Source organism: Lactuca sativa, chromosome 9, assembly GCF_002870075.4.
Source record: "Lactuca sativa cultivar Salinas chromosome 9, Lsat_Salinas_v11, whole genome shotgun sequence".
Lineage (NCBI taxonomy): Eukaryota > Viridiplantae > Streptophyta > Magnoliopsida > Asterales > Asteraceae > Lactuca > Lactuca sativa.
Window position 1 is genome coordinate 12990764 of NC_056631.2, and position 72089 is coordinate 13062852.

At 34.1% G+C, this 72089-nt stretch overlaps 4 protein-coding genes and 1 long non-coding RNA gene across 9 annotated transcripts; 3 read left to right on the plus strand and 2 right to left on the minus strand.

Annotated features, from left to right (window-relative positions):
- The first annotated feature begins 15505 nt into the window (after positions 1-15505).
- Positions 15506-18522, plus strand: LOC111881202 (nuclear transport factor 2). The gene is made up of 9 exons (XM_023877606.3): positions 15506-15830; positions 15950-16084; positions 16518-16824; positions 16908-17251; positions 17338-17503; positions 17588-17709; positions 17792-17857; positions 17965-18046; positions 18247-18522. The coding sequence occupies exons 1-9, from the start codon at positions 15792-15794 to the stop codon at positions 18372-18374; spliced, it is 1389 nt and encodes a 462-aa protein (XP_023733374.1). The 5' UTR covers positions 15506-15791; the 3' UTR covers positions 18375-18522.
- A 7284-nt stretch (positions 18523-25806) lies between these two features.
- Positions 25807-27369, plus strand: LOC111881258 (uncharacterized). Its single transcript, XM_023877673.2, has 4 exons — positions 25807-26032; positions 26139-26288; positions 26550-26737; positions 26858-27369. The coding sequence occupies exons 1-4, from the start codon at positions 25980-25982 to the stop codon at positions 27079-27081; spliced, it is 615 nt and encodes a 204-aa protein (XP_023733441.1). The 5' UTR covers positions 25807-25979; the 3' UTR covers positions 27082-27369.
- Positions 27370-29210: 1841 nt separating this feature from the next.
- Positions 29211-29954, minus strand: LOC111881227 (uncharacterized). Its single transcript, XR_002846740.3, has 2 exons — positions 29692-29954; positions 29211-29586 (listed from the first exon to the last, which is right to left on the minus strand). It is a non-coding gene; the product is annotated as an uncharacterized LOC111881227 (long non-coding RNA).
- A 19688-nt stretch (positions 29955-49642) lies between these two features.
- Positions 49643-51679, plus strand: LOC111881242 (auxin-responsive protein IAA12). 2 transcript variants are annotated; one of them, XM_023877660.3, is made up of 4 exons: positions 49681-50475; positions 50666-50955; positions 51040-51139; positions 51301-51679. In XM_023877660.3, the coding sequence occupies exons 1-4, from the start codon at positions 50045-50047 to the stop codon at positions 51389-51391; spliced, it is 912 nt and encodes a 303-aa protein (XP_023733428.1). In that variant the 5' UTR covers positions 49681-50044; the 3' UTR covers positions 51392-51679. The 2 variants fall into 2 exon arrangements, with proteins under 2 accessions (XP_023733427.1, XP_023733428.1); XM_023877659.3 differs by having other exon boundaries at positions 49643-50475; positions 50666-51139.
- An 8747-nt stretch (positions 51680-60426) lies between these two features.
- On the minus strand, positions 60427-63235 carry LOC111881191 (bifunctional TH2 protein, mitochondrial). 4 transcript variants are annotated; one of them, XM_023877588.3, is made up of 5 exons: positions 63084-63235; positions 62506-62695; positions 62303-62411; positions 61914-62204; positions 60427-61825 (listed from the first exon to the last, which is right to left on the minus strand). In XM_023877588.3, the coding sequence occupies exons 2-5, from the start codon at positions 62691-62693 to the stop codon at positions 60740-60742; spliced, it is 1674 nt and encodes a 557-aa protein (XP_023733356.1). In that variant the 5' UTR covers positions 62694-62695; positions 63084-63235; the 3' UTR covers positions 60427-60739. The 4 variants fall into 4 exon arrangements, with proteins under 4 accessions (XP_023733356.1, XP_042753918.1, XP_042753917.1 ...); XM_042897984.2 differs by having other exon boundaries at positions 62801-63224; XM_042897983.2 differs by having other exon boundaries at positions 62788-63224.
- Between the last annotated feature and the right edge of the window lie 8854 nt (positions 63236-72089).

Here is a 72089-nt window from a genome sequence, read left to right on the forward strand (position 1 = left end):
GTGTTATTGGAGTTTTTTTGAAGGAAAAGAAGAGGGAATCAAGAAGAGAAGAAGGAGGCCAAGCATCTCTGTGTCATTTCAACGTTTCCCCTAAGGTATAGCTCGTTTCCCCTCTGTTTTTAAGCTTATAGCCCCATAAAAGTCCTTTTGAGCCATTTCCAAGATTGTGTGTTCTTGAGGGTTTGTAATAAGTCGATTGGCCTCTAGATCTAGGCAAGATTGAGCTCCAGGAGCTCAGATCTGTTAGCTTTGTGGCCCCATGTTGCTTGTTCACCGTAGATCTACCCTTTTGAGGCATTTTGAGCCCTAAAATCCATATTGGTGAATATCCACACGTAAAGTTGGAAACTTTACGTGTGATTCGTGTCCTAGAAGTCCAGATCTGTGAATGGCATGGACTGGAATCAAGCAAATCTGTGTATTTAGTGGGTGCATGGCAACGACTCGGCGAGTCGTTCATGTGACTCGGCGAGTCTGTTCGCGAGTCTCCGAGTTTGTCCCCTTTTCGTAGTGTCGAGTGCGCAGTGAGTCACGGGGTGTGACTCAGTGAATCGGAAGCTGAACTCATCTTTAGAGGAACTCGGCGAGTCAATGCCCTGACTCGACGGGTTCAAGGCAATCTCCTTAGATCAAGAACAGACTCGGCGAGTTGTTCATACAACTCGGCGAGTCTCAGCATAAGCGTTCTTCGGATGAAGATGGACTCGACGAGTTGTTCATACAACTCGGCGAGTCTTAGCATAAGTGTTCATCGGATGAAGATGAACTCGACGAGTTGTTCATACAACTCGGCGAGTAGGATGAAGGACTTGAATATCAGTTTAGAAGGAGGACTCGTCGAGTCGTCGCCTAACTCGACGAGTAGAAACGGGATACAGGACAATCGTTTGGACGGTGACTCAGCGAGTTGGAAAGCCAAATCGGCGAGTCGGGTCAACTGAAAGTTGACTCTGACTTTGACTTAGGGCATGGTTAGGGGTAAAATGGTCATCTTACCCAAAGGTCAGTGAGCAGTGTTTGTCGAGGCAGTCCTTGAAGAAGGTACGGATAGATGTGGAAGGTAGTATGGGCCCGTACTACTGAAAGCAGAGGATCCGTACCCGAACCAAGGAAGGCCAAGACAAGACTAGGGAACTTGTAAGTAGTTGTGATCCCTCAGGAAGTATCAGTATCTCTAATTATTGTGATGTATTGCAGAATGGTGGTACTTCGATCGAGGCCGGTAGATGGCGGTTCAGGAGAGGGGTCAGGTTCGGGATCAGGTTCCGAGCCGGTTGATGAGGGACTACGCGAGTTCATCGCGTCAAAGATCACCAGAGGCTTCCTTGAGTCGACCCCCATTCTCTTTGGGTCGATCAAGAAAGGGATCATTGAGTTGATGGAGGATCGCCTTTGGGCATCCAGGAGCGATATGGCATCTAGCCAGTCAGGATCTCGCACACTGTCCTTCAAGGACTTCAGGGGCAGTGGTGCGCCAAATTTCCATGGGGTGAAAGACCCCATTGCTTCCAGGCGATGGATTGCAGACATCGAGTCTGCCCAGTTGACTAGCTTCTGCCCCGAGGGGTCGAAGGTGAGGTATGCAGCAGGGTGTTTACGGGACCGATCCCGGGATTGGTGGGAGTCAGGGGGTGACTCGTTGGGAGCCTCAACTATCGAGGCTATGACCTGGTCGGACTTTGTGACCAGGTTCAGGGCAGAGTTTGCACCGGTTGTCGAGCTTCAGCAGCTGGCCAGGGAATTTCTAGACATGAAGCAGACGACGGAGACTGTGGCGGAGATCACCGCCAAGTTCCGGGAGAGGGCTTTGTTGGTGCCCCAGTATGCTGGTGACGAGGACATGAGGAGGACTCGTTATCATGATATGCTACGAGCTGACATCCGGGAGCATATTAGCTTTTCGGCTTGCCCTACCTTGGACTCTATGATTGCCAGGGCAAGGGAGAGGGAGATAGATTTGGAGCACATCCGGAAACAGAAGGCAGAAGAGGGTCAGTCAGGAGGGGCTACGGGGACGAAGCCCAAGGGATTTGATGCGGGGCCGAATGGCCAACAGGGACGGGGACGCTGCAGGAAATGCGGCAAGACGCATGAGGGAGCGTGCCGGTTGGGATCATCAAGTTGCTACAAGTGCGGAAAGTCTGGGCACTTTAGCAGGGATTGCACTGCTCCGGCAGCAGTTATTCAGACATCGGAGTTGCTGTGTTTCCACTGCAACCAGAGGGGCCACAAGAAGGCCAATTGCCCCCAGTTGACAGTTTCAGCGCGGGTAAAGGCGCCAGCTCCAGCGACCCTGCGGATCACGGATGGCCGGCAGGGCAAGTCAGAGGCTCCAGTGGTGAGGAGCCGAGCATTTCAGCTGACTACCGAGGAGGCACGCGCCGCACCCGATGTGGTGACGGGTATGATTCTTTCCCTCTATTTTTTTATGATGTATTGATATTGATGTGTGCTCCGTATGTATATGTATGCATTAGGATCGTTCCATGTGAACGGCATCCCAGTTCAGGTGTTATTCGATTCGGGTGCATCCCGATCATTTGTTTCCCTTGCGCTTAGCAAGAAGTTTCATGAGATTTCGGGTGAGTTAGATTGCCCTTTAGAGGTAGAGATTGTTGATGATCGATCGGTGCGAGCATCGATGGTGTTTCGAGATTGCGTGTTGCATTTGTTTGAGGAGCGCTACTTGGTAGACTTGGTTCCCATTCTGTTGCGTGGGAACAAGGTGATTATATGCATGGATTGGTTGAGCCCCAATGGGGCGGTGATAGATTGCGCGCAACAGCTAGTGCGGGTCAGGACCCCAAGCGGGGGAGAGTTAGTGATTCATGGTGAGAGGCATCAGTATGGACCCACTGTATGTTCAGCAGCGAGGGCTAGGCGCTACCTTCAGCAAGGATGCGCAGGATATGGCCATTATGAGTTCGTGGTGATGCCGTTTGGGCTAACCAATGCTCATGCCGCGTTCATGGACCTCATGAACCGCGTATGCAGACCGATGCTGGATCGGTCTGTGATAGTCTTTATCGATGACATCTTGGTTTATTCCAAGACTCGGGAGGAACATGAGGAGCATCTGAGAGAGGTGTTGGAGACCCTGAGGAGGGAGAGCTTGTATGCCAAGTTCTCCAAGTGTGAGTTTTGGTTGCGCGAGGTGCAATTTCTTGGACACCTCGTCAACCAGAACGGGATTCTGGTCGATCCGGCCAAGGTTGAGGCCGTGATGAGATGGGAGGTTCCGAAGTCTCCATCTGAGATTCGGAGTTTCCTGGGATTGGCAGGCTACTATCGGAGATTTATCCAGGATTTCTCCAAGATAGTCGTGCCCCTGACACGGCTGACGAAGAAAGCCGTGGTCTTTTGGTGGGGACCCGAGCAGCCGACTGCATTTGAGACGCTGAGACAGAGGCTGTGCGAGCCGCCGATCTTAGCCCTGCCAGAGGGCATAGAGGATTTTGTAGTTTACTGCGACGCGTCCATTTCTGGGTTGGGCGCGGTACTGATGCAGAGGGGGCATGTCATTGCCTACGCTTCGAGGCAGCTCAAGCCTCACGAGGCGAACTACCTGACGCACGATTTGGAGTTGGGGGCGGTGGTTTTTGCCCTCAAGATTTGGCGGAATTACCTCTACGGGGTTCGATGTACCATCTACACGGACCACAAGAGTTTGAGGTACCTCATGGATCAGCCGAATCTGAACATGAGGCAGCGTCGATGGTTGGACGTGGAAGGATTATGATTGTGAGATCCTTTACCACACGGGGAAGGCCAATGTGGTGGCCGATGCGCTTAGTCGCAAGGCGGCGCCGATCAGGGACGTTTGCATGAGGATGACCGTGGTGACTCCCCTGTTGGAGCAGATTCGGGAGGCCCAACAGGAGGCTATCAAGGAGGAGCATCGGAAGAGCGAGCGTGTGGTGGGTTAGGTTTCCTCCTTTGATTATGATAGCCGGGGACTATTGACACTACACCGTAGGGTATGGGTGTCGTATCACGGAGGCGTGCGCCAGATTTTGATGGAGGAGGCGCACAAGTCCCGATTCTCTATTCATCCCGGGGCGACGAAGATGTATAGGGATCTTCGTCTAGACTATTGGTGGCCCTACATGAAGCGGGATGTGGCATGGTACGTCGAGCGATGTTTGACCTGCAGGAAGGTCAAGGCCGAACATCAGAGACCGCATGGCAAGATGCAGCTGTTGGATATTCCACTGTGGAAATGGGAAGATATCAAGATGGATTTTATCACGAAACTTCCCACGACCGCGCGTGGAGTGGATTCGATTTGGGTCATTGTGGATCGGTTGACCAAGAGTGCTCACTTTATCCTGATTCAGGAGAGCATATCGGCCGAGAAATTGGCCGACATCTATATCAGGGAGATTGTGGCACGGCATGGGATGCCAATATCGGTGATCTCGGACAAGGATGTGCGTTTTAATTCCAGATTTTGGAAATATTCCATGACGAGTTGGGCACTCGTCTGCATTTTAGCACTGCCTTTCACCCGCAGACGGATGGTCAGAGCGAGCGGACCATCCAGACTCTGGAGGATATGCTGCGGGCGTGCGTGCTAGACTTCGGTGGTAGCTGGGATACCTATCTTCCCCTGGCCGAGTTCTCCTACAACAACAGCTATCACACGAGTATCGACCGCCCCCCTTCGAGATGTTGTACGGACGGAGGTGCAGGACCCCGATATGCTGGGGTGAAGTTGGCCAGAGGGTCATGGGGAGCACCGAAGTGGTGCTCAAGACGACCGAGAGGATCCAGCAGGTCCAGAGCAGGCTTCAGACTGCTCAGAGTCGGCAGAAAAGTTATGCCGACAAGCGTCGATCCGACTTGGAGTTCCAAGTCGGGGATATGGTTCTCCTGAAGGTGTCGCCTTGGAAAGGCGTCATTCGATTCAGGAAGCGGGGCAAGTTGGGCCCGCGATTCATCGGACCGTTCAGGGTCGTAGCGCGGGTAGGCAAGGTGGCGTATAGGTTGGATCTGCCAGTCGAGCTCAACCAGATCCATAGCACTTTCCATGTTTCTCAGCTGCGAAAGTGCCTAGTGGACAATTCAGCAGTTGTGTCGTTAGAGGACATTCAGGTTGATGACAGCCTGAATTACATTGAGCGCCCAGTCGCAATCCTCGATAGGAAGTCGAAGGATTTGGGGAACAAGAGGGTGGAATTAGTGAAGGTGCAATGGCAGCACCGCAAGGGTTCGGAATGGACATGGGAGCCAGTGGACGAGATGTTGGAGCATTACCCCGAGCTGTTTCAGGATCGAGCAGCAGACTTCAAGGACGAAGTCTAAAATAGGTGGGGGAGATTTGTAGCACCTGGTTCCTGGTACGTAAATCTTATTTGAGTATTTCTCTTCTTTTAGCCTTGGACTCGGCGAGTCATAGGACCGACTCACCGAGTGGATGCGGGACCCGGGACAAGTTTAAGTTGGCGACTCGGCGAGTCCATATCCTGGACTCGGCGAGTCACAGCTGTTGGATGAAACCCTAAGTTTCGGGGGTTTGCACTCAGTGAATCGGAAGCTGAACTCATCTTTGGAGGAACTCGGCGAGTCAATGCCCTGACTCGACGGGTTCAAGGCAATCTCCTTAGATCAAGAACAGACTCGGTGAGTTGTTCATATAACTCGGCGAGTCTCAGCATAAGTGTTCTTCGGATGAAGATGGACTCGACGAGTTGTTCATACAACTTGGCGAGTCTTAGCATAAGTGTTCATCGGATGAAGATGAACTTGACGAGTTGTTCATACAACTCGACGAGTAGGATGAAGGACTTGACTATCAGTTTAGAAGGAGGACTCGACGAGTAGAAACGGGATCCAGGACAATCGTTTGGACAGTGACTCGGCGAGTTGGAAAGCCAACTCGGCGAGTCGGGTCAACTGAAAGTTGACTGACTTTGACTTAGGGCATGGTCAGGGGTAAAATGGTCATCTTACCCAAAGGTCAGTGAGCAGTGTTTGATTGAGTATGTTGTGGGAATTGCAGCCGGAGGATTTCCGGAGCAGCAGCAGCAGCAGTAGGCAGTCAGTTCCCGATCAGATCAGCAGCTACTTCGAGGTGAGTTACCTTCCAGTAGCGGTGGGTCTACGGCCACGATGTCGGCCCACCAGTAGGAGTTATATGTAGATGTTTGTCTCTGTGATATTCATATAGGGATTACTACTACATGTGTTATGTTATGTGCTAGTATGATATGATGCTATGTGCTAGTGACAGTAGGGGGAGATAGTCCCCGAGGTACCCGGTCGGTAGGGCTGAAGGGGTGGTTATACCCAGTCGTGGTAGATAGATTCTGATCTTATGATACTTGTTATGTGGTAGTAGTAGTAGAGGGAAGGAATAGTTTCCCAGTATCCGGTCGAGAGGACCGAAGGGGAAGCCAGCACCCAGATATGCTAGGTAGTATCTGGTCGAGAGGACCGAAGGGGAAGCCAGCACCCAGATATGCTAGGCAATATCCGGTCGAGAGGGCCGAAGGGGTAGGTCGGGCACCCAGATATGCCTGACAATATATGTATGTTATGAGATTATATGGTATGTGGTACGGTGGGGGAACTCACTAAGCTTCGTGCTTACGGTTTACAGTTTTGGTTTCAGGTACCTTCTCAGCTAGGGGAAAGGAGCCGGCGCGGTAGCAGCATGTCACACATACACACTCTCTGGTTTCCGCATTTACGAGCTTCACTGGGATTTGTACTATGATATTTTGATTGGTTGTATGATTTGGATTTTAGACATGGTTCACGTTGTGTTATGGTTGATCAAACAATGTTTCTAGTTATAAATATTTTCTAAAATAATGTTTTAAAACAAAATTTTTGGTCGTGAAAATTGGGTCTTTACATAAAGTCTGCCACACGAGTTTCCTGTAGACCCATAAAATCGAAACGTACTTAATTTTTTCTCATGATAAAAATATATTAATATTTTTTACTAGTAATAATATCATACTTACATTTTTGCTACAAGTATGGTCATTACATGTTATTTTTTACTTTTTTTTAACCAACAAATAAATATATTAATAATAGCGACCCAACAAGATGCTAGTCAGCGAAGGAGTACAAGTAGATAATTAGGAAACAATTACAAACTTATAAAGGGACTTATGCTCCAATCTATCCATTTTAAACCTGCATTATCATTCATATGTTTGAACCATAAGAACGTGGTTGCTTTTATGATATCCGCCACCTTCGTTTCCGGTACTTTGTTGTTTTTTGAATAATCGATCATTCCTTGCTTTCCATATGCCCTAAAAGACATCGTAACAAATTCCCACTAACCTTTTCCTATTTGTCTGACGATTGCCTCGGTTCAAAGCATACTCCAATACCTCCTACACTGTTTGAAAGCTTGCCATTTGAGTATTGCACCACCTAGATATCCATTGTGTAACTGTTTTTGAAAACTGACATTGTACAAGCACACGGTGTGACATCCCCAAAATCACGGCCAGAAAAAGACCGATTTAATTTATGCTTTTAAAATAATTTCAGAGTAATCATTTGATTAAAAGAGTTACAGAATTTGTTCCCAAAACAAAATATGATAAAATAAGATTACCAAAGCATTTCTTAAAGAAATGTATTTTTCATTATATTTAAATACTCGGGATGTCATGTTCCGATAAACAGACCAAAAGCATAAACATTTCAATACAGACCTTACAACAGTTATTTACAACAACAAGTCTATAATCCAAAAATAACTTGACAAGTCATCCAACTTATGCTCTGGCGCCACTACCTGTAATACAATGAAACTGAGTGGGTCGGGCTTGGGAGCCTGGTGAGCATATAGGGCTTTCAACCCACAATAAGTAATTAACTTTATTTTCATTCAACCCACAATAAGTAATTAACTTTACTTTCCTTGGCAACGGGTATTTATTCTTTATTGTTGCCTTATTCAGCTCTCTGTAATCAATGCACATTCTCATGCTCCCGTTTTTCTTCTTTACGAATAACACCGGAGCTCCCCATGGCGATGAACTAGGTCTAATGAAACCCTTGTCCAATAACTCCTGAAGTTGCATCATCAGCTCCTTCATCTCCGTCGGTGCTAATCGATAAGGTGCTTTTGCTATTGGCGTGGTTCCTGGTAACAGGTCTATTATGAACTCCACTTGTCTATCAAGTGGTATCCAGGAAGATCTTCGGGAAATACTTCCGAATAATCACATACCACTGGAATACTCTTCATCACCTTCTTTTCCTTCTTAGCATCAATCACGAATACTAAATATGGTGTACATCCCTTGGTCAAACACTTTCTAGCTTTCATTATGAAAATGATTCCAGAATTTACTCAACGTTTGTCCCCGTACACCATAAATGACTCTTTCCCTGGCAGGTTTACTTTTACTATCTTATTTCTGCATAATATTTCGGCATCATTGGCGCTAAGCCAATCCATTCCCAACATGATGTCGAAACCGTTAAGTTCGATAGACAATAATTCCTCGTGAAACTTATTCCTGTTCAAGTCAATTAATATGTTTTTGATACGATGGCTAACAGGTACAAACTTGCAACTAGCAACTTCGACTAATAAAGCATTATCTAGTCTATCAACAGGCAAAGCTAATTTTCTACCAAATTCATGCGAACTAAATGAGTACTTGGCTCCAGGATCAAACAAATTTTGAGAAGATAATTCATTTACGAGAATGGTACCTGAAGCGACATCAGCTTCATCTTTCGCAGCCTCAAGTGTCATCTGGAAAGCTCTTGCTTTCGACTTTGGTGGAATGTTGGGCTTAGCTACCTCCTTCTTCTTCGGACAATCTTTTAAAATGTGCCCCTCTTCATTACAACCAAAACACATCCTTTTGTTGGATGGACACTCATTGGCAAAATGCCCAAATTTTCCATACTTGTAGTAGGTTACTTCCTCACTACATTTCCCAAAGTGCTTTTTCCTGCACTTCTCACACCATTTCTCTCCGCCTCCTTTTCCTCCAAACTTTTTCGAATCAGACTTCGAAAATTTGCTTTTCTTATTGGAACCTGAAGTTCCTTCAAACTTTATCTTCTCGCCAACTTCAACCTTGATGGCGGTTCTTCCCTTGATCATTTCCTCAACAGACTTGGCAGGCCAAATAGCTGCTTCTAGAGTAGGTGCCTGACGCACTGGCACTGCGTACTCCCATGGGAGTCCTTTTATGTATCGGTCAACCTTTGTCAGCTCATCTGGCACGATGTGCAAAGCAAACTCCATCTTATCTGTGAAAGCATTTGTGTATTCATCAACTGACATGCTCCCCTTTGTCGATGTCAGAAATTTGTTCTCCAACTCCAACAGATTTTGAGCCGAGCAGAACTTACGCTTGAACTACACCATGAACTCTGCCCATGTCAATTGCAGTGGCTCATCAGGGCTTAGGGTCTTTCCCAGAGTGTTCCACCAATAAACAGCTCCACCCCTGAACTGACGTACAACGAACGTAGTTTACAACTTGCCTCTGCAACCACACGTCATGAAGGCTAGCTCCATTTCTGATATCCAATCCATGACTCCGATCGGATCCTCCTTTCCAGTGAAGGTCGATGGTTTGAAAGTTATAAAGTCCTTATAATTGCATCCCATTCCATCATTCTTTCCATTCTGGTTGTTTTGCCTAACTATCGGTGGGTTGGATTGACCAACAGATCTACTGAAGTTTCTACCTTCCGAGTGCCCTTCATTTAACTCGGGCTCTTCCACTTGAATTGACAGTTCTTCACGATTCTGTTGAAGCAACCGCCTAGTCTCTTCCATTTGACGTTCCAACATATTTGAATCATCATTTGTACACCAGCCATTGTTATTGGCTCAGGTGTTGCTGCTACGACAAGTATTTGTTTAATCACTGGTGGTTGATTCTTGTTTTCATCAGCATTTCCAACTCCACTTCTTGTTCTCACCATTTTTGATCTATACATCGAATAAGGTGAAATTAGATCCTCATTCACGATATATATACAAATCATCCTTATCACTCCGAAACGTTTACATGCTAGTTCTAAATTCATAGACGTACGCTTAGAATCCTACACACATAAGGTTTCCAGATCCGGTCGGCAACAGCCCATAGATCCGAACGAATAATATCATATATGGCAAACATATAACATTTAGCACATAAAATCATTTTAGGCAATTTTCCTAAAATAAACTAGTGTTCGTGTCTAAAATATAACAGACACACATCTCAAAATTTCACTTAGCATTCTAAGTTTAAGTCTAGAATCCTACAAATTCCTAGTTCGCTTAAACTAATGCTCTGATACCAACTGTGACATCCCCAAAATCACGGCCAGAAAAAGACCGGTTTAATTTATGCTTTTAAAATAATTTCGGAGTAATCCTTTGATTAAAAGAGTTGTGGAATTTGTTTCCAAAACAAAATATGATAAAATAAGATTTACCAAAGCATCTCTTAAAGAAATGTATTTTTCATTATATTACAATACTCGGGATGTCATGTTTCGATAAACAAACCAAAAGCATAAACATTTCAATACAGACCTTACAACCATTATTTACAACAACAGGTATATAATCCAAAAATAACTTGACAAGTCATCCAACTTATGCTCTGGCGCCATTACCTGTAATACAAAGAAACTGAGTGGGTCAGACTTGGGAGCCTGGTGAGCATATAGGGTTTTCAACCCACAATAAGTAATTAACTTTATTTTCATTAACCAACAATAACCCAATTACCCATTACTGTTATTCTCACTTTATGTCCCTAAAACAACTAACACAAGGGACCTATTCTAAGAATATTTCATCGGGGCGACAACACATGCGTTCGGGGGTTTCCCAACAATATATGTCAAATAAGGCAACCATGAGGGGGATGGAGTACAACGAATGAACACCCAAGTTCATTAACACCTACAGGTGGCGAGCCTGCTAGCGTTCCACAAGACTATCTAGAAAAGTCTGTGATTGTCATTTAAACTCTGCTAGATGACTGAATCAAAACATCGACGCCTCTCATCTTTTTATCACAAGACAACGATCTATCCATGTTCTACCCTTCATTTTAGTAGATAAAATATATATTTTTATACATAATTTAAAACTTGTATAGTATGTTCATTCAAATCACATGCTAGATAAAAGATGAGACACATAAACATAACACGTATTTCATAGAGAATAAATCATATCTATGAGATTAGAAGATAACATCGATACACTCACATAACATATATACTTAGTACGTTAAATCGATACTTGTATAAAATCGTGCATCTGAAAGAGATTATGTACCCCCTCCAAATCAACACCAATATATAAACACATAACACACATTTCATAGTAAATACTTCGTATTTATGTATTAAAAGAAATTAACTACACACTCACTTGATCAGAAGATGATCAGACAACACTACGGCTTGCAGAAGTAGTATTCTTCGACGTTCTTTATATCTCCGGAATCCTTGTTTCGACCACTACAACTTTATGTAAAGATATCGGACTTATCTCACACTTTAATTTTGACGCTTATTTTTGTAGTTTATTAATTATATATTTATAATTAAGTAATAAGCACACAAATACACATAATTCACATAATACTCAAATATTTCATCATTAATACTTTAAAAAGAGTTACAAAGGTTAACCTAGACTATTACATCAACAATAATGCCTAGCCTGGAAACGCGGTCGTTACACATGGTCACTTGTTTCTGCATATGATTCACATTGCTATTACTATTACAAACATGTAAGTGGTTAACGAATTGGAAATATGTTGCTAATAATTACTACATCAATTCCAAATTAATTGTCCACATTTGATTTTTGAAGTATTTAGTCTTGAACTTTGACATTAAATATTTTTGTTTTTGATAGATAACACTTGATGGAAAATATATCCATGGATTATATTTTAAATGTATTTTCAATGTTATAAGTTTCATCAAGTAATATATAACATTGATAAAAATATTTAAGGTCAAAGTCAAAGAAAAAATACTTTAAAAATAAAAAAATGGACAATTAACTTGGGACGAATGGAATTAAAAAATATAAGCATGTCGTTATTATTGATAAAAGGTAAAAATATTGTTCGACTGATGTATATTGTATATACTATTAATTGTTAAAAAGTTGGTGAACAAGAACCTTTTGGGATTTTGATTTGTGCCACAGATTTCTCTAGGTTTTAAACATTTGACACAAATTTTTTTAAATGTTACACTTACCTCTCTTATTATCTTCCACTGCCTTGCGTCGTCTTTATGTTTCCACCGCCTTGCCTTGCCAATCAGATGCAAGAAACCCTTCTCCAACCTTCTTCTACCTTCCTTGCGTCTCTTTAGAACCGATTGAGCACCACATCACCACCGTCCGCTTCCGTTTGTTACGTTTTCCTCTTCTATGTTTTCTCATCTGGTCACCATCGCCTCCCCATCCTATTTACCTTACACCGCTTAAAAAAAGGCTGCTTAGAACAACCCTAATGGAGCTGTCAGTCGACTGTTTTTTTGTGATGATTTCTGCAACGAAGCAACAACACTCTGCTTCATGTATGCATCGCTTACTTCCTCCTCCACTTTCTCTCTTCAATATCGGCGCCAACGGAAGAACTCACTTCAAAGCTTTGCCTTTTCGCTTCTCCGCTGCTCTGTGCTTTGCGTACAAATTACAGGCCATACATGTTTGGATGTGGCCTTGAACTTTTTGGCATTAAGTTCAATTGAGTTTCCTATGATTTATCTTCTTCTTCCCCAATTTTAACAGATTATAATATAAAATATTCACTGGCTACCAGGATACAACAATAGCAATAATAGAACAGGTCCACGATGAGCCTGCCATGAAAGACACTCTTTAAAAGGAATCTCGATTTCATTGAGAAGGTTGATACTACTATCACATAGGATGCATCTCCAAAACTACCAGGTAAGCTTCTTCTCCAAAGATTAATTAAGTAACTTGCTTTCATTTTATGGAATAGTTCTTATGTTTGTTTTGTTGATTATATCATATTCGAAGTTATGTTGCTAAGCTATGTCATACATATGTTCGATAAAATGTCCAAGTGAGCCAAAGTACATTGTTTTTGTTCTTCTCAACTGACTCCACTCAACTTAAAATAGAATGTCATGAGTAGCTTTTCATTGTTGCAAATTACATGATCAGTATGTGATAATGAAAAGTTATTTAGTGACTTTTTTATTTTATTTTATTCAGTTTAGAAAAAATATGCCTTTTATTAATAATTTATTAATAATAATGGGATTTTCAAGAGGGTATTGGAGCTCCAATATTTCTTTTAACTTTAACAAAAGCAAATCGAATCATAGTAGTTGATCCAGTTTGAAATCCAAGGTTGACTTTTTTTTTTATACTTAATTTGTAACAAATCTTTTTTTATTATTACTAAATTATAAATATAAATATTCTGAAACAAAATATTTTTTATAGTACTGATAATCAAAGTGTATATGTTGTTTAAAATTTTAAATAAAATTTTTTATTAAATATAATTAAGATAAACAATTTTTTTATAGCAACGTGCATGTTTCTCTATAAAATATTGGATTTAGGTTCAATTTATAGTTGCTCAATCATGCTTCGATTAGAGTTTTTATTTATTTATTTATTATCATATAAACAACAAGAAATAATCATATATATGCTAAGCATTTTAAACCATTTATACATATGAATGCAAATTTTCTTGCTTTCTGTTCTTTGCAGGTTTCATACATATTTATACAACATGTACCGAGAATATCAACTTCTTTCTGTAACAGTCGGGTGGCTAGCTATTACTTTGTTGAGGCACATAATGCTTTGTTCATTTTATTGAACAAAACTCCAATTTGACTGTTTTTTTTAATGGACGACTCATCTAAACCCTTCGTTTATATGTTGTGCTTGTGTGATCATCAAACTCCTGATTGACTATGTTCATCGATGCCTTTTCTACTTGGTTGAAGATGAGGTATAATAAATCGGATAATAAATCGAAGGAGGCATCAATTAATTTATATTTGGTTTTGTTTTTGTAACGTAAAGTTTGCAGTTTGGTCTTCATCTTCCGCAAGGTAAAACCAATCAAAATTTATATTTATCATGCTTAGATTGCTCAATTTTATTTATTTTTGGTTTATCAGGTATGCATTGTTTCGTGAAGGTTGAGTTAAAGAGAATTAAAAATAATTTGAGTCGTGCTCCCCTATTTTCATCAATATGTTGAAGTTTATTGAGGGCTTTGTTGATGTGGACACTGATGCTACCTTTGTTTATCAATCTATCTCTTTAGGTTAATGCTTCTCTAATATGGATTGAATAAGGTGGACACAATCTATGTTACTCTTTAGAAACCGTAGAGCCACCAATATGTTAAAGTGATGGTAAGTAGATAACTTTATATTTTCCAAAATTTCCAACCAAATGCTCATGTCTTCTGATGGGAAAATATCAGAACAGATTGAACAAAGGTTGAAAAGGTCTTGCATTTGCAAGTTATTTATAATTGGTAAACCTCCGTTCCTATTTAAGTTATAATAAATAATATAATACTTTATGATTGTTTTTTTTATAAAGAATACAAGTTGAAGTTAATCAATTAGTGTTTTGGAAAAGTGAACAAAGATGAAAAACCTAAGCAATTCCTTATAATGAGAGTAGGACAAATGGAAGTGGAACCAATCCCACAACAAGTAGTTTTTTTGTTTTATTGTTACTTTTGCTGTTTAATAGTTAATTACGAATTACAATACATTTTAACTTACTAATTTAATTAGTTTATATATATTATTTAAATCATTATCCCCTCCAATTTATCTAATTTTTTTCTATTTTTTTAAGAAAAAGATTATGTCTTTTTAAGTAAAATTTTTGACTTTTTTCAACCAATTCAACCATGGAATGGAATCTTAGATTCCTATTCCATCAAAATTTGAGAACCAAACGCAGTTGTGGAACACAAATGAGATCCTTCCACCAATAAAGAGTAAAATTTTTATTACTTTTAGTTTATCTTGATGGTCGGTTCTAATATTTTGAATATGCATTGTTTTTTTTGTAGATATTGTTTCTTATGGTCGTGACTTGCAACAAATGGTAAATCATTTCAAAACTTTTTTACTTTTTTGGTTCTTTTCTAGGGTAAAATACACTAAATAGCAACATACTTTCAATGATTTGTTTGTCATATGAAGACCTCTTCTGTATATGTAATATGAATTGATTAATATTATACTATGTTAATGATAAAAGGTAAAAATATTGCTCGACTCATGTAGTGTTATTGTTTGAGTACAAATTCAGTTTGAGGACAGTTTAGATTTTCTCTAGACACTGAGTACTAAAACTGACAAAAGTTTAAAGTTTACGGTCCAAGTAGAAATATTCCCACAACACCATCATCATTAGAGTAATCCCCATCGTCGATTACCGTGATTAGCCATTCAATCCAACGGTTCTAATACAATAAAACCCTTCCAAATTCCCAAACATAAGTTTTCAAAATCCCCTCTCTTCCTCCATAGATCTCATCTTCTCTCTGAACCCCCCACACTCGATACTCACGACGACAGCATCGCAATCTCTATTCAGATTTCCCTTTTTCTATCTCATCCCAACCACGGGCTTGCCCTCTTCAGTACCAATTTACACATCCAATTAAGTGTAATTTGTGATCCTAGATGCTCGATTTCACACTTATATACTTGTTCTCCGTGAAACCCTAGATTTCGTTGCTATTCGTGGGTTTTAGGGTTTTAAAGAATCGGGGTTTTGAACGGTTTGTGAAATGGCGAGTCCGTACTCATCCTCTGTTACCGCTTCCCAGGTCTTTATTTGTTTTGTGCTCATTCAAAAATGAAAACAATCGATAGCGATATAGTTTGATTTGTTTGTGTTTCATTGATCTGTGGTTGTGATGAATTTTTTCCTTGTTGATTTCTTTAGGTTGGTTCATACTTTGTTCAGCAGTACTATCAGGTGCTTCAACAACAACCAGAATTTGTTCATCAGTTTTACACCGATTCCAGTACCATGATTCGGGTTGATGGCGAATCCACTGAGACCGCATCAGCTATATTCGTGAGTCTCTTCGATCTAACTATAGATATAACTAGAATTTTTGTAAACTCGAACCAATTTGCTCCCATTTGTCTGTGACTTCGCGTTTTGTGAGTGGTCGGATGTTTTTTGATGTGATCATGCGATTTGTTTTTACGCATGCGGGCTAATGTGAATTGAAATCACACTATTTTATTCTGTGCATGTATTTTCTATACTGAAGGGTTGAAGGGTGGATAGTCCTAACTCCTAAAAAGGCTCAGTAATGATTTTACATATCCAAATTGAATCGTTTGGCTCAATTAATCTGTGTTTTAAACTGATTATTTAAAGTTGAAGTTTCAGTAATCATTTGAGTGGTCTGGTATTCATGATTATGAATTTTGCATTCAGATAATTTAGAGTCAAGATAATGGGTAACAAGTTTCTAACGAAGTGACTGTCTTTCATGCAGCAAATTCATACACTTATTCAGTCATTACTTTTTAGTGGGATTGAAATCAAGACCATAAATGCTGTTCAATCATGGAATGAAGGGATCATTGTGGTTGTTTCTGGCTCAGTCAAATCAAAGTACTTTAGTGGATGGAGGAAATTTGTTCAGACATTTTTTCTTGCTCCCCAGGAAAAAGGTTACTTTGTCTTGAATGACATCTTCCACTTTGCAAGTGAGGAGGTTATCAATCATCTTCCTCCACCCATGGCTGCTACACACAATGATGATTTCCAACCAATAAGTTCAACTTCTCCCGAGTTATTAGGTATTATTTAAACCTGATAATAATTAGTTGATTAATTAAACAAGTGAAATTGCATTTTAATGATCTTAGACTTATAATTCCAGTTGCTGAAGATGTGTTGGAGGTTGAAACAAGGGATAACTTCAATTCCTTACACTTAGAAGGTGAAGATGAAGGTGATTACTATACATCCCAAGAACACCAACACCAAAACCAAAACCAACATCAACAGCAAGAATATGATGACAATGAAGACTATGAGGATGAACCACAAGTGGAAGATCAAATTCATAACCATGTGGACTATGTGCAAGAACCATTGCATCATGATACAGTGGAATATGTTCAAGAACCATTGCATCAGGACAAGGTGGAATATGTTCAAGAACAAATTCCTGCTGTTGAAAAACCTGCTCCTGAACCTGTGAAATTTACTTATGCCTCCATAGTAAGTAATTATTGTATAGTTTTATTGTTTACAGTTGATATAATGTCTGCTCATTGAATTTTGTAAATGTACTTTTTTTTTTACAGTTGCAATCGAAGGGGAAACCTGTGTCATCGGTTCCTGTTCAGGCACCTGTGGTTAAGAGTGTTGCGCCTGTAACCGAGTGGAATCAGCAGCAGCCTGAACCAGTTGCTTCGTTTGTTTCCGAAACTACCCCTCATGTTGCAGAGGAATCTTTATCTAATGAAGAAGGTGAATACATTTTCTCTTTTTGTTTCTTTTGGATTTCTGTTGTGCAACCTTGTTTAAGTATATGTATTTTTTTTTATTATTTAGGGGAATCAAAGTCTGTTTATGTGAGGAACTTGCCCACGTCTGTTACCAGTCTTGAAATTTTTCAAGAATTCAAGAATTTTGGAAGAATCAAGCAAGATGGTGTGTTCTTAAAGAATCGAAAGGTAGTAATCCTTATTTTCTTTATTATATATTTTAGCTACCAAATGTTTTTTTTAGTATAGAATCTAACTTGTGCATTTACAGGATGTTGGTATTTGCTTTGCCTTTGTTGAGTTTGAGGATGTTGTTGGTGTTCAGAAGGCCATTGAGGTTTGAGCTTGACATGTTTTACCTCCACTTTTTTTTTTCCCTCTCGTATTTAGATACCCAAAATACCCTTCTAAACTTGATCTGTTGTTATGTTTTTCAAATTTCAGGCATCCCCGATACAGCTAGCTGGAAGGCAAGTGTACATTGAAGAGAGGAGAACAAACAGCAGCAACGGTTCTCGTGGGGGAAGTAAGTTGTTATGCCTAATCATTTCTAACAATTGGAAAAAAATAAGTTGTATTTGTAGAACTTGTGGAAAAAACGTAACCTCATAAGGGTATCTCAAACAATCTTTTCAAGAATTGATCTTTCAACTAAAATGTTAACAGCAAGTATATAGTTTGAAAAGTGAAATTGAGTTTGTTTTGAAAAATGTTGTTTGAGCACAGGAGGAGGAGGAGGAGTAGGAGGAAGAGGAGGGGGGAGAGGCAGAGGAAGCTACAATGATGCATCAAGAGGAGGAGGAGGACGTTATGGTGCTGCTCCTTCTAATGGAAGGGGCAATGGCTTCCGTTGATGACTTGATTCTATTCTACTACTTCTAGTCTTGTTTTTTGAAACACACTTTTATTTCTTTGATTCTCAATTTTGTATGCTCTCTTCTCTCTGCACTCTGCGAATCTTCCTGATATGCATATTTTGAGAATTTTGCCTTTTTTTCTCAATCCCTCCGTTATGCAAAAATATGTGCTTGTGAATTTCATGGGTTCGAGTCATTATGATTTGAAAGCAACCGACTGTTTTGAATAATCACATCTGGTGCCTGTGAATTGTATTTTTAATTTTTATTGGTTGTTTGTGTTTTTTTTTTTTTTTTTTTTCTAGAACTTCTTATACGTATTATTATTCAATGTGATAGGTATTTAAAATATTGAAAAAAGTTAACGTGATAAAAATACGGTCGCGTTTTGAGATAGTAGCAAAGGTTTTATTATATTAGGTTAGGGAAGGGGGTCTATAACTATAACTAACGGGACAAATTTGGTATGTAGTTTTGTTGTAATTGATGTAGAATTTAATATCTGCTTTTTTTGCTGATTTGGTTTTCTTTGCTTGCATTCTTCCTATTTTAATCAAGTATCAAAGAGAGAAATTGTGATTTTTTTACAGATTTTTATCTTGCATCGATTTTCTGACTAGTACTAGAACTTTGTTCTATTTACACAAGTCCTAGCACTATCCTTACAAATCAGCTTTTAAAACGTCGCACTTTCAAAACATACCATTCTTTCTAGCAATTTAACATAAAGCGTCGTTAACTAAAATCACTTACCTTTAGAATAATCGTCCTAAAAAAGCCATTATTAAGGTTGAAAAAACTATAAGATTATAAAATGCCTAATAAAAAAAGTTATTAAAGATAGCTTCCTTGTGTCTGCCTAGATTCCAACTGGCTTTTACTTTTATGAACTCTTTTTCCGTTCAAAAAAATAAAGAAATATAAACATTTCAATGACAGGTAAGGAATTGAAGTGTGGTTGACATGAATGGAATGTAATTCAATAATAAAAAAATCATATTTTTTATTAAATTTTCACCTAAATTCAGAGTTTTCATTTTTAATTTTTTTCGATATATATATATATATATATATATATATATATATATATATATATATATATATATATATATATATATATATATATATATATATACTATCTTATTAAAGAAATCTCATTATTTCTAAAAATAGATTGAATATAATAATTTTATTTTTTTAAGACGTTCAAATCATTAAGCTAATAGTACAAGTAGTCATCAATAAAATAATATTAAATTTTAACATGTGTTTTGAATCCTTATATTTCTCAACAAATTCTATCTCTTTCCCTGAATTTCAGATAATTCAAAATTTGAAACCATTAGAAAATACATGTTGATTCAAATATCCCACCTGCAGATGGCTCTTTCTTAACAGGTTTTTATTTTAATCCTTACTTGTAATTGATTTCATCATTTTTAACTTTTTGTATTTTTATCTTATAAATATATTGGGTGAAGGCTTTATTATATCAGGTTTGTTCCTAAATTTTTTTTATTATGTTTCTTTAATGTGTTGGCTTTGCAGGTTCAAAGAACTCAACCAAGAGGGCCAGTTAGAGCATTGTATTATCATTAGTTTGTATATTTTGGCATCTTACTTTTGCAATAAAGAACGGTTAAACACAAGATTTGACATGATTAAGGTAGTTTGTATATTTTTCATCTTGTTTAGTCTAAAAATGAAACATTTTTCATCATTGGTCTTTATACCATCAAGTTTCATCACACCCCCTTAATATGGTATGATAATGCTCTTGAAAAATAGATGTCCTTTAATATTCATTTCTCGAAGTGAACGCAAAATGGTTTTAACTCTAAAGAGATCAAATTATTCGCCGTCCGCCACTTTGCGCGGGTAGACGGCTAGTGTATATATATATATATATATATATATATATATATATATATATATATATATATATATATATATATATATATATATATATATATAATGGCATTATGACCTTAATGTCTTAAAGTTAAAACAAGAAAAAAAAAGAAAGAAAGAACGGAATTTAATTCATTCCATCCATATGGAGGAATGTCTTTTCATATGAAATTAAATTTAGTTTATTTGACAACCAAATACATATTCTAATCAAACGAGCCATTATATACACGTCTTATTTTGGTATATAGTTGAAGTCCATCTTTCTCTTTTATTCGGCTCTTTTTATTTAAGTCCACTTTTGGTTGATAATTAGAAATATTATTGATCACTATTATAGATACAAGTTTTTTATTCCCTTTTACCGGCTATATGATTTCATTCAGATCAAGAGCCACAACTAAAATCCACGCCGAGGCTATCGAATCCTTTGATTGGTGATGAATGGAAGATTTACACGTCTGGAAAGAAACTTGTTGGTTTTCTAAAATATCCGCTCCATTTCTAGGACAATATCTCTTAGATGCAAAAGCAATGTTGGTATAGCACTAAAACTCTATCAATCCCTTGATTTATATGACCTCAAGTAATATTGGTTTATGATTGTTTTCTACTGACAAATGTAATTGTTTTTTTTTTTTTTTTTTTTTTTTTTTTTTAAATTTATTAATGTCTCAGCTTCTTTGGTTAATGCAAACAAGTTCATGATTATGGTTCCAATGGATTCAATCAAATGCCTCTTTAAACATGTTAACAGGGTGGATGAGGGGTTCACCTTCTAAACGTGCGGTTAATTCAAAACCTCTTTAGTATAAATTGAATTACTTGTTTATTATCATTTTGTTTGTATTTATTTTAAAAAATATTAAATGTTTATCGAGTCTCACACTTAGTATAACTAATATTTTTGAAAAAGCAAATTTTCAATATCTTGAAAAATTGAATAAATGTTTTTTATATTAAATGTAATCAAGGAAAAGTTGAATAAATGTTTTTTATGTTAAATGTAATCAACAAATCATTATCATTATCATCATTATCATTTCATTATCATACATACTTATAAAGCTAGTATTTTTCCTTGAACCTCATGCATTTGAAACCCCCATAAAAATTTGCAAACACCTCATACATTTGAAACCTCCTATTTTAATGAATATCACTCAAAAGTCTCTTAATAATGATTAAAAATTCAAAGGTTTTATAACTTATATAATATATTTAATAAACAATTAATGGATACTCTACTATAAAAAGGTCAATTTTTTTGAGTAGAGACACAAATACAATTCACATACAAAACTAGGTGAATGCCCGCGCGTTGCGCAGAAACACCTATATAGTTGAAGTCTTTACAAATATATGATTTTTTAAATATAACAATAACGTTGTTGTTAAATTTTATATAATAATTTATATATACTAAATTGATATAATATATTGATTATTTTGAATTATATAATAATATATACATTTATTATAACTTCTTAATCTCAATCGTTTGAATGACTTCTACCCGCGAGTTACACATGAATAAAATTAAATATAATATATGATTTGATGTTATTTATAGTTATTTTTATTGTTAATTAAATTTTTAAAATTTATTTGCTTAATGTTTTAATTTCTATCATTATAATTATTTAAAACATCAAACATTGTTTTTTTTATTTTAAAGCTAACAATATAATCATTTATATAGAGTTGTTTTTAACTATTGTTTTGTAAGTTATTTTAAGCTACTTATTTGGAAACTTTTAACGATTATAAAAATATATTTAAGAAATATTTTGAAATTACAATTTAGTTTTTGCTTTTATCACTACAATTTATCACTTTAACTATTTATAAAATATTCTTTAGTTTTTTAAATGGAACTGTAATTTATATTTGAGTTGACATTGTAATACACATAAATATCTATATAGTTGAAGTCATTACAAATATATATTTTTTAAAATATAACACTAACGTTGTTGTTAAATTTGATATAATAATTCATATATTAATTTGATATAATATATTGACTATTTTGAATTATATGATAATATATAAATCTATTATAACGTCATAATCTCAATCGTTTGAATGACTTCTACTCGCACGTTACACATCAATAAAATTAAATATTATATATGGTTTAATATTATTTATAGTTGTTGTTTTTAACTAATTTTTTAAAGTATATTTGTTTAATGTTTTAATTTCTATCATTATAATTATTTAAAACATCAAACATTATTTTTTGATTTTAAAGGTAACAATATAATAATTTATATAGAATTATTTTTAACTATTGTTATTATAAGTTATTTTAAGCTACTTACTTGAAAAATTTTAACGATTATATAAATATATTTAGGAAATATTTTAGTTAAACTGATATTACAATTTAGTTTTTGCATTTATCACTATAATTTATCACTTTTAACTATTTACAAAATATTATTTGTTTTTTTTAGTGGAACTGAAATTTATATTTAAGTTGACACTGTAATGTTATATTTAAATTAACAATTTAAGTATTTTGTCCAAACTGTTCAAAAATTGTCGTTTTAAACTGATAATGGTTTACATGCAACAACATTTTAAATCTAATAAATTAAGTATAATATGTTAAAATTTAAAGACATAACTTTATAAATAGAAGTAAATATATTATTTTAAAATTGAAATTTAGTCTATTTATGATTACACTTTAGGTTTGATATTTATTTAACCTTATTAACCAATTTACAATCATTATTAGAAAGACACTACAATTTATCACTTTTAATTATTTATAAAATAATCTTTGGATTGTTGAAGTTAAATAAACTTTATATTTAAGTTGAGCCTATAATGTTATACTTTAATTAATAATTTAAGTATTTTATACAAATTGTTCAAAAATTATACCTTTAAAATGATAATGGTTTACATTCAACAATATATTAAAACTAAAAAATTAAGTATAATATGTTAAAAGTTAAAAAACATAATTTTATAAGTAGAATTATATATATTATTTTAATATTGAAATTTAGTTTATATATGAATACACTTTAGATCTGATATTTATTTAACCTAATTACCAAATTATAATTATTATTATAAAGATATTGAAAAGTCATAGGAGTTTCAAATGAATGTGATGAAAGGAAAAAAGAATGGGGGTTTCAAATGCATGAGATTCAAGAAAAAATGTTAGCTTTATAAGTATGTATGATTCATAAAGAAAACAAGTTTAAAGTTTTTTGTGTTGGTTTGAGTGCTCTGAACAATTTTTCGAGCCATGTTATTATGTTGAAGTTTTTAATTTGTAAGTTTGTTATATACTAATTCTTTTTTGTATTTTCTTGATTTAAGTATTGTTTTAAGAATATCATCGTATGTTGTGGTTGAATTTTTAATGTAAATTAGATTAGATTAATATTATCGATCATATGTTAGGGAAGGTGATATATATATATATATATATATATTATTTAATTAACTATTGTATTCATGTTTGTATGTTCATGTTGCTTCAAAACAATAATTAATTAAAAATCATGGATATGTCATATTATCAATATTATTCATGTAAGCCTTTTTTAAAATGAAAAATGTCTATCTTAACACTTTATATTTTAGTATATGTTTAACATTTTAATTATAATAATAAGTGATTTTTAAATGTTTCTTTCACTTATTAATAATAACAAGTGGTTTTCAAATTAATAAGCAATAATTATAAATAATAAAATCAAATTACATGGATATCTTATCACTTTATTATTTAGTGTATGTTTCACATTTTAATAATAATATTAAGTGTTTCTTAAAAGTCTTCTTTAACTTATTATTAATAATAAATGGTTTCAAACTAATGAATAGCAATTTTAAATGGTAATAACATCAAATTATAAATTACATTTAGCTATAAATAAATTGTATTTTAAATGAACATCATTATTGAAATTAGAAACTGATCGCATAAGTAAAAATATAATTAATCAATAATAATAATTGTTAAAAATAATACTAAATAGATAATTATATTTAATTCTATTAATGAGTAATGTGGGTTGATTTCAATGAATATTAATGTTCAAAATAATAGAGATTATATATATATATATATATATATATATATATATATATATAAATTAGTGTAAAGATATTATCTCAAAGTTAATGTCAATAACATAACCATTTGAAACATATATTTTTCAATATTTTAACAATATATTTTTAATCTTCACTGTGAAACGCGTGGGAATTCGTCTAGTATACTTATAAAGCTAGCATTTTTCCTTTCACCACATTCATTTGAAACTCCCATTCATTTTTCCTTTCACCACATTCATTTGAAATTCTCATGACTTTTCAATTTCTTTCTAATAATGATTATAAGTTGGTTAATAAGGTTAAATAATTATAAAATCTAAAGTGTAATCATAAATAAACTAAATTTCAATATTAAAAGAATATTTTTTTTTCTACTTATAAAGTTATGTTTTTAACTTTTAACATATTATACTTAATTTATTAGGTCTAATATATTGTTGTATGTAAACCATTATCATTTTAAAGCTACAACTTTTGAACAATTTGTATAAAATACTTAAATTGTTAATTTAAATATAACCTTACAGGATCAACTTAAATATAAATTTTAGTTCAACTTAAAACAACCTAAAGAATATTTTGTAAATAGTTAAAAGTGATCAATTGTAGTGTCTTTCTAATAATGATTATAAGTTGGTTAATAGGGTTAAATAAGTATCAAACCTAAAGTGTAATCATAAATAAACTAAATTTCAATATTAAAATAATATTTTTACTTATACTTATAAAGTTATGTCTTTAACTTTTAACATATTATACTTAATTTATTAGATTTAAGATGTTGTTGTATGTAAACCATTATCAATTTAAAGCTACAACTTTTGAACAGTTTGTAGCTTTCAAATAATTAGCTTAAAATAACTTACAACAACAATAGTTAAAAATAACTCTATATAAATAATTATATTGTTACATTTAAAAAAAATTGTTTGATGTTTTAAATAATTACAATGATAGAAATTAAAACATTAAGAAGATAAATTTTAAAAATTAATTAATAATAACTACAACTATAAATAACATTAAAGTATATATTATATCTTATCTTATTCATTAGTAACCGGAGATAGAGGTCATTCAAAAGATTCATATAATTCAATATAGAGTAAATTACATAAATGGTCCCTTGATTTTCTAACTTATTTAAATAAAAACAAATAGTAGGGACAAAGCGCGTAGCAAAAGCAAATAGTAAGGACCTTTCAAGTTAAAAAAATAAGTTAAGAATCAAGCGCGCAAATCACCCAAAACCATAGGGACCATTCGTGTAATTTACTCTTTAAAATATTATATCTCCTAGTATATAAATTATTATATCAAATTTAATAATTTATTATATTTAAAAAAACATATAAATATTTCAGTTAGCTATATATATATGAACCCTTTGTCCGCAACGGGCAACTACTGACATACCATATAACCGGCCTAAGACTCAACCCGCTAATATTTGTGTAAAAGCATTAAAAGATCCAAAGCACCCCTTCATATTATAGGAAAATTACATTCCAACCCCAATATTTTCCGACCCAAAAACCTGAAATCTACAGTTTGGCGTTACTAGGGTTTTGCACGCACTGCAGCGAAAAGAGGAAAGGGATGATTGGGAGGAGGTTTATTTCGTTTTTGAGGCGCAATTCTTCTCCTTCTAGGTATCAATTTGATGAAATTTGTAATGTTATATTGCAATTCATGTAAAATAATTTGAACCCCAAATTGATGAAATTGTGGTGCGATTTGTTAATGTGTGAGTCGCAGCGGCAGCAGCTCGGCGGAAGTCGTGGTGGGTAAGGAAGCAAAACCCAAGACATGGGGCCGAAGAATTGTTTCCGGTGGCTTGATCTGTGTCACCGGCGGTGTTGCTTTAAGCGCCCTTGATGACCTTATCATTTATCATGGTTGTAGCAGGTAATCACTCAAAGTTTGACTCTTCCCAAAAAAGTTATCGCTACCGAAAATAGAAATGTTCTAAATTTGTAATGAGTCGTTATCTAGAAATTCATGAGCGTAGATCAAAAGGAGAGAATGGTAATTCAGTCTCCCAGAGCTGCTTGTGTTGTTTGATGGAAATAAAACCAGGCTGATTTGTATATGAATATGCTAGTATTTTGATCAGGATTTGTTGCTTCTGATCAAACATTCTGATGCTTACATATGTATTTTTTTTAGCAAAGCCATGGAGAAGGCAAGCAAAAACCAGGCTGTAATAGATGCAATTGGGGAGCCAATTGCAAGAGGTCCTTGGTATAATGCATCACTTGCAGTGACTCACAAAAGGCACTCTGTTTCTTGCACTTTTCCTGTTTCTGGGCCACAAGGCTCTGGAATCTTTCAACTAAGGGCTGTTCGCAATGGAGGTAAATTATATTTACACCAATATCTTCCTTTAATCATCATCATCATCATCATCATCATGTTTGTCTTTTAACCTTAAACGTATTGATGAATAAATGATGATGATGATGTGTAAACAACAGAAGAGAACTGGCTTTCATTTTTCCGACCACGTGACTGGGAGATCTTAATAATGGAAGCTCTCTTACATGTTCCTGAAAATGAAGAAAAGAATAGAACTTTCAGAATTAGCATAGCAGATGATTTATCTCTTCCACCAGCATGCCAGACATGTGTCACTGGTTGCACAAGAACTCAAGAACCAGATGCTTCCGGAAAGACACATCCTCAACCTACACCCACCTAGTATTGCTCACTTTTCAGATCCTTAAGTTTCACACATAATTCAGGTGCTTTTCTCAATAAAAATTTTGCTTCTAAAATCTAAACTATACACATTTATTACACTGTGTCCTGATAACTTGTATGCCCTTTTTACCCCTGTTTTATCAATTTTTTTTTATTTTATGTTTTCATAGACTATGTTCTATATGATATCATTGTACCACACGCTAAATTTATGGTCTGTGACAAAAATATTTGTTACCATCTGGATAAAGTTGGACATGTGAAGACAAAATAAAGGTTCTCCAAATCGTGGTGTTTTTTTTTCCTGCATACTAGGACTATCCGTTTGTAGGGAAGAAAGAAAATCTCATTTGTTTCTTTTATAACAGCCTCTTTGTTACCTAGAACATGACATGACAAAACAATAATAGACTGTATTTATTGTATTTGGTATGCATTGGACTGGACCATGACCAGGACTTATGTCCATAGGGAAATAACTGCAATCTTTGGAGACGGGAGTGTGCGCATAGCTTTAAAAAAACTTGTCTATTCATGTCATGTGTAAAAGCGGTCAAATGCACTTTTGTGAGTTGTCTTGCATACAAAATCGTTTGTGTTTTTCTTGGTTTTTAGGTGAAATCCGTTGGATACTTCTCACTTTTTAAAGAGATTTATAATATTTGGTATGATAGAATCAAGTAATGAATGAAATGGTTAGTTTTATTGGAATGAAAAATAAATGTTTGTTTTTGTGTGATAAAATGAAGTGGATGATTCTTGAAGGGATATGGTGAGTTTTTTTTTATCCAATTGTATAATGGACTGAAAATATAAACCTTTTTTTAGTTGTCACATTGGCATCTACATACGTACATACTTGATGCTTAGGTTCATACCTACCTTTCTTTTTCTCTCTCTCTCTCTCTCTCTCTCTCTCTCTATATATATATATATATATATATATATATATATATATATATATATATATATATATATATATATATGGAACGTTAGTTTCCCGAGAACCCGATAACTAAAGATGTAATGTTAGATCAAAATTAACTCATTAAAGACATGATTGTCATTTTACAAATCTCATTTAATGTCTATTTTTTTTGTGTTATTGGAAATATTAATAAAAAGATCTAAAAATTAACATTATAAATCAAAATTTTAGATTTTTTTATAAAAATAATAATTTTCATTTAAAAAAAAAATGCACATTTTTTTATTTTTTATTTTTAAAAATTGATATATTTTTTTATAACTGTAATTTAAATTTTTTTTTTTAAAAATCAGTAAATTTTTTAAAACAAGCTGGAATATTTAAAAAAAACTATAATTTTTTTAACCAAAAAAAGTCAACGTTTTAGGTGTACATATTCATTTTTTTTTCAAGTGCATATATGCCTATTTCTTATACTATAATATTCGTAAGTAAATTTAAAAAAAATCATTTTTATTTACTAATCTATAAACAAAATAGTACAATTTATTTGATACAAAATAAAATATAAAAAACAAAAAATGTTACAAAATTTCAAGATGTTTTTGTATCTTCGTGTCAAGATTTCAATATTTTCTTAATTTTATCATTTTTCACCTATTCAATATTTTCCATAAATTCTTCCAAATCTACAAGAAAATCAAAAATAATTTGATTAATGAAAGAACACTCACAAAAATGCATATTTTTATATCATGTAAGATTTGCATGTGATTATATAATGTGATATTCACATGTGATTATATCTTTTAAGATTCAAATATGAAATTCACAAGAAAATTTAAAAAAAATAATTAACGAAGAACACACATAAAATGAATAGACGTAATTTATATGTGATTCACTTGTGATTTACATATAAATCATATGTAATTCATATGTGATTCACTTGTGATTTATATGTAAATTACATGTGAATCACATGTAATTCATATATGATTCACAAGTGAATTATATGTGAATTACATGTGATTCATTTGTGATTTACATGTGAATTACATGTGATTTATATGTGACTCACATGTGATTTACATGTAATTTATATGTGATTCACTGTCAACATCAAGAAGCTTAACCTGATCAAACGTACATATAAAAACAATATTATGCCACCAATATCAAGGATTCAATAACTCTAATGGAATTACATAGAAAATTCGATTAAAAAAGGCATTTCATTGCATTACAATATGTATTTAGTGTTATAGGCAAACCTATTAAGAAAATTACAATCAAGTTCCATAAGATTGAAACAATGTATGCTTTTAAAATCCAAACAAACCTCACTAACAAGATCACGACTCCCAAGGTTAAGAGCATCAGACAAGAACAAAATATCTTTCCTCAAATAACTGGAAATAAGTTAGGCGCGACAATGGATTACCTAATTCACCGGGAACTAGAAGCAATAGCTTAATAATCTTCAATGGCGGAGGAAGCCATGGATTCCGAGGTCGGATCGTTGATTCCAGACGACGATTCTAGAACTTAGATACGCTAAAAACAATAGATTACCTACATAAAAGATAGAACAGGGCGAGGGCTAAAAATCGATGGCAGAAACCGAATGTGAAACGATTATAGAAATTCATTTCATTAACATCGAGAAAACGATTGTACCTATTGCTTGGATTAAACATGAAGGCCGGAAGAAAGTGATGAAGATCTGGTGATTGTAGAAATCGATTTCATTAACGTCGAAAACGATTATAGGTGTAATCGTTGAGGTGACTGACGGCAACAGAAAATTACCGATTGTAGGAGCATTTGTTACAAATCCGACGATCTGGAGATTAGGGAGTGTTACCTAAGACAGGACGAAGGGGAGAGAGAGACAGGATGAAGGGAAAGAGAGGGAGGGTAGGGTTGATGTTATCCCTAAAATGCCCTTCACTCATTTTAATTAGATGCCCTCCTGTCTTCATTTTCTTAAGTATTTACAAAACCGCCACAATGCATCTTAACCCTTTATTATTTTAATCTAACGATACTATTTAGTTTTCGGGTTCTCGGGAAACTACGAGTTCTCAAATGATCCTTCCTCTCTCTCTCTCCCTCTCTCTCTCTCTCTCTCTCTCTCTCTCTCTCTCTCTATATATATATATATATATATATATATATATATATATATATATATATATATATATATATTTCAAACATTAACTAGAAAATATATTTTTATCATAATATAATTTTGTTTTTAATAAGTTCTTTTATTATGTTTAATCTTTATAAATTAGATACTTATTCATTATATTTTTATAGGCCGATGAAATACCATCAATAAATTATATATTGCTATTACTAATAGTTATGCACACAATGAACAATAACTTTATTAGATTTTTTGTATATGTATTTTTCATTTATAATTAACTTAGGCTGTTTAGTTTAATTTTTTTACAATAACTTTAATTGTATAATGCTTGGTATAAATACAAATATATTGAAGAAATTGTTTTATTTTTTATATATAATGATATAAATTTGGTATATATATATATATATATATATATATATATATATATATATATATATATATATATATATTCGGTTTTTCAAAATTTGTTTTTCTTACTATTGTTATATGTTTGTTTACCGTGTATCATTCTCTTGAAATTTGAATTTTTGGCGATGTTTGTATTCACAAGAATCTAATAAATTTGTGTATTTTTCTTTGAACATGTTTTTTTTTCTTTATATCTGTATAAAATATGTTGTTTTTTAATCACTTTTAAGCTTTCCACTCAATCAAATGGGGGGCAACCTTTAGTATTAAGAACTTTAAATAGGATGGAAATTAACTAGACTAATTTTTAATACTCTATACCTTGATAATCAATAATGATTTTCTATCACAAACTTTATTATGTTTTTTTGGAAACGACAAATATATTAATAAGGGGAGCCTCATCTAACAAATAAGTAGATGAGGAACCCAAAACAACATACATAGAAATACAAGGGATTACAATCCAATAAATGGGGACACTAACCATTCGTCCCATTTACAAATTACTTTTTTATTCCTGTGCTTACACTAATAAAAGACCATAGTTTTGATAAACTCAATCCCCTGAATCAATGAAACTCCATCGTTTTGAAACAATCGTTTGTTTCTAAACCGCCACAGATTCCATAACATTCCATAGCATATGATTGTTAGCTGTTTCCTTTTCTTTGGACAGCTACCCCATACAGAAATAGCATGAAGAAGGTCCCTAGTAGTCAGTAATGAGCTTTGATCAAGCATTACTCCACACCAGCTCATAATATTCTCTCTGATTCTGGACGCAAACGGGCAGTCAATGAGAACATGGTTGACACTCTGCTGCTGTCCAATACACTTTATTATGTAATGCTCTATATAGATATGTATATATTATCGAGGGAATCTCATTTTGTCTAATCCAAGATAAATATATACTTGACGTATTTTTGTTACGTTGTTGCTTATAAAATACATTTTTCAGTTTATCAAATTTCTAAAAGATGAAGGTATACATACGTTCAAATCCATATAAATTTAAAAATTGTATATTATTTTGTATTAAACTTGATGCCGTAAATATCGTACGATACATCACCGAGTTTAATGACAAGTTGTTTGTAATCTATGGCAATACAAAAATATAACCAAAATACAGAATCTGACTAATTTATATTTATTTATGCAAAGTACTAAACAATTAAATAACTAATAAATAATCTTAAGTTACAAAATATCAATAAAAACTTACCCATTCTTTATTTGTTGAATCTTTTAATTATTACAAAGAAAAATATTTTTTTGAAACACTATTATGAAAGAAGATGATCCTTTGTAGTTTGTAGATAGATGAACCGAATCGGGGCCATGAGTTGTCAGATGAGAGTGTTTAAGTGGTGAATCGGGGCGTGAAAACATAGCTTGATACAAAACAGAAAGGGCGTTTACAGTTGTATCTTATTTGGAATGAATCGAGTGAGATTTTCTGAGTTCTTGTCTATTTGGTGTGACTGTAATGGGATGGGCCCCACACTACAAAATTTACAGGCGACTGTCCTAGTCCTGTTAAAACTAAAAAAATATGACAAGAGTTTCATATTTTATATGATATGGTCACGTTTATTTTCCTTCATATGAGGTTAGGTATAGTATCGAGTGAAATTCACATTCTAGGGTTTCGTATGTTTAGCTTTCTTCGGGGTTTATGTAACGTTTTGAATAAAATTTTGTGGATTATGGCATGGAGGCCAAATATATTATATTAAAATAAGAAAAAAAAGAAGTACAAGTCGATCAGCTTTAGGTACCACTTTCCCCTTTAGTAAAAGAAAAGATAGAAGTCGTTCTCGGTTGGTGAACACTTGCCCCTCTTCGCCGGACAACAACCTACGCCATCAATATCATCACCCACAGTCTTTATGAATACTAACCATTTTACATTGTATGTATGATCCGTCAAAAGTGAAAATATATTTTTTTGTTTAACTGTAAATATGTGATTTAGGAGTTGGGCAACATCATAACAAGTCAAATGTCCGTTTTTTTCAATACAAATTAAAATGTTTAATAGGTAAGTTTTGATTGATACACAAACACCGTTCTTATATTCTACAAATATTAACATATTAATAATAATAATAATTAATAAAAAAAGTTCGTGCTTCACATGGGACCTTTTTATATATATACATATATATTTTTTGTTTGTTGCATCATTTTGTTAATGACATATAAATTGCCAAAATAACTGGAAATAGCAATCTACTATATCTTTAACCAATAATAGCATTCTATTACATTTCTTTACACATAGAAGCAACGTACTTGCAAATTCTTACCTATAAAATGCATTGCTATTACGGGTAAAAACTTATAAGTAAGCTGCTATTATGGGAATAAGATATAAATACGTTACTTATATTGGTAAAAAAGATTAAAGTGGATTGCTATACCGTAAAATTTGCCCTACATAAATTAATAAACTTTAAAAAACACCAATCATATAACTGTCATTTAATGAAAAATAAATATTATGTATTTTGAACTATTGCTAAAAAAGTAATGAGCAATCACAATTGTTCAAATGTATAAATAATTAAGAAGCAAAGTCAAAAGTAACCATTTGTTTGACTTCCTTTACATGTTCTTTATCCGATGAAACATATTCAACCGCTCGATTCAAAAGCTTCCTCATTAACTTTATCGCCACTTGTTCTAATGCTCGAAAGCAAACCAATACAAGTACTTTACAAATAGCTGAAACATAAGCTTTCTTAGCTACATTTTTCGTCTTATGGAAACTCAAAACCAGTACACACAAAAAAAAATCAATTACCAAAAGATAAAAATCACAAGAAATAGCAGCATACTTTACTCATTTCATTAGTATAAACAATCTACTTTATTTTTTTTTACCTATAATAGCAATATACTTACATTTATTTACCTATATTGAATGTTTTTTTCTTACCTCGTTTGCGATACATATAGTAAACGCTTCTTCTCCATAGTCAAAGTCATAAGAAGAAATAGTTGAATCATTGACTTTTTTGTCTATCTCCTTTGGGTACAATGGAGCATGTAACACATGTAACATGAAGCAAGATCCTAGATCGTATGCTTGCTCATATGAGATATTACCACAGACTCCCCACTTGTAACACCATTGACTCCAAGTCACATTGATCTCATCATAGGGATGAAAGCCTTGCATATACATTCCTTATGGTTCATAGATAAAGATGGATAATGATCATAGAACACATATAAACATTGTTTAACCTATAAAAAAGATAAATTATTGAAAGAATTTGTATAAATATATAAGTTACATCAAGACTTACCTCTGAAAAGTCAACAGTTGTGCTACTGAAATATAGATTAATAAGCTTGGCTAATAGTATAGGATGTAAAGAAGATGGAATTCTTGGCCACTTTGGTTTTCTTACTGCCATAGTTCCATTGATAGCTTATTGGAGGTGTACTTATCTTAGTTGAATAAACTGTGATGCCACTAAATGAAGCCTTTCACTTAAAAACAAAATTTGTAATAAAAAAACAAAATATAAGGAAAATCATCAAAGCAAGTGGTGCTTGAGAAAAAGTGTACATACCACAAGATTTAATGGATATAGTTTCACTAATTCTAGGGCCTAAATATTCAGATCTAATTCTACTAAGGAACTTACTGGATAAAGTTTCCAACTTTATCCATATCCCTAACCTATGTAAACCATAACTCCTAAATGCTAGAAAAGAGCTTGAATCCTTTACATGGAAACAAAGAAGCTTAAATATGCACTTATAAGACTCTCAACAAGGCCACAAGTCAGATTTCTCTAAACTTAAAGAACTTCAAGGAAAGGAACTTAAAGAGACCAAAAGCACTTCACAAGCCTAGTTCTATGCATGAAAACGAATAAAACATGGAACTTTATGACTTACAATGCGTATATTGGGTTTAAAAGGTGGAAACTTCAGTTGGACAAAGCTTCTCCAAGTACCAATAGTCTTCTTCTTCAACAGGAAAATCCAAAAACTCACACTAGGCTCACCAACACACACAAGGCTAGATTTTTGCTTCAAATGGAATGAAGGCGAATAGAGCACACCCTAAACATCATATCCATTAAATAAGGAATAAGGCCCAAGTCCTAGGGTTTTGGGATGTGATGGATTTGCATCACGACTTACATGAGGTCACGACACTACTTAATGACGTGGCATGAACCACGGCCATTAAGTAGCCGCATCACAACCCTCCCAAAACCATAAACTAAAATTAACTTCAAGAAGATCAAGAGACAAACTGCATACTAGAAACCAAGTGTTATATCTTGTTGGATTAATGTATTTAAGCTCATGACTAAATTGGTATAGTCTTGTAGTTAAAAGCAAAGTCATTTTTGGGTTGCCCTCATAACTGGAAATAGCTAGAAATGACATTAGGAAAGAGAAGTATAATTTATTAGATTATTATATGATTAATAAACTAATTAAAAATTATGGGAAAATGATTTGTTAATATATTATGTGACTAAAATATTAATTGGAAATAGACAGTTGATTTGTTGGTTTATTATGTGATAAATAAATTAATATGAGATAACTTGTTAAATAATTGATTTGTTAGTTTTCATGATTAATAAGTTAATGTGCAATCAATTAGAATTGATTAATTATTAATCAAAATTAATTCGGGATTAATTGAAATTAATTGAAAGTGCAAATGGTGAATTATAATTGTTCAATAATTGAACAAAAGAATCAATTCTAGAACCCTCCATGGTATGGACGGTTTTCTAGGGTTTCTGGAAGCCTCATGGTTGCATAAAAGGAAATGATTTGAATTAGGATTACATATATTATTTAATCAATTCAGATTTTTCTTTGCCTGCAAGTTACCTAAACTATAAATAAAATCCTTTGGCTTGTATTTTTTGTTCACCATATTACCTAAAGGCATATGAATGAAATTTCCCTCAGATTTCCTTTTCCTCCCCATTCTAGGGTTTACGGTTTTGGGTGTGAGCCATTAGAGACATCATCATTTTCGTGCTAATTTTCCGTGACCAACAAACACAAGGGATTGAAGTGATTTGTTTACTACAACAAATCAAAGGTATGTAACCCTAATCCTATGTATATTTCAATTATAATAGATTTCCCTTGGGGTTTAAGTGTTAATATTTTTCGCTTTACATGTTTTTGATTACCTATAAAACCCTTCACATATGACATGCCTTATGTAACATCCCAAAAATCAAGGCACATTTTTCATTTTTAAAAACCATCCCAAAATCCATAAGTTTACAAACCAAGTTCCCAAAAATCATTATCATAAATCAGAGTATCCTGAAATCATCAAAACACATAAAATCCTGGATGATATGCATGATCAAGCCTTCATCTTTCCCTTGTCCTCTAAAGTACCTGAAACCATAAAAAAATAAAGCTATAAGCCAAAGCTTAGTGAGTTCCCCCAAAATACCACCACACAATATATAACATCATGCATACTGGGTCCATGGTCATCAGACTAGATTACCCCTGAGCCCACACCATGAGTATGGTTTGTCCACCTGGCCCACAACTCATGTCTGGATTGCTCCTGAGCCCAGAACATAAATCTGGCTTGCCTTTCCGGCCACAACTTATGTCTGGCTTGCTCCCAGGTTTTTTGGCTTCCGCACAGAGCAGTATTGCCTCAACCCAACCGCACTATGTCAACATATGCAACATATAAAACACATAACAACAAACAAATAATCATGTAGATCTAACATATCACTACATCATAGCAACATCCTATACTAGGATACATAGGCTAGTGGGCCGACATTGGTGTCTTCAACCCATAAGTGCAGTAAGGAAAACTCAACTCACAGACTGAAAAATAGTTGAACAGATCACTACTCCAGATGATGCCTCTACATATCACCTATACAATTAACAAGGATATAAACTCAAACTAATATACAAATTACCCAAAATTCCATTTAGTCAAACTTGGTAAAAGTCAATGTCAAAAGTCAACCGTAATCTGGTCGCCATGCTGTAGCCATCCTTGGCCATGCCATGCCCGCTAATCGATAAAACAAACGAGGCTTAGCCTAGTCTCCACACTGTGGTAACTTAAGGCCATGCCGTGGGCACTAGGCTCCTAACATCTTAATGGGTTAAGTCATTTTCTTTGATTCTAAGGGTTCCAAAGCTCAAATCTGGTCCATTCTATGGTCCAAACGGATAAAGTTTCCAACTTTATCCCTTTAGACTCTCCAAGAGATTGAGATCTCATTCCTAAGTCCAAAAAGGGGAAAAACACAACTTGGCTTAAACCAATAAGCACTTAATCTTTAAGACCTCTAGTCCAACACTTCCATAAAGGTTTCTTGCATCATAAATAGCATTAAAATCCTTGCTTTCTAGACATGCATGTCCAATGCATGTATGTAACTCCCATTAGATCTAAAAGAGGGTTTATGGCCAAAAATCCATGCATGACACCAAAACTCATTACTAATCTAGATCTAAAGCACAAAATACCCTCAATGGCCTGGAGATTCATAAAATTGCAAACTTTATGAGATCCAACCACTCCAACCAACAAGAAAATAAATATTTAGGGAAAAAAATGAAGATCTAGCAACCAATCATGATAAAAATTAAGTCTTGGACACTTACAAAGGTCCAAAAGAGTGCTACAACAAAGGATGGGGACTTTCTTGCTGAATCTTAGCTCACTTCTTCTTCTTTCTTCCTTTAATGGCTTTAAAGGACTCAAAAAAGGGATTAAATAAAGGAGGAAGGGGATTATGGTTTCTTAGGACTCAAGGAGGTTGAGGGTGAGCAAACCATAGCTTCCTCATTCCTTTAAATAGGGAGCAAAACCCAAAAAATAAGATTTGTCAATTGCCACCTGCCACGCCGTGGTGGCTTAAATGAACCCGCAATTTATCTTGATTTGCCATGTCGTGGCGCCTCCACCATGCCGTGGAAACCCTAAAATTCCAAAAAATGATAATGAGAAGTACTCTGGATCCGGGTGTTACAACTCTCCCCCACTTGAACCAGACTTCGTCCTCGAAGTTCATGATAAATGCCATTTTATGCATATTTTAGGGTAGTTTTTATTAACATGTAGCATCATATTTTGTACATTTTCATGTCATTTGTTTAAATAATGTTAAGCTCATGTCTTTTATCAGAATTCCCGTACTGCTCATGTTTTTATGTCATTTTCAGATAATTCGAGTGGAGCAGTACATTGGGAACAACTTTGGATACGTTTAATGGAACATTGGAATTAATTGGAGCTTGGGTTTCTACTGGTGCGAGGCATGATTCTAAATTTATGGCATATATTAGTTGTTATGATAATTTTGAGTTTTTCTTTGATAATTTAGCTAAGAGAGTTAACTATACCAAGAAAACTAATCAAATAAGTAACACAATATATAGTAAGATCACACATTTTTCATTAACTTCCATAAACTTTTACATCATATTTCCCAAAAAGTGTACAATGATGTGGTTTGAATAGGAAAAATATATATTTTACATGCAAAAGACATAACAGTATCCTATTATCTACTACACTACCACAAGCCAAAAAAATCCATGGCTACAAATATCTACCACAAGCCAAAAAAAGTATCACTGAAGCCACTATATGTGCTAACTGGTGCTGTAGGTAACTGATCATAACCTCCATACTAGATGCACCTATCTCTAACACCATCAATCTCAACTCCGAATCCCTTACATGTTGCTCTATGCCCTAGATCACAATTTGTTGATACTGCATTAGAGAATAGGCCTCCTCCAGATGATCGTATGCGTGAAGGATCCTCATCTCATCTATATCTCTCCCCTACTCCAATCCTCTAACTCTACAAGCCAGTAATATGATCTCTCTCCTCAGCAAATCACGATCCTCCTCCACCTGATGTATATGATCCCCATGTTTGCTACTCACGGGACTAACTTCGATATCACTCTATATGTTGGATCCTATAGAATGGGATCGCGTCTAGGTTCCTGGGAGGAGTCTCCGACCTCATAAAACCCAATACTCTCCTTTTTGATCCACTTGTCCACCTGTGGTGTCCATTTGTGGGTGGGGTAGGGATTCTTTGATGTTCTCGGTGATAATGGTGGTGAGGATGATCTCTTACGAGATGGAATGAGAATGAACTTTCTGGGGGTGGTTATAGTCCTAAGTCCCGAAGTATGAAACTAAGAGATCGACTTGAGGATGGGGGTAGTGGAAAAACAATCTCTAGGGATGACTTTAACTCGGGAGGGCCCTCCTCCCAAGTCTCCACAAGGTCATGGTGGGAAGATGAATCTAGGTAGGGTGAACTATTTGCAGGTACTCCACCGAACTCTTAGTCATGTTGCTCCTCGTACTCGATGCGTTCTTCTTCATCTTCAAACGACTCATCATTAGCGAATATCGGTATAGGTGGTAGGGGAATATTCAGATCATAATCGCTCTCTTCCTCAGGCGTGTGTGGTACCACTTGGTCTTCTTCTGTGTAAGGATGTGACACCCAGTCCCATATATCCTCCATATCGCTATAATCTCCTGTAGAAGACATCAAACATGAAGATGTTTATGAGAGATAATATATAATACATTTAATTTCCTATTATAACTCTCTCTCTCTCTCTCTCTCTATATATATATATATATATATATATATATATATATATATAGTATCGTATCTTTGGTCACTTCCTATATAGGGGATATGTCGGATACCTGTCTCTAATATGGATATCCTCAAGGTGTACCATTCCGCTATGTGTTGAATCCTTTTGCAATAGGTCTTGATCTAAGGCTCTAGGCTTCAGGAAGTCGGTCTATGCTATTGATCTGAAGATCATTAAGTTGTAGGCCTTGTCCTAATCTCTTAACTAATCGTACTAAACTATTGATCCATAAATCCTCAAGCATTTAGATTGTCAACTATGACATCCATGTTTAGTTGCACATTCTAGGTCTAGTTATGGTACGACCAAAGTACTAGACTAACCCTAAGATTCGTTTTTGACCTGAATATGAAGTAATGATTTAAATGGATAGATTTTATAATATATAGGTATATTTATATGAGTTTGTATAACTCTGTATCTGATTAGTGTTTGATTAGAGGTATTTTATTAATTCTATTTTTTTGTACTTCAAGACTATCAAGTAAGGACCGATCATGTGAGAAGTGCTGAAGGGAAGGATTATTTTAGCATATGGTCGTTCTGAAATCCAACAACTCAAGCGACAATTCAAACTAGTCACCTCTCCCATAAGTAGTCTATCGATACAGTAATTAATAATAATCTTTTTTTATTAAGTTTAACTAATTTAGAGTATATGCCCTAGGTTAGAGTCGTAGTTCCTAAAGATCTAGAATTACTAGTTCACTATGACCTGTAGCTCTGATACCAATCTGTCCACCCCCAACCGGCGACAGAAATGTCGGGCTGTGCGACGTAGGGATATTGGATCGAGACACACATATATATTGAACATTACACCAAAAATATAACACAAATAATAATTTTATTTATTATAATTTATTTTTGGGATTACATAGTTTAATCGATCATGCACACTTCTTGAACGTAGCTATAAAGGACAAACAACTAAATAAAACTCCAACAAACTTTCTTGACGACATCCTCCTCTGCATGACTATCTTCCATACTTATCTCCCTAAGAATACATGTAATTTTGAGAACGTCAACATAATGTTGGTGAATCCACAGGTTTTAATAGTTTTCTGCTTTATTTAGTTTTATTAAATCAAGATACCCTTTTTCCTTTAGAAAAACCTTTCTTAAGATATTTTGCCAACCTTAGCAAACTATCTTTATAAGATACTTTATCAATCATATTTTATTATCTTTTAGGATATTTTATCAATCCTATATTACTATCTTTTTAGGATACTTTATTATTCCTAACGTAATATATTTACTACTTGAAGGCGTCCCTCTAGGCAGTCAGATCTCTAAGGTGGTTGTAATGTATTACCATGAGCCCCATAATCGATGTTATTTGACTAATAATTTCCCTGCACAACGTTTCATAAGACGTCGAATAATGTTTGAATAATAAAGAAAGTTATCCTATCGGGATTGTAGTTAGCAATTGGAGGTGGGGGTGTCAAACCCCGTATAGATCCACACATATCTTTTTGGATCTCGCAAGATTAACAATTACAGGTTGAGGGTAGCTGAATTTAATCAGACTAAGGATGAATAATAACAACTCACTAGCACATCAACCTTAGATAATTTATCTTTTATCTTTCTGACTTAGTGATTTTCTATAACTATTACAATATAAATCTTTACTTTATATTTGATAATTATACCTTTAGATCTCATAATTATTTTTTGTGTGTACACACACACACACACATATATATATATATATATATATATATATATATTATTTTTCCATACATATATACCCTAATTATGGTTAATTTGAAAACAATGTATTTGGGTAGAGTAACGATTAGGTACGACACATATCCCTATAATTGACCACTATTACTTCTAGGTACTATGTTATCCTAGGGACTTGGCCATTATAACATCTAGGTAATATCTCTTCCTAGACTATTGGACATCATACCTCTTAGGCATAATATCATAACTTACAGCTAGGTATAGTATATATGACTATAATATCCTAAGGTTTCATGCTTTATATAACTATTGATATTTATAGATGTAAATATATTTTGATAAAACATTTTGATAAGCATGTATTCCCCCCTCCCCTGAACAACCTTTAAAATAGTGAAAAGGGGTGGTGAACTCACCTTTATCGCGTGAGACCGTTGGTGTAGGGTTAAATCGGGCTCGGGACTCAAGGGACCGCTCAGGGGGTCAACAACTTCGAGAGTTGAAAGAGAGAGATAGATGCTTAGAAGGTGTGAAGAATGGGTTTTGCATTGCCTTCTATTTATAGGCATGAAATTTGGGTGTACGCGGCGCAAGGATCATGCGCGTCGCGCAAGATTATTGTGGCTCCATATAGAGAAGGCCACGTGTCACTTCCCCAACTGGCCTCGTCTCTCGCAGTCTACTCGAATCTGTTGTCAGGTGCGCGACGGGCAGAGACGCGCACCTCGCACACACGGAATAGTTTTATAAAAATCATAACTCTTTCGCGCGAGCTCCGATCTAAGCTCAAGGAGTACTACAACTCTCCTTTAGGTTGTTTTAGCTAGTTTTGACTTTCATTTTTGTGTCTAACGAGGGTAAAAATATATGATTTTACAAAAATCATATGTCTCTCATACGGATCCCGTTTTCGACATTCTTTATCCTCAAGTTTTTATCTCAAGGAGTACTACAAATCTCTTCTTTGCACTTTTAGTCAAACTCAACCAATCTCTAAGTACCGTTTCATTGAATTAACTTTAATTACGTGGTTGATTTTTGTTTTATAAAATATATAACTCTCTTATTTGGAGTCGGATTTTTATAAATTGTATATCTTTGGAATCACGTTAACAAGTACTTTGCAAATACTTTAACCAGCTTTGAAGACGCTACAACTTTTTGGACGCTTATTTTTGATCCCGACAATCGATTTAACCATAAATGTAATGGAGCATTTGATTTTTATTATATCCTAAATCAAATCTTTCCTAGCAGTGGTTAGTGACGGGATTCTCTCGGTTGTCATAGTATCCACAACACCTTTCATGTTTGCTATTTGAGGAAGTGCTTTGGAGAAGAGCCTGATATGATTTCACTTTCAGAATTAAGGAACGAGGAAGAGAAGAGGCTACTCAAAGAGCCTGAAGTAATTGTTGACCGCAAGAAGAAGAAATTCCGACATAAGATGATTGACATAGTGCTTGTGTGATGGACACATTCGATGGGGCCAAACCTCACATGGGAGACAGAGAGTGACATGACAAGTCTCTATCCTCATCTGTTTGCTGATGCATGATCCTGGGACGAAATCATCCTAAGGGGTAAATAATTGTAACACTCTTATTTATCGCTAGGCATAGTTAAGAATCTATATGTATGTTGTTCGACGATTGAAATCGCCTATGAATAATTGTAACACTCTTATAAAGCTAGCATTTTTCCTTGAACCTCATGCATTTGAAACCCCCATAAAATTTTGCAAACATCTCATGCATTTGAAACCTCATATTTTATTGAATACCACTCAAAAGTCTCTTAATAATGATTAAAAATTCAAAGGTTTTATAATTTATATAATATATTTAATAAACAATTAATGGATACTCTATTATAAAAAGGTCATTCTTTTTTAGTAGACACACAAATACAAATCACATACAATATTCACAAAGAAAATAAGTTTAAAATTTTTTGTGTTGGTTTGAGGGCTTTGAACAATTTTTCAAACCATGTTATTATGTTGAAGTTTTTAATTTGTAAGTTTGTTATATACTATTTTTTTTATATTTTTCTTGGTTTAAGTATTCTTTTAAGAATATCATTGTATGTTGTGGTTGAAATTTTAATGTAAATTAGATTAGATTCATGTTATCGATCATATGTTATGGATGGTGATATATATAATATTTAATTAATTATTGTATACATGTTTGTATGTTCATGTTGCTTCAAAACAATAATTAATTGAAAATCATGGATATGTCATATTATCCGTATTATCCATGTAAGCCTTTTTTAAAATGCAAATTGTCTATCTTATCACTTTATATTTTAGTATATGTTTAACACTTTAATTATAATAATAAGTGTGTTTTAAAAGTTTATTTCACTTTTTAATAATAACAAATGGTTTTAAAACTAATAAGCAATAATTATAAATAATAAAATCAAATTACATGGATATGTCATATTATCTATGCAAGTCTCTTTTGAAATGCAATTTGTCTATCTTATCACTTTATTATTTAGTGTATGTTTAACATTTTAATAATAATATTAAGTGTTTCTTAAAAGTCTATTATTAATAATAAGTGGTTTAAGATTAATGAACAACAATTTTAAATGACAATAACATCAAATTATAAATTACATTTAGCTATAAATAAATTGTATTTTAAATGAACATCATTATTGAAATTAGAAAATGATCGCATAAGTAAAAATATAATTAATCAATAATAATAATTGTTAAAGATAATACTAAATAGAAAATTATATTTAATAATGAGGAATGTGGGTTGATGTCAATGAATATTTTTGTTCAAAATAATAGAGATTATGTATATATATATATATATATATATATATATATATATATATATATATATATATAAATTAGTGTAAAAATATTATCTCAAAGTTAATGTCAATATCATAACCATTTTAAACATATATATATATATATATATATATATATATATATATATATATATATATATATTTTAACAATATATTTTTAATCTTTGCCGCGCAACGCGCGGGAATTCGTCTAGTATATATATGTGTGTGTGTGAATTTTATAGATATTAGGTGTATATGCTATCTGTGTGAAATTTTATGTAGAAACGTAATAAATAGGGCTAAAATATAAATTAAAAGTAAAAGATTATTTTGGATATATAATCTAAACGAAGGTCTTAGTAATCGAAAAAGCTAAACCATCCATATAAAGAACACCTAAATCTGACTTCGTGAGTGGAAGTTATGTTTTTTCGAAATTTCAGCATAATAGTATACGACTTAGAAACCAAAATTGAAATAATTCGATTGTTAGGAAAAAGAATCTAAATGAGAGTTGAAGATCTTTTCAATACCTATCCATCGATATAAAGATAATCGATCACATATATCGTATGAGAAAATTATAATTTTTATACAGACTTTAAAAGTCTAAGTCTGTTAAAAAATTTGGCTTTAAAAATAAAGTGAGAATTAGCCAATGAATTCTAAACGAAAGTTATAATACTCGGTAATAGCTACGTGTAGATATAAAGAACATCAAAAATAGAGCTCGTATGAAGAAGATATGAATTTTTAAAGAACTTAAAGTTACCGCACGCGCTGACAAGAGGCGTGACGCGTCTCTGATACACCACCAGAAACTCGCCACGTGTCACCACTTAGACGACGCCACATCATCCTTTTTTTTCCCGACCATGTGCGCTGCACACCCTTAAATTTCCCTTATATAAACAAGAGAAGTTCAACTCATTCTTCTCCCCATTCCTTTATATTCTCTCTAGAATTCTTTGTACCTCTCGTCCCCTTTACTCCCAAATTGCTGACTACTTTAGCAAGGTCGTAACTTCGGATAGCCAGAGAAAAAGAAGTTCTCGGGTTAGAGTTATATCCGTGTAATTACTGGTTCTCGCTAGAAAACTTTGTATGTTAGGCTAGGGGTGAGCGCGGTGCGGTTCGGTGCGGTTATTAGCCAAAACCTCACCACTAACCGCAAATGCGGTTAATCCATTTTCAAAACCGCATGGTGCGGTTATTTTTGCGGTGCGGTTAGGCGGTTATTTTTGCGGTGCGTTTTTGTTTTTCTGTGTTGCGGTTATTAACCGCATGGATTTGGTGCGGTTATTTTATATGGTTTTTAACCACAGTTTAGAGCTCAAACAGTTTTAAAAGTTCAAACATATTACTTGTAATAATAATAAAAAAACCATAAGGTATAAGACAAATAACTTAAATCACAAACAACTAATATCTTATAAACGTCAAATCAATAGTAATTAAATACATATCTTAAAATTGTCTAATTTCATCATTTTTCTAAGTTAAACATAAGAAAAAACCAACACTTTTGTCTTCTAGTATTTTATCCATCTTTTATTCATGAAACTTGTCTTATTTTTAATATTTAATATATTAATAATTAATAAAAAAAAATTGTATATAATATATGCGGTGCGGTGCGGTTTTTTTTTGCGGTTTTTGAAAACTAATAACCGCACCGCACCGTAAATTTGTGGTTTTTGAAAAACAGAATACCTCACAATCGGTTTTTATTGCGGTTGCGGTTTATGCGGTTTTTGCGGTTAATTTTAGTTGCGGTGCGGTTTCTGCTCACCCTTATGTTAGGCTACACTTATTTTAATTCAATTGTAACTTATATTTATAACCATAATCATTATTATGAACCTATCCTCTTTAATAAATGAAGGTTTTTTTTGCCATATGTCATCTTCTCCTTCATTTTGACACTTGTCATTTTGTGAGAAATTAAGAAATTTTATTTTCCACTTGTCATTTTTTTAAGGATTTCCATTTTCTTAAAATAAAATTCCATAAAATTGTAATAGGTTCTATAAGAAAATAAAATCATCCTATCATTTTGGTAATAAATTCTCATAAATACTTCAAACAATTTAGTTTCGTTTGCAGATTTATTACATTATGTTATGTAAAGTATTACATTATAAAATATTTCATATTTATATATTGATATTAAAATTTTATTTTTAATAAACCCGTGGAATACACGGGTCTTACACCTAGTAAATAAGATTTATCAGTGATTTCCAAGTCATTATACTGATTGATCTACTTACGTGAGTGATCTCTATGCTGGATTTAGTGCATGTGTTTAGTTCAAATTTATGCAAATACAAAGACCCCCCCCCCCCCCCCCATTTTTTTGTGACTTTAATACCTTAGGGAAACAAGCATAAGCATTTATCTTGAGTCTCCATGGATCGACCATGCTTACCTTGTATTACCTTTTAGTGCAAAGTAATAATGTTTTTGGACTGTATTTTGTACCCTATTATTTGTTGGGTTTGACACCCTAACACGAACAAATCAAACCAAACGGAATGCAGAAACAAATCTGAAAAACATACTAGACAATCATAAAAAACGGACTGAATACAACTCTTATACCATGTGAACTAATAAGAATCTACATATAACTAATAATAATATAAACGACTAAGGTTATATTGTTGATGGAAAATTGTTTATACAAAGAAAGGTAAATAACAGTATAAATAGATAAATTATCTAAAGTTAACTTGGTTAAAGGGTTAAACATAAAATCCAATACAAAAAACCCAAATAACTTATTATGCTAATAAGGAAAATGAATTAATAAGGTAACATAGTTTTCACTATGTACACGTTTAGTCCTTATTGTTTTTTTTTTTTGTGTAAAGTATGCCTTTGAATTGTTGTTTTGTACGTATTCAGTCCTTATGACCGGCTACTCCAAGTTAAATTATTAGTATGTATACATTTAGTCCTTAATGTTTTTTTGTTTCAAAATAAGTCTTTGTTGTTTTTCTATACATTCGGTCCTTATGACCGATTTTCTTAGATTTTGCTTAAATGACATCCTATGTGGGACAATAATTAATAAGGTGTTATCATACGTGGTTTTTCCCTCATTTATATCAGTAACCTAATTCACACATCGGTCAAATAATGTTGGTGTCCTAGTTTTTTCGAAAAATAAGATGTCTTCAACTTCGATTTCATATATCTCCATAGCAGACAAAGAGATTCTTTATGATTGATTTGTCCCAACTTGAATTTGCACGTCCAAGACAAAATAACACCATGGAAAAAGTTCTTCCCTAATTCCTTGGTTTGTCGATCTTGACCATTTTTCAGCAAATATGATTTTTGTTTATTTCAAAATGACCCCAAATTTTGAAGATGAGGTTTCCAATCTCAACCACTTCGAATCACAAAATACTAAAACCATAGAACGTTTAGGGTTTTGCCGCGAGGATTAAGAAGACACTTCATGAAGTTTTGTTAATTTATTAATCACGAATAAATTAACAAATTGGATCTATGATAAACTCTCATGTCAATAATTGCTTAAATTTGTCATTACGTGTAATCCTAAGTGACTCTGATATTAACTGTAATATTACCAACTGTTATGAAGGTGGACATTATTTCCAACAACTGAAATCATTATAGACGATATGTTTTTTCTTCACCCGATATAATATAGTCAGTATTGATATTAAATGAAGTTTGCATTGACATTAAATGTAGTTAATATTGTACTATAATAGTTACTAATATCAGAAGTACAATGCTATTGGCAAAACAATGACAAGAAACACATGATTTCACTTCCCATACGAGTCACATATGAGAACTATTCATTAATGATTGTCCCGCATAGGATGTCATGTGAGCAAAACTTGAAGAAACTTATCATAAGGACTAAATGTATATAAAAACAACAAAGACTTATTTTTGTAACAATAGATTAAGGACTAAATATGTACAAACTAAGAACTTAACCTGGATTAGTCTCTCAAAAGGATTGATGTGTACAAAAACAATAAGTTCAAAGACTTATAAAAAAATAATAAAAACTTAATGTGTATATAACAAAAAATATATTATCCTATTAAGTCATTTAAGTTATTTTCCCATTCGGCATGTTATAAGAAGTATACCAACAATCTTTGGTATATTTAAATATATTTTAATTCCTATACCAATAGTATTAGGCTGAGAGGTATCCTCATGCGTGAGAAGAGAAGGAAAAAAGGTCACGTCATTATTTTAACCATTCCACAGCCAACCTACTAGGTTGTGGAAATGGTGTTCACTATTGAAGTGGTGGTGAAGAAGAGAGAGATAAACACAAAGAAATTCTCCACCAATCCCAGCTATAGTCTTTTTTCGTAGTGGGTACCACGCCACAAGACACCCATCTATTTTTGGGATGGTGTTCACGCCTAGCCTACTATGCCACATATGACATCACGCGTAGTTTGATGCTCCCATACCGGATGAACTTATGTATATTCACATGTAATCTAATTTATAACAAAAAAAATAAAAACTTTATTTGATATTTATTTTTGTGAGTAGAAAGTTGAACATGAATCGTAAAATTACACATCAGCAGGGTGAATTTCAAAAAAGTCGTAGACATAGAGCCCTGAGGAGACTTTATTGGACCCCACATCTTGTCGGCTTGTCGTTTGGATTCCTTGTCCGTGTCCTCTCCTCAATTTCTCTTCTCTCGGCGATATTTCCTTTTACCAAACTTTATTGCTTCTATTTCTGTTTTCTGCCCTCAACCCTTTACTTTAAAGAAATGTCACAATCACCCCTAAAGCTTTCTCTCGTTTATTGTATTGCGCAATAACCCCCTCAATTTTTGTTGAAGCAACCCTTTATTTCTTTCTTTACGGAACTTTATTGTGTCTATGCTTATGAATGGTCAAGAAAAATGGAATAGCTTTGCTTGAAGAAATAAAAAGGATATGTATCACATACTAAAATTGGATAAAATATTCAAACAAATACTATTTAGTTGAAATGTTTTATTCAACTTCAAACAGCATTCAGATTTTCAAACTATATATCTAATTATAAAATATTCAAGTTTTGTGGCTAACTTTTTTTGGTGTACTAGTCAAATAAAAGAATATAAAGAATTTCAAAACCTTTTGATGTTGTGTATTTTATTTTCACGAATGACTAAACTGTTTCAAGATACTTTTAAACAAGATTTAGAGATTGAACCAAGACTTCGACTCACGTTTTGGAATCAATATTCCTTCTAGATCACTTTGACATCATTTTTTCACAGAAATGTCTTGAATTTACAAATATGTATTGTTTCTTTTTTGCTTTTATATATATAATAAAGACACGGCTTAATCTGTTAAGCTATATATAAATGCTTTTTATTAATGTAAATAAAAGTAAAAAAAAACGTTCTCAACTAATATAAATAATACTAAAAAAAAGTAAGGGAAATGACATTTCTCTTATTAATTTTGTTTTTTTTACAAGTTTGTCATCATCTAAACTTTCCTTTCAGTGATTCAAAGATGTCTCAGTTTGTCAAATGGAGTATGAATAGGGCCTGAAACAAATTTTATAAAACGAGTCATTTAATCAAAGAAAAGGAGTTATTCCAAAAGTTGTTTTAACTTGGAATTTACCCAAAAAAAGTGTTTTTTAGATTCTTGTTTTTCTTTCTTTCTTTGTTGGTGCATAGGATTCTATGCTTTTAATGAAGATAATCCTATTAAATATATGAAGGAAAACCCTAACCGAAAAAGAAAAAACAGAAGGGCTTTTGCTTTTAAGAAAGCAACTTTCACAGAAAGAAATACAAGTAGCAAAGTCAGCTGTATTGTGTTGTACTCAAATCATATTTTTTTGTGCAGAAATAGTTGTACTTTTGATGAGAGAAAGCCTGCAACATTTCAGAAATAATTATGGGTCGTCGAGAAGGTTTTTTGTATATTGGTGGGGGCAGAGTGTTTAATTACAAATGGAAACAGAGATGACTGTGTTTGTTTTTGTAATTGTGTGGGGACAAAGTTAGGAGAAATCGATGATGAATTGTGAGACGCACAAAGGGGACATGTGGGTCCCACTCTCCACCATCACCACCCTCCTCCTCCTCCTCCTCCCCCCTCCACCTCCATTGTCTTCTTTTGTATCACCAAACTCACCTCCCCTGTCTTTATTCTCTTTCTCCCAACAAAGTTTAAATCTTTCCTTGTGATTTCAAATATCTCTTGTAAAATGGATGTTACCCTTGGCTTGTTAGGTAATTCTCCGGCCGTTGATGATGGTGGTGGAGGTGGAGTGCCGTCTGGTGGATCAACCACCGCTAGGTCTATCTTGACAGTATCGAAGGAAGATAACAAGAACAACATGGTAACCATGTCTGTTGAGGTTACTTCATCGTACCCTGTTGTCGACGAGAATTTAGATGATCTTGAATTGGGACTCGGGTTGAGTATCGGAATCGGTGGTGGTTTGAAGTCAAAAGCGGTGGTAGCAGGGCCTTGTTGGAATCAATATGCAAGAATCTTGACAGCGAAAGATTTCCCTTCTTTGGTTTCGAAACCTAACTCTTCTTCTTCGTCTTCTTCAGTAAATATCCCAAATTCATCCACTTCTGGTTCCAAAAGAACCGCGGCAGATTCTGTTTCTCCTCCTAATGGTAACAGGTATACAGTTCTTCTACTATATTTCTCTTTCTTCTGATAGAAATTAGGGCTCTTATCTTCAATTCGAACGATATACGAAAAACCATGTACCTTAGGTGTTCCTGTTCTTTGTTTTGGTCAAATTGATCACAAGTTTTGGATTTATTTTGGTTTGCTGATCATTTCTGTTTTTAAATTTCCGTAACTGAAGCGTCGTTGGGTGGCCGCCGGTAAGCAGAGCTCACCGGATCCCTAGTTTGGCGAACAACTCCAAATCACAAACCGAAGAACTTAACTCAATACCCGAACAAAACAAAAACAAGAACACAACGAACAGAATTAAGGATTATTCAACTGCAAGAAACGAGATTTCCTACAAGAAATATCGTTCTGTAAAGGTGAACATGGATGGAACCCTGATCGGAAGGAAAGTCGATCTCAATGCTCACACCTCGTACGAGGCCTTGGCTCAGACGTTAGAAGAAATGTTCTGGGGAAGACGTAAGTTGGTATTTTTGTTTTTGATCTTGATGAAGTTCCTGAACTGCATATTTTGGTGTTTATATTTTTCAATTACTGATGTAGGAGGAGGATCTTCAAGATTATTAGACGGAACATCTGAATTTGTTCTAACTTATGAAGACAAAGATGGAGACTGTATGCTTGTCGGAGATGTTCCTTGGCAGTAGGGTTTCTCAACTTCCATTTCTTAAAAATCCGATTGGATAAATGTATCATATCCGATGTGATGTGATGTGACTTCGGATACTGATATACCAATCAAATATCGCGTTGTATTTGCAACGTGATATGTTAGAACGATCTAACATGTTTATCTGATTTCAGGATGTTTTTAAGTTCCGTTAAGAGGCTTAGGATCATGAAAAATTCCGATTCTAGTGAGCTTTCAAGAAATCAACACGAGACACATAACTGATGCAGTATAATGATATGCATATAAACTTTTATATTTTTGGTTAGATGTAGTCGAACCAAGTTCTTGTTGGTTGAAGGGTGAAAGGAGAGTGATGGTTTGGTTCTACGGGTTGTTTAAATCCAAAGTGTCTCGGGTGAGACCGGTTTTGTCTGGGAGGTTTGTATAAGTGTCTTGTTCTTGGTGCAAGCATATTTTAACTAAGCATACACAATGCACACATCACTGATAATTTGAGTTCTATGATATTGTAATTATGGAATTTACTATATATGAAATTAGGGTTTTGGAGATTTTGTGTAATCTTGGTTGGATTTTTCTTCCATGATCAGCTCTCAAAGTTCAAGATTTGTATGGTTTCTTGTTTATAAATTTTGCATAATCCTCTACAAAAGACCAATGGGCAAGTCCTTACGTGGGTCAAAATCACTATGGGTCTTGTTGGGTTGAACTTGTAAAAACCCACTTATTAACATAGATAAAGAAGTTTGAGTATATCATGATCACTTGTTACATATGACCCGAGAAAATATGTTGTTCCATCTTCCATGTTTGGGTGTGTAGGACAAAATGATGTTAATGGAATAAAATTGCAATTTGCTAACAAAAAATGCAATTTTTTGTTCGATCATAAAAGGTGGAATAAAATGGGACTAAGACTCACTTTCAATCTTTCGTTTGTGCAAAAAGATATGAATGTGATCTTCATCCTCGTTATCAAATAGTTGGCCTGGAAAGTTTGTCTTGTCATGTCTTGTGTAACAAACATATTTCATAAGTCTTCTAGTTTTTAATGTTGATTAAGATGTTATGTCTAGTTGATAACTTTGAATTGCTTCTGTTTTAAAAATGGTATAGAAATAACCATTTTTCGTTATGAGGTGAGGATTCAAGCATCTCTTGAACTATTTATTTTGAGTGCGTAGCCCTAACGAAACTTCAAGTGTTTTAAGTGGGGGCAGTGTGGAAATTATAAACGAACGAAAATCACTTGGAAATAAAAGCTACATGTTTAAGAATCCCCAAGTAGAATCTCTGTTCTTCAAAGAAATAATCTCTAAATCTTTTATAAAAGTTATCAAAACTAAACTCAATTCAAACTGAATAATTAATTCAAACACAAAACTAAGTCACTAACTCCTATTTATAATACCAAACTCTAAAAAACTCTTAAGCTTATAAGAAAACCATAATTATAAAATGCAAGCAAATAAAATAAATGGATATAGAGGAAACTAATCTTTATAAATGTAATTAACAAAAATGGCCAAATTTATCTTACTTTCTAAAAAGAGCCACTTTGCTCAGAACATTTTGTTCCAAACTAGTTATATTTTATCCAAAGTGTTGAGTGACATGTGACAAAAATAAATTTTGAAATTTGACATGGGAGAAAGAAAGTTACATTTCAGACTGTCATTTTATAGTTCAGATTGTCATTTTACATTTCAGATTAAATAAAATACTTTCCGGATGCACATTCCCTAATATTTTCAAATATACCCTTTGTTAAAAATAAATTTTGGAATTTGACATGGGAGAAAGAAAGTTACATTTCAGACTGTCATTTTATGCATTTATTATGAATACAGTTAACCAATTTTAGTCAAAATTTTCAATAACTAAAAATGAGTTCATATTCACGAAAAAACTTCGCTAACCTCCCTCTTTACTATCATAATCTTCAAAGAACCAATTCGGAAACTATTAACCATATCAAAAGAGACGTGAACAACCATTTTAACCTCCCTCTTTATTACCATAATCTTCAAAGAACCAATTCTGAAACTACTAACCATATCAAAAGAGATGTGAACGACGATTTTAACCTCCCTCTTTACTACCATAATCTTCAAAGAACCAATTCGGAAACTATGAAACATATCAAAAGAGATGTGAACGACCATTTTTACCTCCCTCTTTACTACCATAATCTTCAATGAACCAATTCGGAAACTATTAACCATATCAAACGAGATATGAACGACCATTTTAAGTTTTTCTTCGTTGCCCTTGGTAGTGTATCCCATATTGGTGCAACAAGGTCTTATAAGTGGCTATATATGTTGGAGTTCCCTTTCTCTCCACATGGGCTCTTTTGGAGAGACGATCTTGGGCTCTATATATATTTACATGGTATCAGAGTCGGTGTCCTGCACCCCCGTGGTTCAGCACATCCCTCTTTACCCTTATTGAGCCTCCGACTACGAGGGGGGAGTGTTAGTGTATCCTACATCGGTGCAACACGGTTTTATAAGTGGATATATATGTTGGAGTTCCCCTTCTCTCCACAATGACTCTTTTGGGGAGACAATCTTGGGTTCCACATATATTTACATCCATGAGATGTGTGGTAATATACTTTGGTAATATATCACTTGTTTGCTTACCGTAACAATTCCATTAGTATGATTAATGGTCAAATAATTTGTAGATTTAGGCATATATAAAATGTTTTAATCATAACAATTTTTCTTCACTTTAAAAATGAGTTCATATGATGAAGAAGATTGTTATATTTGTTCTGATGAACCATTTCCTGATGATGGCCTAAAAGTTAATCGTAATGAACCATTACGAGCTAAGATGCCTGATTTATATATTTTGAAGTGATGACAAACGATGTAGAAGACGGTCGAAAGGACTTAGAAAAGAGTTGAAGATTTAATGAACGTGTAACCACTTCATAGGGGAAAGAAAATATGAAATGGGTAAAGGATAATAAGAAAAAAACTAAAAGTGTAAAAAAAATATTGTTTGTGCGGATGCGGAGATTAGTATGCTTATAGAAGAATGTGATCTCTTGAATATGCTATTAGAATTAGAAGAACATTTATTAACCATGGAAAAGGAATGTATCTATTTCGATATCGAGATGTATAGCCTGAAAAATTAAGTTTGTAATCAATATAATGTCGTTCTAATAGGTTTGCAAGGTTCTTCTATTGTCTTGTGTCGTTTCGTTTATGTAATGAAAATGAAAAGTAATGTCATTCATTAAAATCATAAGAAGTTACATATTTTTACTTAAATTAATATACATGTTTTCTTATATATAATAAGAATGTATACTTAGGACTTAGGTAAGGTATAACTGAGTTGTCTCTATGTGAACTTCAAACTATTACACATAGATTTCAATTAAGTCCATGTTAGTATCATATGCCCCAACTTGCTCCTAAATTGCCATACTCGCCCCATGTACTTCATCCATTATTTTCGTTGCGTTGGAAACTCTACTATATCCTTAAACATCATAATCACAAGTGTCTGCATATTATAAATCGCTAACTTTCTATACTTTTTGCCTTTTGAACGTGGTAAAGAGATACCCGGTACTAACAATTTCTTTTGTGCATGTTGAAAATCATTAATTAATTCTAACGCAATCCTATCAACAAGACCCATTTGTGTAACCTCATATGTATCAGACGCAACAATCTTTGGAAGTTCTATATGCTTTCAATTTTAACCATCTTGATTTCCTCCTTAGTTTCATTTTTGGATGCTGGTGGGTGTTGATTTTTTTTTCTAGTTCCACAACCAATGTTTTCCTCTGCAAATTCAAATGTGTATGTTTTAGTATTATAAATACAATTATAGTAGATGCATTTAAAATCTGCTTACCTTAAATGACTCTAATTCCAAAAGTTTAAGTAGGTGCGTCATTATCTCCTCATTCATAAAACCAACTTTTTAAGCAACACCCATATAAATGAATCGGGTGCACCTTCGAACTGATGTAAAATATTGCTTTGGATTTGGGAGTATGAAAATCACTCTTGTTCAACATAACAGAACATTATGCTACGAAGAAACGACAAGAAATAAAACCTTCCTATACTCGATAAATTAAATTCAAACTATTCTTTATATTCTCGACCGTTTTTCATATTCGAAAATAGGGTTTTATTTTGCACATGATTTTCTGGGTTACTTAGGGTTATTTAACTTACTTACTTGTTGCCAAACATGTACCGTCCCAATTTTCAAAATAATTTTTTTGTTTTTAAACACATATTTTCATAAACATATTCAAGGGAAAACCTTTTATTTGTAAACTATAGTTCAAAAACATAGTTATATAGAAAATTACCGTGGAATCTCAAATCATTAAGTTGTTGATGTTTGTGTATACAGTTCTGCCTTCGTATCCCCACAAACCGATAAAGTACATGAAAACATTTAATCCACAACTTTAAGCCAAAGCTTAGTGAGTTCTCTAAAATACTTCATTTGCCAATACACATACAATGCATGTATACATGAGCCTTTAGTCTGAATGGACCATCTCGCAAGGCCTAGAGTACACCTGGACTGCTCTCCCGAGCCTACAGTCTAACTCGACCTCCCTTCGAGGCCTACAATATAGCTAGACCACTCCTTTGGGCCTACAGTACACCCGGACCACCCGTGTATCTTGACCTTGAACACAAAGCAGGACCGCCTCAACCAAACCACAACATGTCGATGTATGCACATAAACAATAACAAACAAACACATGTAATCATAGCAGATCTACTAGTCTAACAGATCACTACAACATAACAACTTCCTACACATAAGTATATATACTACAATACAAAATATAGTGAGAAAACTCACCTCGTAATCAAACAGGAATCACCACAACTCACATAAAGACAAGGATGGCTCAACAACCAACTAATCACAAATAAAAGGTTAAACCTTAATCTATGACCCTAAACCCTAAAGTTTAACCTAAAGTCAAACCTAGTCGAAAGTCAACATATGGTCCAAAAGCGCACCACGCTCCTTAAGAGCGCCCGATGCTCACTATGGGATAAAATAGTCAAGATCTAGTTCAAAATCAAGCACACATCAGAAAACCCAAAAGTTTGTTGTGCTAAGGACAAGCGCACCGCGCTCAGGCTGAATCCAAAGGGCTAAATGACTTAATTAGTTAAGTCAATCCCCAAATTATAGATCTGAACTCCCATATGGTCCAAATTGATAAAGTTTCCAACTTTATCCATTAAGCGTTTCCAAAACAACCAAGATCTAATCTTCATGTCTAAAAAAGTCTAAGAATGCATTTCTTTCAACTTAATTTGTATTCCCACGATAGACATAGTTTTTTAATATTCATCAAATCACATAATATTTATCCAAAAATCCATCCTAGTAGCAAATATATCATAATCATCGAAGTATAATAACAATCAACAATGCAGACAATCATCAGGGGGATAATGTTGTGCAGTCAATGCGGGCTCTTCCCATTAGAGCTGGAAGTACCTGAAATATTCAAACCAAAAAACCATAAGTACAAAGCTTAGAGAGTTCCCCAAAATACCACATACCATACAAAGGGCACAACCCAACATACAAAGGGCCTAACCCAACATAAACACAAATGGGCCAAACCAAAAAAACATGAAAATAGGCCCAACCCAATATACACATAGGCCCAACCCAACATACATGAAAATGGGTGCAGTCCAATATACATAAAAATGGGCCCAACCTAATACATAAATGTAAAAGACAAAGACAGCTAGCATCCTACACAGTATAGTGAGAAGACTCATTTAACTCACGAAATCAACCAAGAACACTGCTCACTGCCATGTGAACGGTGTTACGACCCACCTATTGAATGAAACAAGGTCCCACCTTAGACTAACCTCTAAAACTAACCATTTTGACCAAAAGTCAAGCTAGGTCAACAAGTCAACGATCAAGGTTAAATTCACGGTCAACACTTCTATTAGATGACCCTCACATTGTGACCAAGTTATGGTCACGTTATGGGAAACAGACTCAACCTAGTCCTAACTCAGTCATGAAACAACTCAGTCTCGATCCAAACCATCATCACGTCGTGATGTACAGGTCATAACATTGTGCCGAAATCAGTCCAAGTTAATCGGGAAAACCCTAGTTGTCACGTTGTGACAGAGAGGGTGTCGCGTCAAGAAAACTGGTTATCCCACCTTAATGGATTAATCCATTTTCCATTGATTCCATGAGCTCTGAAGCTCAGATCTGATTCTTCCCAAGGTCTTAATGGATGAAGTTTCCAACTTTATCCATTAGGACATCCCTCTATGGCAAGATCTCATGTCCAAGGTCCTTTAAGGCCACTTAATGCTTGGAATCAATCATTAAGCATGTAATTTAGAAAGTATTCAATCCAAAACTTCCAAAAGGTTGTAGGGTCCCTAATGATCCCAAAAAATGCAAAATTTATGAACATACATGTCCTTTCCCAACCCTAGGTCAAAAGATGCAATGTGACCAAAAATCTGTGCAAGACTCCCCAATCACCACAACATCCTAGATCTATGAGAATATATGCTCTTGGGACACAAAGAGATCATAAAGTTGCAAACTCTATCTCTTCTACTCATCCCAACACCACAAATGGGGCCAAATATGGCTTAGAGTTTAGATCTAAGAGGCATACAACAAAAGATGAGTGTTTGAGGACTTACAAAAAGTCCAGAAGCTGCACACAAGGATAATGAGAGATTGCTTGGAGGATATAGACACCAAAAACTTCTTCTTCTTCTTCCTTCAAAACCACCAAAACTTGAAAAATAAGCTCAAAAACTTCAAGAGAGCTAGGGTTTGGCCAAAGGGTTTAGAGGTGATTGAGGTTGAGGGTGGAAGAAACCCTAGCCCCTCACTTGCTTTAAATAAGGTACAAGTCCAAAATTAGGGTTTTACATCTGATTAGGTGTCACGTCGTGACTCATAGAGTCACTTGTGACACACAATTGATCAATCCCAAAGAATGCGGCCATGTCATGATGTGATGGTGCTTCCCTCACGTTGTGACGTTCCCAAAACTCATATTTGCTTTACATTTCCATACCTCAAGAATCCAGATGTAACATAATCTATTAAGTCCAAGCCTCTAACTTTCAGATCTAAAATGATATGGTGTCAAGATGGATAAAGTTTCCGATTTTATCCATAACAATGCCCACAAACTTACAAGATCTAGATTTTAATGCACCAAAATGACCAAAAGGACCAAAATAATATTCATGGCTAAAAGAATATACACAAGATGCCAACTTTCCAAGTCTAAATGGTATACTCAACAATCCTAACTGCTCAAAAGGAGTTGGAGTTATCTCAACTCCAACTCATCACCAAAATGGGACCAAAAGTGCATAAAAGGGACCATTAGCAAGATCTAACAACTAGAAAGGACAGGTTGAAGCTTTATACTTACAAAAGTCTAAAAAAAATGAGAACTTTATGGATCCAAACTTGAAACAAAATCCCTTGCAACCAACAAGACTTTCTTGATCTTTAATCTTCATCAATTTACCACCAAGATGCACCCTAAAATGGTTTGGGGAGAGAGCATAAGCTCACTTTACTTAAAGGAGGCTAGGGTTTCACTCAAAGAATAATATAGGGGTGTTGGAGGCTGAAAATGATCAAACCCTAAGCCCGCTGAGTCGGGGGCGCTCCGCGCTCCTTAAAGGCGACCTGCGCTTTTGCGAAAAATTTCAGATTTTCAGATTTTAAGCTTCAACTTCAAACAATCATAACTTCTTCGTTTCAACTCTGTTTTCAGTGATCTTTATATGCATGTGAAGGTATTGACAAGCCCCACAATCATATCTGCTTATTTTTGATTTAATACATATCGAACTAAAATCTTTAATTCATGCAAGAAGCTGAATGTACCACCTTTCCCATTTTACCCTTTTGCTTCAAAGCAAAAAGTTTAGGGCTTTAACCACTTAACTAACATTATCAATATCCGATAAGGTCTAAGCTCTATTCCTTTGAAGCTTAAGATCTTTACTCGATCAAAATACAATCCGCTATCCCGAAATTAAAAACATCCCAAAACTAGGTGTTACAAAAAGTCATCGTAAAAAATTTAACAACAAAAAAAATGGAAAAAAACCCAAAATCGAGGCCTTCAAATATGAAACATTTTGAACCGTTTGTTGTATTCCAAAATCGATCTCCGCATTTCGGGCAAGCAATTTAAATTTTCAGAGTAGAAAAACAAGTGAAACTAACTGGATTGTCTTTGTTCAAAATAAATTTCAAATCCTAAGTTGATTTTTTTTGACAAATCCAGAACAACGTTCAGGTAGGAGGTGGGTCATATTTATTTAGGAGGAGGACCATAAAATGGGCTTTGACTAGTTTTCATAAGGTCTGGAATGATCCCCAACCATTTCGAAAAAGATGGTTACACAAATGTATAGCTTCTTTCTAGCCTAACATTTGTGCCTACTTTGCAAAAATGACCCAATCGACTTCATTACCGGAGTGACCTTGTTTGTTTGAGAGTCCCATGTTTTGTCACCTACCTTAATCCTCCTTTTCGGCTTCATTCATTTGTTTTAGGGTTGCCATTAGGGATGTTTAGTTTTTGGATCAAATCGAATTATCCAACCGGAGAATTTGAATTGTACTATTTGGTTCGGATAATCATATTTTTTTATTGGTTATAACCAAAATCGAATTATTAGTTTATATTTCAAATTGGTTTTGGTTAATAAAATGAGAACCAAATAGTTTGAACAAACCATATACCAACAATTTATTTATTTATATTTTTTACTTAAATATATGTATTTAGTAATTTATTATTTATTTAGAGTTGTTATCAATTAAATTAGAAGACATGTCAATAAAATGTCTTTATTAATATAAATTAAAGTTTAGAAAACATTTGCTTTTATTTCTTTTATAAAAGTTGACTTTAATGACAAGATATTATATAATTTGTGGATTTAAATTTGACAACTTAAACTTATTAAGTTGAAGTTTGTATATATTTTGAATCTCTAAACTCTTGATAATCAAGAGTTGTGAAAACTGATCCCACGGAACTATAATCAATCTAGTTGGTTTCTGATCGGATTATGATTTAGTTCAGTCTATTCATATCCATATTTTAAAAACCGAAATCAATTTGGATTAGCTTGATCGGATTGGCTCGCAACCATCCATTCAAACAAAAACCGATCATTGAGAGGTTGCAAGTAAAAAACTGCAAAAGGGTAGGAGATGCAAAAAAAAAACAAGCATGCAACTGAAAATGGACTCATTGATCATTGCATAGAACAGTATATACAATTCAGGAAACCACTTTACTTACATATTACAATCCAAAAAATCATTCCAATATTGTTACACTTGCACACAAATCTACAAATCCCACAACCAAACCTGTAAATTATACCCAAGGGTGGCGACCTTTTTAAAATACTCAAGGCTCAAACCTAGCCATTACTAATAATCTGGCTATAAACCCTACAAATCACTAATCACTGTTATTCTGTATTAGGGTAATTATAGATATATATATTTATATGTACTTCATTTTCATCTTGTCTCATTCATCAGATCATACACCCCAAAATGAAAGCATGAATCTCAGCCCAACTAGAAACTGTGTAAAGAGTACCAGACAGACCTTTCCATGGACACCCGCCTTCAATAAACTCTCTTTGTTTCTTCACCAAACCAGAAAACAAAGGCACAAAAGAGAACCCAAATAAACCTCCAAGTCTCTCTAAATTAGCACTTGGTGAGATCACAATCCCTATATCTGCTTTCAACAGGCAAAGCAAGTCTTCCACTGAACCCCCAATGTAAACTGACAACTTCCCGCCTTTCTTGCAGATTTCATCAAAAGTTTGAAGCTTTTCTATCGGACATTGCACCTTCTTCAAGATCTCTCCACTTGATATTGATTCCTCAAAGACCAACTCATTTGAATGCACATCAGGAAATCCTGAATCACCAGAGGAAAAGGCAGATCTAATGAGATCACCAGACCAACAGTAGGAAAGTATATGAGCATCAACTGCAACATCTTTCATCTTCTCAATCTCTCTAAAGAACTCTACACAACCATCTTGAAAAACAAGGTGTTCACCAGCCCACTTAATATCATCCATATGCAATCCTTTCAAAACACCAGACCTACAAACTCTTAAATTTCCTGCCTTTTCTAGATCTGATAACTCACCAAGTGCTTTACACAAGCTTTCAAAGTTGAACTCCATGACTTTTTCATTAAGCATGATGCTGTCGATACATTCTTCATATTCTCTGACATACTGGCCATGAAGACTGCTCCAAACATCCCGATTATCCAACAAAGTGCCATCTGAAAGAGACTCATATCCATTCGAGTTTACAGTCTTTGATGATTTTATAATAGCAATATCAGCCAAAAGGGCACATGAATCAACAGCACTACATGTCAAGTCGAATCCACTACATATCACAACATTGTGTTCTTCAGTTCCATGAAATCGATACAAGGGTACTATGGTGTTCTGAATGATCGGTTGAGTTGAGTAAAAATCTACTTGAAGCTTCATGGCTTTGTGATAGATCGTTTCTACAAACTGAAGCTCTTCACCGGTCAAACACACGGTCAATTTATCCAACAGTTCTTCGATCTGAGATGCTGAAGCCTAAAAGTGGAGCAAATATATATATAATAATATAATATAAGATTCCAGTTTTCTTGATTGATTAAGTTGAATGGATGATGAGACAAACCTCGTATTTTTGAGAGGAGAGACTATCGATCCATTTTTTGTAAAGATGGATGTTTTCATCAGGTTCAAGAACTGCTTGTATCTCCTTGCTTAAAAATGATTGAAGCCTCATGGAGGGTGCCATGGCAGCAAGGGCATAAGCAGAAAGCTTAGTTTTCTCAAATGGAGTTGCGAGCTTACCAGGGAATCTCTCTCCTACTGCTTTTCCAGATGCTGTTGCCAGCAAGAAATCTGTATATTTGATCATTGCACGATCTGAAATATTCCCTGTTGGAAGTTCAAAGCCCCATTCCTGCATTAATAAATACTAATCAAACCTAAATTCATCAAATTATATCTTTTTATACTGTTGATATTGTAGACTATAGACATTGGAATTCAGACGCCTACTTGGACAATTGATCGAAACATTGTCATCTTCTTCAACACCCGTTTTCTGATCTTACAAATTACGGTTTTATCGTCATCGTCATCTGAGCATTCTTCTGCCATCTCTAAACTAAAAAGCCATAAATTCAAAACAATTACATACATGAAGTGTAAGAAGAAGATCAATACACGACTTATACATAGGAATGAGCTACCAAACTTACGCCTCAGCAGAAGCTTGAAGAAAACGAAGATCCTGAGAGATACAATGGAGGAAAGAGCCAGAATCCAACTTCCCAGATGCTAGTGACAATATATAAGGAGTATAAATTGCGAATACAGATTCATTTGTCGATTTTACCCATAAACTTTTCGCGATCCCTGCCTCATCTCTAATCGCTAAACCCCCCATTTCTAAGATTAAAAAAAAAAAAAAAAAAAAGAACTTGAGACAACAAACTTGGTTTTTCCTTTTTAATAACAGAAAGAATTAGATAAAGCCCAACATCAAATAACAACCCCCCTAGATACAATTGAATATTTTGGATTAAATCAGACAGCGATTGGTTGAATTTTCCGTAAGAAATTCAGGATTCTCGCGACCCCTCCTTCGAAGATTGGAAGAGACAAGGATTTTATGGCAAGAAACTTGATCTTTTTCAAAATTGGAAAAAACAGATGAAACCCCACATCAGATAACACCCCCCACACATACAATTGAGTAACTGAGGACAAGATCCATTCAAATTCAACAACATAACAGACTAAACAGAATTGCTTGTAATCCACGATGCGTTGTAACCTTCATAAGAAATTCATGACTTGCATTTATGAGTTTCGGGGTAATTTGATTGGGTCTCCGGAGACGAATATAAAAGAAATTGACGAGGGGGCGATGGCTGGGTCAAGTGCCGCCGACATGGGAGACTCGTGAATTGAGAGAACTCGTTGTTAATGGGGAATTTGAAGTCAATGATTTTGACTTTTAAACAACCGAAGAATTAGCCGTCGCCTTCCGTACGAATAGCACACAATAAGTTTTTAAATAACTTTTTTATTTTATTTTTGAAAGGCTAAATTCATTAAACAAAAGACTAAACTGCCCAAATGGTTATGTGGTTTGCTGCTACTTTGGTCCAAAAAGGTTTGGACTAGCACCAGAGGTTCAAAGTTTTCATTTTGTTGCGAGTTTGGTCCAATTTGATTTAAACTTTTTAAGAATGACGAATTTGCCCTTACTTTTGTTTTTTAGTTTTTATTTATTTATTTAAATACATTTTACAATTTTTATAATTAAAAATAAAACAAAAAAATACTACCCATATCCCTACCCCATCCTCCCCCCCCCCCTCTTAGCCCACTACCGGTTATGATATCACCGCCACCGTTAATTACCATCGCCACCGCTACCACCACAGTTGGTCACCAACAACCGCCACTACCACCGCCCCATCGGTCACCACCAACACCACAACAAGATAAATTGAAACTCAAGAACTACCACCACCATCTGATGACTTCAAACTTTTTTTTTTCCAGATATGCAACCATAAATTCAAGAACTACTAGAATTTTAATCCCACAAGAAAAATCAAATTTGTGACAAGAAAAATTAGATAGAGTGTGGAATGCATATGATAATTACCGGTAGAGCTCCACTGATCTTCTTCCTCCGAGAAACCCTAGCGGAGCAGCACCTCTTCGCAAAACCCGTAGCGTCTCCGAGGATCTACTGAAACCCTAATCATTGGCGGTGTCGGTGCCCTTCCCATTTTGGCTCTACGTTTGTAGATTTCCAGCTGCAGTGGTGACCCTCCGATCTGAAAATCTTACTGTCGAAACCCTGGTTTGCTGCCCTCCTTGTATTGGGTTCAAGCTTTGGAATCATTTGTCGTCACTGTCTTCGTCTTCGTCGATGTTTCAGATGGTATCCAGATTTGTTAACAGAAGAAAACGATGATGTTGCCTCCCTCTCAAACGAAAAAGATGATGCCAGATTTCCACATTGGAGACTTCCCTTCACAGCCGCCATCCTTTGTCTTCTCCATTTCCCATATCTGTTCACCAATCTTCAATGATGAAATGAGAGAAAGAAGAAAAACCCTTTGACTTTGCTAGTTTCTAGCTCCAATAGACGCCAGTCTCTATGCCTCTATGATTGTTTCTCTTTATCTCCCTTCTACCAACTTCAGGCGGTGATGTGTCTGTGCTACCGACGGCAGCCTTGGTGGTGGTGGTGGTGGTTGAGCTTTGATAAATAAACTTGATAAAAACAAAAAGGTAGATAACAAAGGTCGGGTGGGGAGGGGTGTTTAAATTTTATTTTTTTATTTATTTTAATAACTACACTTACTAAAAAATTAAAAAAAGAAAACACCAAGGGTAAATTTGTCATTTTAGATCTTTTCAAAATACTTTGGACCAAACTCGCAACAAAATGAAAACTTTGGACCTCTGGTGCTAGTCCAAACCTTTTTGGACCAAAGTGGCAATTTTGAGCTAACCACAGGGACCATTTCTGCAGTTTAGTCTAAACAAAATTACAAAATAAATTTTCTATTGGGAAAATTAAATATCCTTCTACTTTTCTAGTTTTATCTTTTTCTAATTTGTATTTTTTTACATTTTGATAATCGGATGAATATAGCAGATTACTAAGGTGATGTTTGTTTTTTTTTTGAGGTAAAATGTCTGCAGTCTGCGGACCATATCTGCATACCTTTGCAGTAAAAGATGTGAACCAAACATCTACAGTCTGAAAGAAGACTGTTGTTTGTTTTTTAACATCTACGGTTTGCTAAAATAAACTAAAATTTAACTAAACTGATTTAAAAAAAAAAAACTTAAAAGAGTTTTTCAATAATTTTATAACTTTATTATAGATAATTAACAAATATAGATTAATTTTTATGTATTATTGTATATAAAACAAAAATAAAATGGTATTAATTAATGTATATATTTGATAAAAACAACAAACTATGGTCGCAAAGTTATATCTAAACATTGCAATTAGGGATAAAACAATTTAACTCATAAAATATATGGAAATAAGCTTTGATTTTAAGTTAAACTTTTCAAATTTTCATTTTCCTTTTTTTCAATTAAATCAATAGAAAACTAACCATAAATATTTTTTTAAGAAATGAATGATATTGCATTAAATTATGTTTTATAAAATTTGGTATAAAAAATATAAGACAATATTATGATTTTTTTTCATATATATATATATATATATATATATATATATATATATATATATATATATATATATATATATATATATATATATATATATATATATATATAAACGGCTCCAATAATGATTATTATTGTTAGGTGCATTTCATGTACCCATTTTATAGCTTTATTTCATAAAAGTACATTGCATATAGGCTTAAACTCATGCATTTTGCATGTTTTTCGGGATTTTTTATGAGGCAATTTCATTCAAATACTTTTGTGATATTTCATGGACTTTTGGAGGTAGGATATTGTTGGAGGAGGTAAATAAAAGTTGTGGAAAAAATTTCAGGACTTGCGGAGCACCGATGAGTAATATATCAAAGAAATGAAGATTTTGGCTTTACAGAGATTTACACGGCCGTGTAAATGCAAGCCTTGCGTTTACGCGGGCCGTGTAAACGTAGATTTCTGTGTAGTATATTTTTGCGTTTACGCGGGCCGTGTAAATGACAGTGTTAATTTACGCGGGCCGTGTAAACGTAAATGCGGGTTTTAAAGAAGTTTTTCACCATTTTTAAAGGGGGGAACCAACTTTTTACTTTGGGGTGGTCGAATTTTGGAGTAGAGAAGGCGATTTTCTTGAGGATTTTGAAGTTGATTAACACTTGGAAACATTTGATTTCATTTTGTAAGAACTTTAATTTCATTTTCTAGATTTGTGATCTTGTTCTAGTCATGAGTGGCTAGAACCCTAGTTTCTCCAATTTCAGGTTTCGACTTCTTGGTAGTGACTTCATTCATATGACATGATGTTTGTTCTTAATTCCTATCTAATGAATTTGATTTTGCTTCAATCGAATGTTTGATTCTAATTGTGATTCTTATTGTCCATTTGAATTAGGGTTAGGTCATTCAAGTTATCTCTTTTACAAAACCCGTAATTGTTTTGTGAAATTGAACAAGTAACAAGCATTAAATTGATCTCTATTGAATGAATTTAGTGTAAATCTTTCTTCATACACTTTTACATTCCCGAGCTTATGAGGAGTATTAGGTGTTGTTGGGAACATTCACATAAAGCTTCATGCAATCTTATAATCTAATTCTAAGAGCTTGTTTAGATTAGGTTAATAAGGTTAGGGTTAATCAAAGAGCTTGTTTTGGTTAATTAATGTGGTGAATGAGAAGTGTTAGATCTTATTAGCACTTTCAAGTACCAACTTAGATAGAATTGAACGAATGTTGTGTCATCTTTGAGTCACATTGTTAAGTTGTGATACATGAAGTTTGAGTCCTTACAAAATCGGAATCTAATTCACTCATTTAGTTGATTGCGTGTGTTTTTAATTTGTTTGTTTAGTCATTGCACTCTAAAACCCCCTTTTTACTGTTGGTGACCATAGTACCTTGTGCAAAGAGGTATAGACTAATTATCATGTGTCTCTGTGGATCGACCCTGCTTGCCTTGTACTACCTTTTAGTGCAATATAGTGGGATTCTTTTGGAGTATATCGTACCCCTTTATTTGTTGGGTTTGACATGCCTAACAATTATAATTTAATCTTTATTTATAAATTTATCACAAAGGTCATGATTGTGTCGTTGAACCTTTTTTTTCTTTAAATATTGTAGTTTTTTTTTTCAAAATTTTTATCATAGATAAGTTGGAATAAATCTAAGTTAAAAAAACAAACAAAGATGTATGTGTTTTTTTAGGCTAGAAGATGTCTGAAGAGGTTTGAAAACTCTGGTCCACATATGTGCCAAGAAGAGGATGCACATAACTTTTTAGGTCTACAGTCTAACAAAAATACAAACAGTCCGTAAAGTCTAATGTCTGCGCGTGGTCTGCATGACGTAGACAAAAGAGACCAAGAAGATCTGTAGACAAAAAACATACAACATCTAAATCTTCTTGTAAAAGTATGATTTTTGAATTTTTCCTTTTTGTGCTTTATATACCATTTTTTACATCTTTTATCTATCATTTATTGTTAATCAAAAATAAATTTAAAAAAAAAAACAATGTTCACACTCTTTCATTTGTACATCCAGAGTTTATAAATAAAAATAATAATATAAAATATTATTATTCATACTAAATAACGGATAGAAACGCCAATGTGAGACTAGCCAACTTAATAGAGAATTTGCCTCTTAGATTGGAGGTATTGAGTTGTCATCCTGACGTGTACAATTTCGTAATACTAACTTCTAACAGTTAAATCTGTTGTTCAAAAATAATAATGAATCTGTTGATCTTAATACTTATTTTTTTTGTAAGTTATTCAAATTTGTAATATTTACTTACACAAATAAAAATAAACTGTAAAAAATGTTTCAACCCTTTAGCCATTGTAAAAATATTTCTTTACTAAATTGTCACATAAATATTATATAAGAATAATAAAAAGCGTAAATAAATAGTATTAAAAAGAAAAAACATTATAAACCCTAAAAAAATTAGGAATACAAAAAATATTTTAGCTACACAAACAAGCCTTACTTGGTTATAAGAAGGTAAATAGAAAAAATGTTGAAAGGCCCCCGCCAGAAACAACGTTCATGATCGATGAGGGAAAATTGGAAATAGTTGATTGTTGAATTTAACTTTTTCCTCAAAAAATCCTATGTTCTTTGAGATACGTCACGTATGAGAAAAGCTATTAAGGGTTTGTTTTTTGTCATTAAAGTTGTATGGATAAATAATGTCATTGTATACTATGTAACCTAATATAACCGTAATTATGTACATAAAATCAGAATATAAAACATATCATGTATGCAAACATAAAATATAAAAAACCTACCATACATACATAAAATCAAAATCAAAACCGAAACTTAAAATGCAATGTTAATCATAAATGATACAAATACAATTATATACATCAAATTCACATAAAAAACCTAACCTACATAACGTCTAAATCAAAAACCTAACATACATATAGAGAGTATGAATGATATGGAAATCTGGATAACTACAATGAACATATATACATAACTAATAAAAAACCTAACATACGTGAAAACCTAGATGACAAAGATGAACATACATACCTACATACTTATTAGGAAAAACCTAACATACATGAAAACCTAGATTGTTGAATGTATATGAAAAGCTAATAATAAGCCTCTCATTTTTAACAAGTTATTTGGTTGTTGTTGTTGACTCGTTAAGTCGGCCTTGTTGAACCTTTGAGCTAACCGATCCTTAGTGTTAGACAAGTGTTAGCTGCATTTTATGCATCATTTGGCATGTGCGTTTTATACATTATGTTGCATTTTAGTGTTATGTTTCATGCATTTTTTTCAATTTTAAGACATTTTATGTGGATTCGTGAAATCTTGTTCTTTGCACAAATTTCGGATGTTTTAAGGGTATTTGAAGATTGCATTGTGCTTAGGATCATGTTAGGAGTTTCGGTGCAAGTTTTGGGAAAATCGAAGTAGATTTTTTTTTTTTTGAAATTTTAGAAAAGACTTGCCCGGGCAGAAGTTACTCATTCATTCTCGTTTATTCTATGGGCTGATTTGGTTAAGTCGTTTTGGAAAATTATAGATTAAGATATAAAATGTTTGACCCGCTCTACTCAGTTTTACCCTATATGTTGACTCGGTCGAGTCAACATCGCTAGTCGCTAGAGAACTTTTAGCCTTTAAATACTTCCTTAGGTCATATCTACAAACCACTTGACTTTTTGCCCAAGTAATCTCGACATTACGACCAAGCAAAGCGATTTAGGAGAAGAAAAGGTTGAAGGTCTCATTTGAAACATCATTTTGGTATATTTGTTAATTTAATTAACACATTACATTTGTTCAATTTTACTTTTGATTGTTCCGTTTTAGCCATGAACAACTATAAACTCTATTTTCTGGTTTCAACTTTAACGTTCATCTATGCATAGTTAATTTCATTGGATTAATTTTTGATTCTTTTCTAAACTAGTGAATCTTGTATTGTTTGATTTGCACTCTTGAATTTTTACTTGGTTCATGCTTGCTACTTGAATTAGGTTAGTTCTAACATAGTTATTTTATTTTTAAAAGTTATAACTGTCTTATGAATTAAAATTTAGTAACAAACAATGAGTTGTTTATGCTTTTGGATATAATTTCGTTGTAAACTTGATATCACGTGTTTTCAAACTTATGAACCAATGAGAAGTAATGAATATTGTTTTTGAATACTTGTAAAGAATGTAATACAACATTTGAGATTAATCTAAGAGCTTGTTTATGTTAATTTAGTAAAGTTAGGTTTAGTTAAAGAATTTGTTTTAACTAAATAATTTGACAAATGAAGTGAAACTAAAGCTTATTAGTATTGCCTAATACCAATTTAGATTAGAAAATGATTCATGCATCAATCTATAACTAACTTACATTATAAATGGATATAACAAAAAATTGGAATTGTTTTCCAATTTGATTTCTAAACCTTAGTTTTTATTATATACTCAACTACTTTGCTTATTAGAATACAAAATTCCCCTTTATATTATTTATTATTAGTTTATCATTGTAAAGACCTATATATCACATGAAGAAGCATTCAATAGTCGATGTATCCCTGTTGATTCCAATATTGTTTCAGTTATACAATCTTTTGGTATATATAGCATTGATTTGACTTTCTTACTACACCTCTATATATTTGTTGGTTTAAAAACCTAACAAAAATCAAATTTGCTTGTGGGGTAAACTTGTTAAGGTTACATAATATGCTATTTTGAATGTTGCCACCATACCTAATTAGTTAAGCTCACTAGTCGAGTTATCTTGACACTAGAGTCGAACCATTGAACTGATTTGCCTTTAATAGTGAAAATTTTCCATATTCAGTCTCTTGCTCTTGATTTTTCTCCATGAATTATTTTTCTAAATCTTGTTAAAATTACTATTGATATGGGTTAATGCGGAAATAACATCATGTAGTACTTTTAGTTGAAATCTACAACTATATATTGCGAGTCACACCTATTACCAAGATACAAAACATACATGACTGTACAAACTACTCTGCAATGTTGGATTTTGATAAGACCCTTACATACGCATGTAGGATTATTTTTTAAAGGAATCATGTCAATCACGAGAGCCTTTGTTACCTCTAGTTTAATTTTATATATTTTTGTCGCCTTTAATTTAAGTTTAAATATTTTTACATTTCTGTTTTAACTTTCATATCCTTAGTAATTATACTTATTTAATAATGTAAAGTTCTATCCAAACTAGGGAGAGACCTAGGTTTGATTAGCATCATTCCCATGTATATTTTTGAGTAAATTATACGAATGGTATTTAACTTTACAGTTTTTCCCTGAAATAGTTCTTACGAAACTTTTTTCCCTCGGATGGTTCCTACGGAACAAACCTTGCACACAAAAGGTCGTTATGAGTAACTTTGTTAACAGATTCTGTTAAGTAATTGTAAATGACTAAAATATCCTTCGTTGTTTGTACACAAATGGTCCTTTTGTTTCTCTCTCTATCTCTCACTCACTCTCTTTCTCTCTCACACACACACATCCGTCATCATCATCATTGATGACCTAGATAATGTTTTCATTCCTTAACTCAGAATTATAGTGTAACATCCCGGAATAGCAAGGGTAAAGTTGAAGGGCTAAAAGAGTAAAATGGGAAGGAGCGACTCGGCGAGTCCACTAGTGGACTCGGCGAGTAGGGTCGCGACTCTAGTCGCGTGTTAAATGACCAACTCGGCGAGTAGCACGGGTGGACTCGGCGAGTTGGTGTTGTCTGGAGAAAACCCTAAATCCGGAGGTTGAGCTCTATATAAAGAACATTATGTCTCCTCCCCAGCCTCCTTATCACCCCTTGAGTTTCAGAAGCCCTGATTTCGTGAGAAAACACCATTGTTGAGTGAATTAGAGCTTGGAGAAGGGTATTTGGTGCTTTAAGCTTGAAGATTGGAGGCTTGTATCAGGAAGCTTGGGGGAAACAGCAATCTATAGTTGGTTGGGCTCATTCCAAGGGTAAGGAACCATTTCCTTAAGCTATTTTATTCATGGGTTCATGTGTGGTGGTTGGTATGGCATCTAAAGTGAGATAGAAGCTTAGATCTGAGGATGCTACTTCAGATCTGAGCTTGTGATGGTCCTATATGTCATAAAGCCCCTGTTGTTGAGTGTTTGAAGGAGCTATTTTGTCCCAAACCCTAGCCCTAGAGTGGAAAGTGCCTAGATCTCCTTGTATTCACGTAAAGTTTGCCACTTTACGTGATGGATGGCCTTAGGAAGGGTAGATCTATGGGTTGGATCATCTGCATGGATTGGAAAGCCTCTGTATGGATTCAGACCCGATGGTACTCGGCGAGTCACATGGGTGGACTCGGCGAGTTGCTTGAAGATAGGCTGGGACTCGACGAGTTGGAAGAACAACTCGACGAGTTGGATGAAGATGGCTTGGAACTCGACGAGTTGGAAGAACAACTCGGCGAGTAGGTTGAAGATAGCCTTAGACTCGACGAATCTGTTCTTGGACTCGACGAGTCTTGTCGAAGAGTCCCAATCTTTTCTGGTTGAGCCGTGAATCGGTGAGTCAAGGGGATGACTCAGTGAGTTGTGTGAGTGGACTCATAGTTGTT

Coding starts and splice junctions, on each gene's coding strand:
- LOC111881202 (XM_023877606.3), top strand. CDS start 15,792: ATGGCGAGTCCGTACTCATCCTCTGTTACCGCTTCCCAG. Junction 17,504..17,587: donor ATCTTTATCTAATGAAGAAG/GTGAATACATTT, acceptor TTTATTATTTAG/GGGAATCAAAGTCTGTTTAT. Junction 17,858..17,964: donor GTGTTCAGAAGGCCATTGAG/GTTTGAGCTTGA, acceptor TTCAAATTTCAG/GCATCCCCGATACAGCTAGC.
- LOC111881258 (XM_023877673.2), top strand. CDS start 25,980: ATGATTGGGAGGAGGTTTATTTCGTTTTTGAGGCGCAATTCTTCTCCT. Junction 26,289..26,549: donor ATTTATCATGGTTGTAGCAG/GTAATCACTCAA, acceptor TATTTTTTTTAG/CAAAGCCATGGAGAAGGCAA. Junction 26,738..26,857: donor AAGGGCTGTTCGCAATGGAG/GTAAATTATATT, acceptor TGTAAACAACAG/AAGAGAACTGGCTTTCATTT.
- LOC111881242 (XM_023877659.3), top strand. CDS start 50,045: ATGGATGTTACCCTTGGCTTGTTAGGTAATTCTCCGGCCGTTGATGAT. Junction 50,476..50,665: donor TCTCCTCCTAATGGTAACAG/GTATACAGTTCT, acceptor CCGTAACTGAAG/CGTCGTTGGGTGGCCGCCGG. Junction 51,140..51,300: donor GTCGGAGATGTTCCTTGGCA/GTAGGGTTTCTC, acceptor ATCTGATTTCAG/GATGTTTTTAAGTTCCGTTA.
- LOC111881191 (XM_023877588.3), bottom strand. CDS start 62,693: ATGGGGGGTTTAGCGATTAGAGATGAGGCAGGGATCGCGAAAAGTTTA. Junction 62,412..62,505: donor CTTCAAGCTTCTGCTGAGGC/GTAAGTTTGGTA, acceptor ATGGCTTTTTAG/TTTAGAGATGGCAGAAGAAT. Junction 61,826..61,913: donor TCTCCTCTCAAAAATACGAG/GTTTGTCTCATC, acceptor CTCCACTTTTAG/GCTTCAGCATCTCAGATCGA.